General features: G+C 37.4%; 2 protein-coding genes and 3 non-coding genes across 5 annotated transcripts; 2 read left to right on the top strand and 3 right to left on the bottom strand.

The window, feature by feature from the left end:
- Positions 1 to 27,500: 27,500 nt before the first annotated feature.
- On the bottom strand, positions 27,501 to 27,572 carry TRNAV-CAC (transfer RNA valine (anticodon CAC)). The gene has a single exon. It is a non-coding gene; the product is annotated as a tRNA-Val (tRNA).
- A 65-nt stretch (positions 27,573 to 27,637) lies between these two features.
- TRNAV-CAC (transfer RNA valine (anticodon CAC)) lies at positions 27,638 to 27,710 on the bottom strand. The gene has a single exon. It is a non-coding gene; the product is annotated as a tRNA-Val (tRNA).
- A 65-nt stretch (positions 27,711 to 27,775) lies between these two features.
- On the bottom strand, positions 27,776 to 27,848 carry TRNAV-CAC (transfer RNA valine (anticodon CAC)). The gene has a single exon. It is a non-coding gene; the product is annotated as a tRNA-Val (tRNA).
- A 13,741-nt stretch (positions 27,849 to 41,589) lies between these two features.
- Positions 41,590 to 48,873, top strand: LOC149667293 (uncharacterized). The gene is made up of 7 exons (XM_089841419.1): positions 41,590 to 45,349; positions 45,448 to 45,897; positions 46,108 to 46,293; positions 46,726 to 46,808; positions 47,721 to 47,865; positions 48,369 to 48,746; positions 48,809 to 48,873. Exons 1-7 carry the CDS (start codon positions 41,590 to 41,592, stop codon positions 48,871 to 48,873), a joined length of 5,067 nt encoding a protein of 1,688 aa, XP_089697545.1.
- A 14,928-nt stretch (positions 48,874 to 63,801) lies between these two features.
- LOC149667292 (uncharacterized) lies at positions 63,802 to 64,605 on the top strand. Its single transcript, XM_089841418.1, has one exon. The coding sequence runs from the start codon at positions 63,802 to 63,804 to the stop codon at positions 64,603 to 64,605; it is 804 nt and encodes a 267-aa protein (XP_089697544.1).
- Positions 64,606 to 70,137: the final 5,532 nt, after the last annotated feature.

The raw sequence follows: 70,137 nt of genomic DNA, 5'->3' as shown, positions 1-70,137 counted from the left end.
AAGGAATCTTTTAAAGAGTTCTAAAGATTTTTGTGATGGATAGCTATTACTGCAAGGATTTGAGCAAAACTCTAGTATCTCTCAATAGTGGCAATATCTTTGGAATTTCCTCGCGAAATATCTTTGGAATTTTCCCGGGAAACATATTTGGAATTTTCTAGGGAAAAATCTTTTGGAATTCTCTTGGGAAATATCTTTTGGAATTCTCTTGGGAAATATCTTGGGAATTTTCTAGGGAAATATCTTGGAATTCTCTTGGGAAATATCTTTGAAATTTTCTAGGGAAATATCTTTCGAATTTTCTTGGGAAATATCTTTGGAATTTTCTTGGGAAATATCTTAAGAATTTTCTTGGGAAATATCTTAAGAATTTTCTTGGGAAATATCTTAAGAATTTTCTTGGGAAATATCTTAAGAATTTTCTTTGGAAATAACTTTGGGCATTTTCTAGCGAAATATCTTTGGGCATTTTCTAGCGAAATATCTTTGGGCATTTTCTAGGGAAATATTGAAATATATAAAAATAAAGTAAATGCGACAATGGTTTTAAGGGTTTTTGAGAATTTTGCGTGATTGATGCTCTTAAATTTTCATTAAGATATTTAAATTGTTACACAGCGCGTGACGGTCACTCCTGTCCTCCGAAAAAACAACTAATTTAAAGGGGTGTCATCTTTGTTTTGACCGAGGCAGTGATAGAAAATGGAGGATGTGGGGAATACTTGTAACTAAAATGGATATTAATGTAAAGATAGAATCAGTGAATGTTTTTGAATCAAACTTTTATCGGAGAGTTTTGCTGACGTTAATCCTCAAAAGCGGAATAGTAGTGCAGTTTGTTTTTTATAAACGCGAAACCGACTGAAAAAAACTGTCGTTTTTGAAAGTATTTAAAGAATTTGTTTTTCAGTTGATCGATTTCTATTTAATTGTTAAAGTCCTAAGCTAATTCTTAGATTACGTTTTAAATTCTTCTAAGTTTTTTAAAATGAAGACTTAATTCTTCTAAGTTATTAAAAAGTTTAAATTTTATTTTTAAGACGAGTTTTGGGTGTTTTCTCCTCTGAGATCCGAAAGCAAGCGCCTTCTTTCAGGCAATTTATTGTACAAGAAACTTCTTATGAATTTTTCAATCCTTTTGTGTGACCAATGAAGGGGAGTATTTTTAAGTTTTGGGGCTTTTTCAATGTCCATCATCACTGGATTCTAAATGTTTCCATGACGCATGGGTAGAATTTTCTTTCGGTGATTTTTGGGGGGTCGAGCAAGGTAGAAAGGGGTGATTTTTTATTTAGATAAGATTGAATTTTGTCTTGCTCACCCTTTGACCCGTTTTCTTTACAATTTTATTTTTATTTTTAGGGGTTTTTTAAGGGGTTGGTAATTTTTCTACATCCTCTTTAGAAAGACCCTAAAACCTTCTAAACAGTTACTCTTCTAACTTAATAGAAGGGCTTTTGCAAAGCGTTCTGGTTTTAAGTAAAGATGAAATCTAGAAGGGTAATGCAAATGGTTTAACGGTCGTCGTCTCTTAAAACACGTTTCCTTCAACTTTTCCTCTACCTCGCCATCGTTCGGCTTATCTCCTTGAGGCGTCTAGTTAAACAGCCCTTAAAATCGGAATATCTAATTCTAACTCACTTTCTGAAGTCCTGAATGTAGGAATAGAGGAAATGAAAAAGGAATTCTGTTACAAGTTAGAAATGCAAGGATAGGGTAATATCATAAGGAAATTATCTCTCTCTCTAAGGGCCCAAGATTCTATGTTACGGTTGATATGTATGTATGTCCGATTTGGTCAGCCATCCGTCTCACCTCAAGTGGTATAATAATTGTATAGCCTAAACAGAGGCCGAGCGCATTCGCTGCAGAGTAACCCGGCATTGAACATTTTTCCCTCCTTCAAATATTTCTCACGACAGCTCTTCGTGATTTTTACTAAGCGCGAATTTACCTCTTGTGTCTGAGAGAGCTGGGGGGTTTTGGAAATTTTCTTACTTATTTTTTCCCCTCAGTCCTTCCTCTCTCGCGTCTCGCCACTCACCTCCCCGCCTGTTTTAGTTTGATTCCCAACCGCTTGGGAGCGTTATCTCAGAGCTCGCCTCTAGACCACGACCGGCTTAGGATATCGGTCGTGGCTGATTTTAAAAATTATTTTTCTCTCCCGCGAATTTCACGAAAAATTCGGAAGGAGCCCCTATACAAAATCTACGTCACATCTAGCAGAACTAGATGTTTTTGCTAATAGATGCGCTTGGGCCCTTAGAGAGAGAGATAATTTCCTTATGGTAATATATATAGTTGCTTGCACTCGGAGAGATATTTTGGGTTTCCCAACTTGTTAATCTGTAATCTAGTTTATTAATTACCTCTCCGAGTGACGTATGTCACGGAGAGGTATTACACCGGCCGTGTCTGTCTGTCTGTGTGTCTGTGTGTCTGTCTGTGTGTCTGTCTGTCTGTCAGACCCCACGTGACCGCGTTCGCAATTTACAAATCGGAGCAAACAAATACCCGATTTCCGGAACGCGTTCGCGGTTCACGGAAATTTGGTCATTCATCTACCAACACCAGTCTTTACTAACTGGCTTCTAAGGACCACAATCTGCTAGTCTTTGTCCATCCCACATGGACACAAGTCTGTACGTGCTTGCTTCCAAGCACCACCAACTTCTGTTCTTCGTCAATTTCACTTTGACTCCAGCTTCTATGCACCACCATCTTCTGTTCTTCGTCAATTCCACATTGACACCAGCTTCTATACACTACCATCTTCTGTTCTTCGTCAATTCCACATTGACACCAGCTTCTATGCACCACCATCTTCTGTTCTTCGTCAATTCCACATTGACACCAGCTTCTATGCACCACCATCTTCAGGTCTTTTGTCCATTCCACATGGACGCCGGTCATCGTTTGGTTTCAAGATATACGCGGCGAGCGGCTAGGGTTACGAGAAACGTCTAGCCTCCCAATGGCAGGGCTTCCACCATCGGTTCACGCGAATGCGTTTTTATCTATTATTTGGTTTTAAGATATACGCGGCGATCAGCTAGGGTTACGAGAAACGTCTAGCCTCCCAATGGCAGGGCTTCCACCAAAGGTTCACGCGAATGCGTTTTTATCTATTATTATAATGGAAACGGATCGTATATATACCCCAAAATTTGAAGAAAGCGGGCAAGAAGGGTACCCTTCACTTTAAACGTCAATATTAGCAAAGATTCGAAAGATATTATGAACAACTTTATTTTAAACGATTTAACTATTTTTAAAGTTATTTACTGGCGATTAAAATAATTAAAAATAATTATATTTATTTAAATATTAAAGATAAACCCAAGTACCTCCTATATCTATCAAGGCCCGTGCATTGCGTTATGTTTCCTACATTGCCTCCTCTATCTATCAAGGCGCGTGCATTGCGATATATTTTATTCATTGCCTCCAATATCTATCGAGGCCCGTGCATTGCGATATATTTTTGAGAACAACAACCAAAATGGGAAGCTCCTCTCAGAACCATAATAATTTGTTTTCTCAGTTATATGAAATGAAAATATGGATAATATTTTCGGCAATTCGATTTGAATGGCTCTTTCTGATGTATCATTCTCTCAGCACTGTTCATAATGGACAGGAACGTAGAGATTCGAGACACTAGGAATTACGATAGTGTTTCAAATCCTCTGTATTGAGGGCTTAAAGGCTTGGAGTGAGTCGAAAGATAAATACACATCCTATTTTTTAGTTGTACCATGCGTACCACAATGTTGCCAGGCGTTTATTGAAGGATGCTTGGGTACTTGGTACAGACTGTTACGTCTACCAAGTTTCCTAGCATCCAAGAATAAATAGGATTCATAGAAGCCAGTGTTAAGGGCATGTCATGGGTCAAGTCGTTAAATATATCGACGCAGTTAAATAGCTGATGGCATTATTTTATCCACTTTCCCATTGCCTTCGAGTGGAAGTTCAACTTTGGCACGGACGACAGATGGCGCTCTTAAACTTCTACCCCCAAAAATCGTTGTTGTCTGCTCGTTTTCCCCTTCCGCGTTTTTTCGTTATAAACTTATGATTTAACGAACTGTTAAGATAAAATTTCATATTTCCTAAGACAGATAAGCTTCTACTCCTTTCATATTACTCCCAGTTAGATTTAATGCTTAAAAAATATATTTTCAATAAAAACACCGCTTCCACTAGTGGATTTTTACTCCTTGTTAGATTAGTGTAGGTGTAGAGAGTAATCATTACAAACGCTAAAAAATATATTTTCAAAAATGAAGAACATAGAACATTTATTCTATATCAAAAAATATTTTGGTGGTAAGATTGCTTTAGAAAAATCCAAACGGCTAGATATTGGTAAAAAAAGACATGTGTAAGCTATTTGTAGATGAGATAATTGTTTTACATGTTTTAAATGAGACTAAAACTTCCACTATTGTGTCTAAAAAAGTGTTGGCCATGTATATTTTTTAAATATGACGGAATTGCGGTTGATATGATAGCGCCCTATTTGCGAAAAAAACCTTTTTTTAAACAGTTGAATCATTCTTTGATAGAATTTCGAAGGAAGAAGTTAAGTGTTAGATTTGCTCGATTAATTTTGTTCGGCAAATAATATAATTAAGCCTTACGTATTACTGAAGGAGATTGATTTTGCCAACCTTTGTGAGTATTTAACTGTTTAATAATTATTTTGGTTAAGTGGGAGCCAAGCTTATGTGTGATTGGGTTGTGGCTTCCATGATTTGGGCACATTTGCTTTTTGTGTGGCGAGGTAGGATTCAGCTTTGATATGGACAAATGTTACAAATCATACTGGTAGACTAAGAATGCGGTTGAGGTATAGCGAGAGAGTAGAGTTTCCACAGCAATTGAGAGATATTGAAAAGGCTTGAACAATAGACTATTTTAAAATTCAATTCCTGCACTTGCAAAGAATTAAAAAAAGCGATAGATGCATATATTTAGGTTGTTTAAGGGGTAGTGATAGTCATCTCCACTCGGAGAGGTAATATTTTGGCTTTCCCAACTTGTTTTTAATTGGTTATCAAGTGTATTAATCTTTAATCGACATTGTTAATTGTATAATGTAAATTTAAGAACATTCTATTTGAATATAACTTCATATCAGCACTAAAAGCTATATATGACAGCCAGCGTCTAATAAGAGAAATAATAGAGCATGAAAACGCAGGGAAAAATATAGCTGTAGTTGTCATTTAAGAACCGTTATTCTACGAATTCACATTCCACTTATCAATAGCAGGTATGCGACGCTAGTGCTTAAAGAGTTTTCCCCCAGTTATTTTGAAAACTTTCGTTTGATAACGTATGGCAAAGGAAAAATGCATAGCAATTTTTGAAGTATGTTTCGATTTTAAATTATTGACAAATAAAGTAAGTTTTAGTTGAAGATGTCTTTTAACTTATCGATTTGGCGAACGAAATTTCTTTGCTTCGTAGAGCTGGATGTTTTGAAACGGTTTAATTAACATTTAAATCTTTGAATCAGCTTAATATACTTTCGCGATCAACATATTGGAAAAAAAACGTTAAATTCAACATCTTTGACTGTGCATTATAGACTACTTCTCATGTTACCTTAATGACGGAGGAAGTTTTCGTAGAGCTGAACTATGAGCTTGCGTCCGTTGTCGGTAAGATGGGGGAAATATCGAACGCGTTCGCTTGTCATTTGCCTCAAAGCAGTTTACCTTGTGTTAAAACGGTCGATATAGTTTAATTTCACAATGTTATGATGCATAATGTTCGTGGTGGGAATAATTGCAAAAATATAAATCGCTTTTGAAAATCTCGAAAACAAGGTGTTCATGTTAAAGATAAAATACAAGGAATATTGAGAGAACGACTTTCTAAAATGTATTTTACGTTGTTTCAGCGGCCATAGCAGCTTTTGCAATCCATATATCTGGGGTAATTGCACTTACTCATGGAGAGAAATATAAATCCTACTTTTAACTGTGTTTATAATAACATGGAACTAGCACATTTTTGATGGTAATTAACATGCATTCTAAAACATTATGGTACCAAAAAGGGTGTTGTAGTGGTGTAAAATTTAGTCTTCACTGTTTGTACACCTTGACAGAGTGTTGAAATGAAGTGAAAATAGAGCGATATTTTATTAACACCTTTAGCTAAAATGAGTTTTTTAAAAAAGGGTTCCACAAACATCATTCGATAAAAGGTGCTAAAATTATACCTAAATGTCTTAAAATAACACCGTTGGTGTTTAATTTAAAAAAAAACCATACACTTCCATATAAGGTGGAACAATGACTCAAAAAACTCTATTTGTTAGAAGGTGGGCAAATGAAATCTAAATTAAATAAAATAACACCTTCGAATACCACAATAAAAAGTGCTAAACTAACATGAAAATGAAGCTGTATTTTTAAATGCCCTTAGATTAAATAAAAGGTGGAAAGAAGCCACCAATTGTTATATGAAATTTAAATAGTGCATAGGTTCACGCCGTTTACAAATATATACACCATTGCAAACCTTTATTTACCCCATTTAAAATCCTTATTTACTCCATATTAAATCCTTATTTACTCCATATTAAATCCTTATTTACTCCATTTCAAATCCTTATTTACCCCAATTAAACTTCCTATTTGCTCAATTTGAAACTCCTAATTATCATTTTTCAAACCCAATTTACCCATTTGAAGTGCCTGTTTACCCTCATTTCAAGTTCGTATTTACGCCATTTCAAGTTATTATTTACCATTTCATCTCATATTAAACCCATATTTACCCCCGTTTCAAGCTATTCATCCTATTTCAGGACCATAATGCCTGACTTACATGAATATTATAGTCGTGTTCAGTGGAACTTCACTACCTTTCCTGTTATGTATGTACACCTTAAAGGCTTTCCGATTATATCAAACCCGAATGAATACGACTACAAGTTAATGCTGTTCAAATTATCCAAAATAACTCTATTGGTCGATTCAGATTGTGTTAACAAAGAGCATGTTTTACTTTTCAACGAAGCACTTTAAAACCTTTCTGAAGCCTGTTTGCACAATTTTTAAAAAATTTACCAATACATTATTGCTCATTTGCAAATATTCCATAGCATAAGATTGGTTATTTTTATTGTACGAACCGAGATTAATATTTAGTCATTGAATAATAAACCCGGGACCTTTTTCAATAAATGCTGTATTTTTTTCAAGGTCCTTGAACAATAAAGGCTTTATTTATTAAAGTTTCTAAACAATAAACACATGCCTTTTGTAGAATAATGTGTGTTTTATAGGTCAGGTTAGGTTAGGGTTAGGAAAGGCTTAGGTTAGTTTAGGTGTCTTTGAGACCTACGGTTCCAAATTAAAAGCATTGTACCTCTTAATAGTAGACGTCTGCATGTATTCATATATTCAATAATTACATACTTTTATCGCTGACAGCGTTTAAAAAGAAAATATTTGCTAATGTCGTTTTTTATAGGCACTATACATTAGAAAATTTCTTCTTCGTACTCATTCAATGTTCAAACTTCAATAAAGTGTTACCTAATCCGTATGAATTAAAAATAAATATTAGCAAATCGCTTTGTAAAAGTAGATTTCTTCGATTTAGAAATATTTAGATCTTGTAAACAAGAAATTTTGCTTAATATTTTACAAAGTACATGGAATCAATGCTCATTTTAGCTAACCACTCAATCTTCATAAGTTATATAGTTCCGAATTTGATTCCTGTGTGAAAGAAATCGACGTAAAATGAGTTTCTAGATCACACTAACCTCCGATTCGTCAAAGTAATATTTCAAAGGAAATACTATAAGCAAGTTCAGAATCTATAATACTAGAGGGATCTCACGAGGTTGTTCTGGCTGAAATAAGCTATCCCAGAACATGGAATAGTGTAAAAGGGAGTGCATAGCTCGCATTTTGGGATAATTCGTTTGAAGGTGTTTCTTCGGATGCAATGGATGAATTCCCAGAGGAAGGTTTCGGCTTAGGTGAATCCGAAGAGATAATTAACGGAGTGAATAAAAACCGGGATATAGCCATAGTTATACCTCCCGGATATTACGGTTCCGTAGAGGAATTACTAGAAATATTGTCAATCGACGATGCTGGTGCTACTGAAAAAATAAAATCTAGGGTTGAGTTTTCATACAAACCAAATCGCCGGGTGATGGTTGAATTAAAAGGGACGAACCAACTTTATATCCCAAGCGAAATTGCCGTTATATTGGGGTTCACTAGGAAACCGAAGAAAGACGTTACCGTGGTCATTTCCATGACAGCCCCATTCAGTTGCGATATGGATGCTGGAATGCACTCCTTATTCGTATACTCTGATATAATTCAGTCTCGATCAGTAGGAGACTCTGACGTCCCTCTCTTAAAAATTATAAGTATCAACGGGAAGGATGGAGACACGGTGGAAAAAGAGTTTGCTAAACCTCATTATATGCCCATAGCGAAAAAAAGTTCCAGACAATTGAAATAAACATTATGAGTTAACCGGTTAAGTTCGAACGTGGGAAAGTTCACGTCACTCTACATTTCAGACCCAGAAGAACTTGGCACTTGCTATAAGGACTACGTTGAATCCAATCTCCGCCCCATTTATGACGTGATTGTCAAAGTGTAAGGATGTCTCCATATAATACGGGTCACGTTTCGGTTAAGGAATATGAGGACTATTATCTAAATCAAATTGGACATGGATCCATCCCAGTATATAGAGGTTTGGCCGTGCAACGTGTTTATGGTCTGGGGAGTATTATCTCCTCGGCGTTCAGATCAGCCATGCCATTACTTAAAAGGGGTGTCACGTTCCTAGGTCGGAAGTTTTTAAACACTGGTGCGAAAATTGCGACGGATTATACAAGCGTGTACCCATTAAACAATCATTGAGAACTAGGGGTAAAGAAAGCGGGTAAGGAAACATTGAGAAGGGCGGTCGAAGAAGTGACCAAGCTAACTGGAATCGGACGTAAAAGGAAACGCATCAGTTCTGTTCGAACTAAGAAGAAGAGAAGGTCGTCATCTTTACACCCGGATATATTTTCATAATGTCGCTGGCACACCCAAACTCTATGAACAGCGTCAGCTCGGAACTAAATGTTTTTCACGTACCCTATACACAACTGGGATAATAGGAAGTCAATGGGTGGAGTATAACTCTACCTCCAACGTAGATGAAAATCAGGCTATTATATTTCCCGTCACCGGAAACTCCGAGACATACATGGACTTGAAAAACACGCTCCTACAAGTACAAGTAAAAGTGGTTAAAGCGGATGGGTCTCTACCTAAAGCCGCTGTGTACGATGCGAGTGGTGATATAACTACTCAGGCGGATAAAGTTGGACCGGAAAACCTATTACTCTCCGGTCTTTTTAGTGAACTACACGTATCATTGAATGATGGATCAGTTACATCATGTCCTCAACACTACGCATTCAAGAGCATGATTCAAACGCTATTGACATTTGGTGGTCCAGCGAAAAAGAGTTTTTTGACCGTTGCACTATTCTACAAAGATACGGCGGGACATTTTGACGACTTTTTCGAAAATGAAGGGTTTGAGAAACGGAGTAAATTCGCCCAAAATGGGGTTATAGACTTGATTGGTGTCGTACAAGCCGATATATGTCAGCAAAATCGCTTCATCCCCAATCTGGTCGATGTGAATTTTAAATTTATCAAAAGTCCCAACGAATTCTGCTTACATACGGATGGAATTAAAGCGAAAGTTATATTTACCCACGCTTCGTTATTCACAAGAAGAGTTAAACTAACCCCCGAGATTATGATATCACACGCCAAAACCCTGGAATTGGCCACGATGAAATACCCCATAACACGTACGGAATGTAATACGTTTTCCATATCTCAAGGAAGTAAGATAGCAGTCAAAGACAATTTATTTAGCGGTCAACAACCGAATAAAGTTGTAATTGGATTTGTACAGACTGTTAAAAAAGTCTTTGCGCGTTGCAGTTTTCGCACATATTTTACTATATTTCAAAAACTATTCAAGCTAGCGCTCTGGAATAAAGTGCGTTATAAAAGTTTTGCATTTCTTTTTCATATTTTACCCGTTTCACAGTTGTCCTTTGCATACTTATACCAGAAACCGGAAATGTCAAAATTATCAACTTTGAAAATATTGGATTCTCGAGGATATAAATGCGATTTTCGGATTCCTTGGGGTCGATTCATATTTGAAAAGTTTTCACCAAATTCAATTCGGATGAATAGGTCACGAGTAATCAGCCTTTATTCAAAATCTGGCAACTTCGATTTAAATGGCGATAATTCATAATCGAGTATCGAATCTTTGTCGTAATAATGCTTGTTAGATGTTATGACACTTTATGCATATATAAATGATTGGTCTTGTGGCGCGATACTTTGAAACAATTCAGACGCTTATTAAAGGGATGGTGAAGTGGAAAATTAAGTAATTTTTTATTGATTCTTACATAAGACCAATCTGCATAGTGAATTATCAGGAAATAACACCGAACGATTCTTATACGTCAATTAGTTTGAAATTTCATGGATTATTTTAAATAAGGATCTCCGACCAATCGCGTAGAGCCCTGTCCTTTTATAAACAATTTTCTCGTGGCACGTTCCGCGTTGAATCAATTTATCGCGAGATTTGAAAATATTTGCGTGATGTGACAATTGTGGCGCGAGACATGGAACGTGCCACGAGAATTGTGTTAACAAAAAGGCACGGCGTTACGCGATTGGTCGGAGGTCCTTATTTAAAATTATTCTTAAAATCTTAGCCTAATTTGAATATTAAGATCAATGGGAGGTATTTCCTAAATTTTTCATTATGCAGACTGGTCTTATAAGAACCGATAAAAAATCACTTTAATTTCCACTTCCCCCTCCCTTTAAGAGAAAACTCGCGTCTTTTGAAGAGGATAAGCGGTTTGAAAATATTGTTATTTGGGCCATGATATCATAATATTTAGAACTCATATTAATTACGTCTAGGTCTTCAGCCCGACTCATTGCAGCCTAGTGAAAATCTCACTCATGATGGCATATGCGCTTCACGAGATCCCTTCAAATAGACATATTCGACTATTCCATTTAAGAAACAACTTCAGAGGAGATGGCTTCTATGCTAGGAAGCAGGCTGGGAAATAGCACACTTCCTCTGGTCCAAAACCAGTTTATTAATTGCTTGGACTAGTTTTTTAATTCAAGAAGTGGGGGTTTACTGGTCCTCGGGACCAGTTTATTAATTGCAAATCTATTGGAGAGCAAAGGCTGGGACCATTCCGGAGACAAGTAAATTATTTCAGACACTAGGGGGTCACTGGTCCAAAGGACTAGTTTAAAAAATATCCTTATTTCCCAGCCTGCTAGGATGGTTCGGTACGCGATTGAGCTTCGCTAAACGGAGCCTGGGGTTGCCTATAGCCTCATGCGTATAGAGCAAATGTCAGGCCATTGAAAGATTTTATTTTAGAGGTAGGAATAGGGAACAGAGTAATCTAGGCGCGCGTCAAAGTCCCGGACCCCTTCCTCGGGACGGTGGGATTTGAAAGAAGAGGCGGGTCATAGCGACAGAGGTAAAAAATAATTACGTATTTTTTGCCGCCCCAGTCAGTAACGTTATAAAAACCTAGTTTTAGTGAGCCAATCTGAAATTTTAAACTTTTTATTACGTGTTGGAAGGAGGGGCTCTATACTGGGCTATGAGTCGGACTGAATTAAACACTAACCGTTCTCTATTCCTACTTCTAAAATTAAATATATCTCTGGTGAGGCTTAATAATAAAGCCGACCACAACCAAAGCATGGGCAAAGGCGTATTTCACAACTGACGTTCAAAGCTACCGATGGAAAAGCCTAAAAATTAAATGAAAAAAAAAATGAATGCCGGTAAGAATGATCACAACTGAAAATAACAGCTAACAGCTAAAACGAACCCGAACGGTAAAAACTTGAAGTTAGTCTCTGCGCTGCTGGTCTGCTACTCCTTTTGTTTATTTTCTATGGCAAAAACACTAACTTAGGGAGGTATTGGGATATTAGGGCATTTTGTGTTTTAAAAAATTTATTGTGAAAGAAAGAAAACAAGCCTGTTTAAAGATATTTCGAATAACTTTTAATATCTTTAAAAGTTGAAAAATATCTATAAAATTATTTGGACGAAAATTTTCAAATAACAAGACTTCCTTCGAGTTTCAAATTGAAGAATTTTCGTGTGCTTTATTGAACTATTTTTTACAAACAAGGCCGTCACTTTCAGTTTTAATTATTGCTTGATTTTTTATTGGACCTCCCCTAGCTTTTAAAGGGAGGATGAAGAGGAAAATAAAGTGATTTTTTATCGATTCTTTTTCTAATTATAAGTCCATTTTGCATAGTGAAACTTCCTGGAAATAAAGTCTCCGATTGATTTAAAAATTCAAATTAGGCTCAGATTTTATAGATAATTTGAAGTAAGCAAGTCTGACCAATCGCTTGACGCCCTGCCTTCCTGCTAACAAAATTTCCGTTGCCCGCCCTATATCACGCACCACGATTGTCACATCGTGAGAAACCTTTATTAAATCTCGCGATAAATTCCATTGGGCATGGAGAATTTTGTCAATAGGAAGGCAGGGCGTTACGCGATCGGTCGGAGGTTATTACTTTAAATTATCCATAAAACCTAAACCGAATTTGAATTTTAAAATCATTCTGAGTTATTTCCTGGATGTTTCACTATGCAGAATAGTCTCATAATTAGTAGAAGAATCGATAAAAACACATTTGGGGGTGGCGTAGCGGTTAGCGCTTTCGCCTCGCAGCAAGAGGATCCCGGGTTCGATCCCGAACTGTGGCACCGGGTGAAAATCTGGGAACAAATCCTTCTGCGTAGAGTTTGCAAGTTCTCTCCCCGCTTGTTAAAAGGAGTTTTCCTCCGCGGTCTAACCCGGTTTCTCCTTTCCATCAAAACTTGCTGAGGTTAACGGTAATAGTTAGTATAGGGCGCTGTAGGTTAGCTGTGGCATAGGGGCTAGCCACCACCCCTCTATGCAATGTAAAGGGACCCACCTGTAAACAAGCCATAGGCTTAGTGTGGACATCCCTTCTTAGACAAAGCCTAGATTATTATTATTATTATTATTTTTTCACTTCACCCTCCCTTCAAAAACATTCCTAGTCTTATTCTTACAGACAGACATAAAGTCTAGTTAATAAAGCAAACGAACTATCTTTAATTTAAAACTCGAAGGAAGTCTTGTAATTTGAAACTCGTAGGAAATATTGTTATTTGAAAATTTTCCTCCAAATTTTATTAATATTTGTCAACTTTTAACTAATTATTAACAAAGATAATAAAAGTTTTCGAAAAATTCTTCAAAAATGGCATGTGTTCTTTCCCTCATAATAAAAAAAAACACAAAATTCCCTTATATCCCCATTACTCCCTAACTGCATTTATCACTCCCGAAGTAATATATTTATATAAATGATCGAGCAAGTAACTGCATTGATGTTTTTTTTTCACTACCCCTCGATGCCCAAAAATAGTGTTTTTGCCATAGAAAATAAACAAAAGGAGTAGCAGACCAGCAGCGCAGAGACTAACTTCAAGTTTTTATCGTTCGGGTTCGTTTTAGCTGTTAGCTGTTATTTTCAGTTGTGATCATTCTTACCGGCATTCATTTTTTTTTCATTTAATTTTTAGGCTTTTCCATCGGTAGCTTTGAACGTCAGTTGTGAAATACGCCTTTGCCCATTCTTTGGTTGTGGTCGGCTTTATTATTAAGCCTCACCAGAGATATATTTAATTTTAGAAGTAGGAATAGAGAACGGTTAGTGTTTAATTCAGTCCGACTCATATCCCAGTATAGAGCCCCTCCTTCCAACACGTAATAAAAAGTTTAAAATTTCAGATTGGCTCACTTAAACTAGGTTTTTATGACGTTACTGACTGGGGCGGCAAAAAATACGTAATTATTTTTTACCTCTGTCGCTATGACCCGCCTCTTCTTTCATATCCCACCGTCCCGAGGAAGGGGTCCGGGACTTTGACGCGCGCCTAGATTACTCTGTTCCCTATTCCTACCTCTAAAATAAAATCTTTCAATGGCCTGACATTTGCTCTATACGCATGAGGCTATAGGCAACCCCAGGCTCCGTTTAGCGAAGCTCAATCGCGTAGCGAACCTTCCTACTGCAGGCTGGGAAATAAGGATATTTTTTAAACTAGTCCTTTGGACCAGTGACCCCCTAGTGTCTGAAATAATTTACTGGTCTCCGGACTGGTCCCAGTCTTTGCTCTCCAATAGATTTGCAATTAATAAACTGGTCCCGAGGACCAGTAAACCCCCACTTCTTGAATTAAAAAACTAGTCCAAGCAATTAATAAACTGGTTTTGGACCAGAGGAAGTGTGCTATTTCCCAGCCTGCTTCCTAGCATAGAAGCCATCTCCTCTGAAGTTGTTTCTTAAATGGAATTGTCGAATATGTCTATTTGAAGGGATCTCGTGAAGCGCATATGCCATCATGAGTGAGATTTTCACTAGGCTGCAATGAGTCGGGCTGAAGACCTAGACGTAATTAATATGAGTTCTAAATATTATGATATCATGGCCCAAATAACAATATTTTCAAACCGCTTATCCTCTTCAAAAGACGCGAGTTTTCTCTTAAAGGGAGGGGGAAGTGGAAATTAAAGTGATTTTTTATCGGTTCTTATAAGACCAGTCTGCATAATGAAAAATTTAGGAAATACCTCCCATTGATCTTAATATTCAAATTAGGCTAAGATTTTAAGAATAATTTTAAATAAGGACCTCCGACCAATCGCGTAACGCCGTGCCTTTTTGTTAACACAATTCTCGTGGCACGTTCCATGTCTCGCGCCACAATTGTCACATCACGCAAATATTTTCAAATCTCGCGATAAATTGATTCAACGCGGAACGTGCCACGAGAAAATTGTTTATAAAAGGACAGGGCTCTACGCGATTGGTCGGAGATCCTTATTTAAAATAATCCATGAAATTTCAAACTAATTGACGTATAAGAATCGTTCGGTGTTATTTCCTGATAATTCACTATGCAGATTGGTCTTATGTAAGAATCAATAAAAAATTACTTAATTTTCCACTTCACCATCCCTTTAATAAGCGTCTGAATTGTTTCAAAGTATCGCGCCACAAGACCAATCATTTATATATGCATAAAGTGTCATAACATCTAACAAGCATTATTACGACAAAGATTCGATACTCGATTATGAATTATCGCCATTTAAATCGAAGTTGCCAGATTTTGAATAAAGGCTGATTACTCGTGACCTATTCATCCGAACTGAATTTGGTGAAAACTTTTCAAATATGAATCGACCCCAAGGAATCCGAAAATCGCATTTATATCCTCGAGAATCCAAAATTTTCAAAGTTGATAATTTTGACATTTCCGGTTTCTGGTATAAGTATGCAAAGGACAACTGTGAAACGGGTAAAATATGAAAAAGAAATGCAAAACTTTTATAACGCACTTTATTCCAGAGCGCTAGCTTGAATAGTTTTTGAAATATAGTAAAATATGTGCGAAAACTGCAACGCGCAAAGACTTTTTTAACAGTCTGTACACCAGAACGCGATTTTGGGTGATTATAAAATGTCGCCTTTTAATTTTAAAAATGAAGCGGTGACTCAAATCACCTTATCCGTTGATGGGGTTAGCGTACCCCATAAACCCTTAAACCCCAACTTTCAAACCGGACTATGGAATATCGATGAGGGTAATTTCATTGACCGTGACGAGTTCGCCAATGGTAATGCTCTTTTCGTATTCGACTTGACCCCCGACCTGAATGGTAGTTCGACTGAAAGTTTCAAACTTTGTAAAGAACGGTAGTGTCCGATTGGAGTTAATATTTGCCGAAGCGCTATCGGCTACAATTGCCGTCGTTTACTATTCCGAATTCCAATCTTTGATTGAAATTGACAAAAACCGAGCCGTTTTATTCGATCAAAGCTCATAATGGACTCTCGACAACTTGAGAGAATATTAAGGCGTGACCCATACACTAGGAATTTGTTCCGGGGAATAATTCCGGCGGATAAACTACCACTAACTGTTAAAACATTTCCATCGCTATTTATTGTGAACACTGATACGTCTAAAGGGAAAGGCAAACATTGGACGGTTATATACATTTCGAGGAAAAAGAACACTGAATTCTTTGAAAGCTATGGAAATCCTCCGTATTTATTTAAATTTAATGATTTTGTAGAGCGAAACAGCCTAACTATTACGTTTAATTCGCGTCAACTGCAGGGTGAATTAAGTCAAACCTGCGGCGGTTATTCCGTTTACTTTTCATTGTATCGGTGTAGGGGAGTTAAAATGTTTGATATAATAAAACGATTTTCTAAAAATAAAAATGTCAATGATCGTATGATTGAGGATTATATGTATAAGAATTACTCAATAAATTTGTCATAATTTTTGATTTTATTTTGCATTTTTATGCCCGTGGGCTAGTGTGGTAAAACCATCATTTAAAATATGTCTTTTATCATCGCAAGGGTTTAAACACAGTTTGCTTTGTTTAACAGTTTTTAAAATCTGCTTGTCACTCACTATTCGGACCATCTCCGCGGTGGTCAGCTCGCGGTTCAGCAAGCATTCGCGATAATGTGCGTGCCGGACGCGTTTCTTTACGACGCGCTTACATACCCCCTTGCACGTCTTTTTCTCTCCTTTAGATGATAGGATGCTATACATTTTGGGTCTCAACCCGCAGAACTCTTGAAATGGGGTGCCGTCCAGCTCATCTTTAAACTTCCCCAGTCTTTTCTTGTTAGCATCACTGTGAAGTGGATGGTCACGTGGGTACCCCGAGAAATCATACTTGTCCGCTTGAGCGGCGAAGTCAGCGTATAGATCCCCGTCTCAATGTGATAGGTGAGACTGTCTGTAATTTTACAAAAGGTTAGTACATGTAAGCCTTGCATATCGACCTAAAACATACCGGTATCGGTAAAGAGGTGTTTCGCCCTATCACCATACTCCTTTCTAATTACATCATAGTGGAACTGGTACATCAATAATTTTGACAGGTCCAAAATGGCAAACCCGGTGTATATGGTCGGTTTAACACCAACTTCTTCTTGGCCAAATGAATACCGACCAGTTCATTATGAAAAATTGTAAATTTTTCAAAGGCCGGTGAACTGGCTTTTTTAACCGCCTTTTCGGGGGTGGTCACCAATTTGAAATCTTGACGATTTCTAAGGTTCTCCATGGTTTTGCCTGGAAAAGAGAGAGAGGAAATATTATAAGAGAGCTTAATATAATAGTGATTAATTTTACTACGTACCGAATACCGCGTTGTTCATGAGTTTAAAGAGATCCTTTTCAAAATCGTCCGTCGCCTTGGTTCTCTTCTTTGTGTTGAATTCAATGTAGGGTTTCAACCACGGCCCTTGCTCAAATTTCAATATTCGGTGAATATTGGTTATTTTCAACCCTTTTGCTACGTAAAATTTCAAATTACGATAGTGTACAACATATCGCTCCTTTTTGAAGAAGTTGGGGACGAGTTTGGGTAATGACTCCTTGGTGGGGATTTTAAGTGAAGTCATCTGCTCTTTTGAGTCTTCGGAGAGGAATTCCGGTTTTATCCTCATTGATTCCGGCGCTAAGAGGATAGCAGTTGTGAGTATCGTGAAGGTTCTCAGGGTACTCTAGATCAACCTCGACAATAAATCCCTCCGGTGCAACGTCAGGACAGTCCAAAATCTCGCGTTCGGAGTTCTGGGCGGGTTCAACCCATCGAAATTGTTTCATCGGTAGGGCGTCACACATTACGGTCCCGTAGAGGTTGTTGCAATCTATTGTTAATATTCGTTAGTAAAACGTTGTACTAAATTGTGTTTTCTCGAATTTCATACCTAGATAACATATATAGCTATCTGATTTCGTGTTGTTAGATATTTGTTATTAGCCTCTGCAAAGCGGTGGCTAATCATCGACACCCCTCCTCGAATTCCCTTTTCGATAAAAAGGTGCATATCCTCATCCAGTAATAGGTCCAACGACACCTTTGTCATACACAAAGCGGCATTCCAGGCGAAACCGGGTAGTGTATAGGCGTGGGCTGGGTCTAGACGGTAATATCTCACACACATTCGACAAAAATTCTGAAACACATCAGCCAGGAGGAGTGTGTCCGACAACACGTACAAATCGTGGTAGCCACCTATTTGAGCGAGGGAGAAAAAAAAATAAATTAAAATAAATTGTCTAATCTATTACAATATGTGTATATGTGTGTATATTTACCCAAGTTTTTAATATTAAACGATTCCCACACATTCTGGGCATGGGTGTAATCATCGGCACTCAGCGGCTCGTCGGTTAAGTCGTTATGGAAGCATTCGATTGGTGGTAGCTGTGCCTCCCTAAAACGCTCTTCTGAATCCGTGTATGTATATGGGTAAATACCCTTCCGTAGAAGTAATTTTACTTCCTCCGGTTTAAAAACCGAGCTTAATAAAGGGAATTTTTGGGCTCCCCCCTTAGCTAAATTTGAAACTAGTGTTTCTAACGAGGCGGGGAGAAAACGAACGCTATCTATGCCAGCGAGAAAGAAATATACGTCTCGCTATTAGAGGCAATACAATCTATTTTTGTATTTTTTATTGTTGCTATATGTTGCATGATGAGATGAGCATCATATCTGTGAAATATAAATTTTCGGTTAACATCTCTCTCAAACTATGAATTATTAATTTTTTTCTTCGTAATAATAACCTGCTTAAATTGTGCATCACAACTGGGTTGAATTATGGTGCTTTTAATTTTAAATTACAACTCTGACAGGCGCTTCCCCTATACGCTCCAGTGTAGTGATCATGGTCACGTGTTTTGACCGACGTTTCCAAGAAAGGTTCTTCACATACGTAACAGCAACGAGAAGATTGAAACGTGGCCTCCTCCTCTTCCGTCAGTTGCATTGGTATATTTTCCTTCAATTTTCCAGTTATCATTTTTGATTCATCCAAGAGCATTTTTAAAAATTTAATGCCACCGTCACGACCCCTATACGTCTTGTGCTTAACGAGATTTCCTGAATAGAATATTTAGTTAGATGACCATCGTATTGTTTCACAGATTTGAAATTACCAGTTGGACCAATAATCGTGTATGAGAACCCACACGCTATGTGTACCGCCAAAGTTGTGGTTGAAGATAGCGAGGTTTCGGGAAGACATGTTGCCACCTTTGTCAACAACGATTCGAAATCCGCAACTAATATGTATGGAACCTAGAAACAAAAGAGAAGCTATTATAGAGTTCTATCAAAACTATCATATTGTTAACAAATTACCATTTGATTCCATCCGAAATTTTTGAATTTCAGAATAGGGTCATCGTGCGGCATTATAACTCGCTGCGGGTCATGCACGTTACACTCACGCATGTGTTCTTCGTGGGTACGAATTGACGCGCTTCTTTTTAAACAATACCGACAGTTAAATGATTGATGATCGTGCTTGGTGAAACCACTAAACAGTCGACTTAGGTGACGAATTAATACAAAATGTTTTGACTGTCCATTAGACACCAAGAGTAGGTCAACTTCCCTAGACTGGTGCACTTTATTTCCGCTTACATATCGCGGGAAATATCCTTTTTCATACGCGAAAATATTAATTGATAAATTGTTTTTCTCCTCGAATCGTTTCAATTTCAATGCGTCTAGTTCGAAGGGGAATTTAATGCCGCATAAATCGAGTTCATTCTCGTATGGTCTATAATGTGATATGCGGTTTGCGTTGATAAAAGCCGGGTGGAGTTTGGCTAAAATCGACCACAGGAAGCACTTCTTATCCCGGGGGTCTTCTGGGTTAACGTTCACTGTAGCCCGTTTATTCGTAATCACACGCGGCAATTCGAAGTATGTACCTCCAACGAGGGGTAAATATTGGATGATATTAATTTGTAAATATATAATTCGATCCAACACCCAGCCGCTCCCCATAGCTTCGAAAGTGCTCATACTTTCGGCGATCTTATCAAGACTCGAGTTAATTTGCCCCGGAATAACTTCCGGTGTCATTGTTACATGCATAAATCCTCGAAAGAATGGTAAAGTTTCTGCCTCAGTGGCAGTATTAGCCAACTCCCGAGTGTACCGCGCTTGTACCACCAAGTACCATTTAATCCCCTTTTTCACGTTTAGTTTGTTTCTGAGGTAAGTTTCTAGTTTTTCCCGGTGTTTGTTTATGAACAAAACGGGATCCGTCACTTCTTCTGGGGCGGTAATTCTGGCCGAGAAAATCGCGTTATCGAGCGCGTTAATATCCTCAATGTCCGGTTGTTGACTTCCGGGTTGTTCTATCGCGTTTTTTTCGGCCTCCCAATTCTCCATAAAGTCGCTTAAACCCGCATCATCTTGCGAGAGCAAAACATCACCATCTTCATTTTCCCTACCCCTCCCATCTAGATTTTGTCTATCCTCCCACATCTTTATAAACCCATCAAGTCCTTCGATATCTTGGGTAGATAACGTCTCATCTGGTATTGGCGCATTTTCTACATATAAATTAGGAATTAATTCCTACACCAATTCAAATGTCGAGTTATACGACTAGCGCAACTAAACCCCTGGTGGGTACCTACACCCTGTACATCAATTTGCGACGGGTAAGACACTTTACAGGGGAAATCAATAAACCAAATATTTACCATTTTCAACTTTTCTTTTCTTTCCTCCGTTTGTCGGAATCGGTGCCGCTTTCCTCTTAACAGGGGAATTGGGAGGGGTGACGCGGTGAGATGGCCCGGGTTGAGGAGACGCTGGACGCGTATTATTTTCCACGACTTTATTTACGGCGGCTCCAACGTGGTTCATTTGCCGTTGATGGCGGTTTATATTGTCTTTCCGCGCATAACTCTTATTACAAACTGGACACGCAAAAGAAATATTACCGTGTTTGGTCCGCATATGACGACTAAGGTTCGGCTGGTTGGTAAAGATATCGGCGCAAGTAGAGCAGGAGTATATCTTGAAATCGAATGTGACCATAGCACCCATTTCCCATCCCTTTTATACAATTTTTAAGCTCACGTATATATTGTTTCACCCTTTCCCGTAATTCTCATTGGATAAAAATATTGTCAGCCTTAAACAGTGTCTTTTTCCTTGGATTTTCCGGGGTTTCCCCATCAACGTACAGAAATCCGACTGCGTCTGGTTTAAGATGGTGTAATATGGAAGACCCAAATAGAACCTTCTAGAAACAATAGAATGTTCTGGAATCGGAAAGAATATTCTAGATGGTCCGAGATGACCGACACTTCATTGTACATCCGATTTCGGTTTATATTGTAGGTATTGTAAAGTCAACAATGACGCTTTGATGTGAAGATTCCCTCGAGTCTAAGAAATTTACTCCTCTGATGAAAAACCCAAACTGTATCTTACACTATAGTAGCAGGTACATTCGTACACGAGGGGTTTGTCACCCGAGTTCCGAATGTATATGTTATAGCGTTTGACCACCCAGAATAGAGGCTGGGTATCACCTCGGTCGAGACGTCAAGTTGACATGTTAGGTTAAGACGCACGTGTTTTCGCCTTCTAGATGGTTCGAAACGAGGGGTCGGATACATCTTATTCTATACACTATATCTTTTGAGTTATCAGTATATTTCGAACTGGTAACCGACCACCCAGTAATCAGGGTTGATTTCTTCGCGGCTTTTGGGTTTTTTGGGGGAATCCCGATTGAAACCAGTGATTCAGAGATGTATGGTTTTTAATCCTACAATTCATACTAACTGTTTGAAGTTCTATTGTGATTTTTTGAAAATCCGTGGAAAGGTTAGAGGTTTTCATACTACATGTTGGACCCAGGGGCATGGGTCATTTTCAATATTCTACTCACAACGATTTTTCTGACCAAGACGCAAGTCGAGTAGATTATTTTTTAAACAAAAAACTTTGAAATTAAATTTGGAAAAAAATGGTTGCCGGGCGTATACCCACAGAATTGAATGTATGGTTAAGTGAGGAGGAAAATCAAAACCTCCCGATATTTGTTGTAGAGGAGGATGACATTATAGACGAGGGGGGAGTTATCAATTATATAGTTGAAAATGAAGATGGGAGTGATGACTCCATGCTCACATTCCCCATCTTAAATCCTGGCGACATGTAAGTTTTTTCTTTTTACCCTTATTACTATTGTTTAATATCAATAATTAATTTGTTTTTATGTAATTAGCGCCGATCTCGGCGATTTTGAAGATTTTAACGAGGAAATCGTTGTTAATATTAGTTGTGATGGATACAGGTAAATACCTCAATATTTATGAAACCCACCATAAATTGTGCTAATTGATATCGTTTAGGGTGTTAGACACCGTAAGAACGCTGCTCTTGCGGAGTATGGGCTCGGAAGATGTGCGGGAGCTTCTAACCGCGTTAGAAAATTTAATTGCGGGGTATATTCGTCCCAGGTGTGTATTGAAGATATAGAAAATATTTTGATTTATTATTAATTATTACTATTATTTCATTTATTTATTAATATATTTTTCTACCCCTCCGCTTAGTCCGACAAGGGACGAAAACGGGGTTTATCCCACCCCGGACGGGGGATCACCATCCCCTAACTATGATGGATATGGGTATGATTCATTAACACTTTCAATCCTACTTACGTTATATACAATGTACATAGTTTCACTAAAAACTTTTTTTTCCTTCTTATTTATTAACAGCATACAAAACGCGATATATACATTGTTTGTGAGGAGGCGGGATAGCTGCAACATGGCCGAGATGGCCGTGGAGGAACGCGCGATGATCTCGCATTTGGAACGGGCGCTTATACAGCACGTTGGCGCTGCTATAAATACTAGCGTGTTGGAGAATTTTGAAATCGCATTTCAAATATAAAAATAAAAAATAAATAAAATAAAAGCTAAATAAATATATGTATCACTTAACTTGAGTTTATTTTGTTTTATTCGTCTCCTAAATGATTATTTACAATTTCCTGGTGGTTATAAATCCACTCGGAAAATAATATACATTTTGAGAGTGCACACAAATATTTCTTGTTATTATAGGCAGGCTTATGATTAAGCATACACGTCACCATCGGACCATCCTCATCGATTTCGTTAGCTTTTGGACATCCTACTCCATTCAAGTCTATAACTTCTCGATTAATAATGTTCAACAAAAATAAACACTTTTCCTCCCCTTTACAGAATACGCGGTGGTAGCCTTGAACTGCAGATCGGAGGCACTCCCCGAGTTTTTCGTAGGGGGTTACCCCATAATCCCATTCCAGACCATGCAGATTGTTTAGAAGCCACCTGTTCTGACGCACAGTGTCATATGTAAATTCTTTTTCACTGTATGGGGGCGCGAAAGACCATGAGCCAACCCTCGGTGTTTTCTCTACGGTTGTAACGGCCACCTCCTTGGCTATTTGTTCCCATTCAACTCCAACAATTCGCCCGGTAAGAAAATCGAAGTCAACGACCACGGATTTCTTAAGCCTTGATGAGGGTAAAAAATCTCCCATTAACACCGATATTTACGGTTCAAACTTTAACTTTAAAAAACACCAAGTCCACAAAAATTATACTTACATTGTACTTGGTGGATGTTCCTTCCTTCCTCGTCGGACTTTAGAGATATTGTGATGGTGGTTTAACTCAGCGTCCTGGCTATTTATACTATTAATAAGATCATCACCCTAGCTTTGATTGTACATTAATGGTGTTTACGCCGTGGGTTTTTTCGGGAAGATTATTCTCGAACAATCCACAACTTTGACTGTACATTTTACGTCATGGCCTTAAACAACGTTAACTTGGGTTTAACGGGGAATTTTAATTTTTCTAGAATGATCTAGAATTATCGGTAGAGCTGGGATTTTTGGGGATTCTTTATTTTCCCCCAACGTCATCTGGAGGTTCATACCCCCTTAATTATTTGATTAATACCGGAGATTATTAATGGTTCAAATTTTGATCTAATTAACATATTAAAATACTGTTTATTTCTTAAATCATAATTCACCCTATCTTCATACTCCAATGCATGTACTTCTGCATCCGAGAATCGAACACGCTTCATTGACCTGTCAATCAAAAACACCCCTTGCTGGTGCGAGAGCGGGGTGCGTCAATCAAAAACGCCCTCTTGCAGGTCTGAGAGAGGGGTGCGTCAATCAAAAGGCTTACATACAAAGTCTTCCCCCACCATCTTGTTTTCTCACCCGCCATCTTGCAATCCTCAATCCTCATATCCTCAATCCTCCCTGCCTTCCACTGTACCTGTGCTGGGATCATGCAATCCTCTATCCTCCCTGCCTTCCACTGTACCTGTGCTGGGATCATGCAATCCTCTATCCTCCCTGCCTTCCACTGTACCTGTGCTGGGAACAGCATTAATCTACTACTACCACCGTTATACATTATGGGCAGTATGAAGTCTTATCTAAGAGAGCTACCGCTCTCTCAGAATAAGTTTTTGGTTCAAGTGAGTGTGATCAACTTACGTCTTTTTTTTCGTTTAAGTACTTTAACTTAAAGGGGCTGTTCGGAACGTGGGAGAGGGGTCGTAAAGCCCCTTTAAGCGATCTAATTGAAATCATAATAGTGAAGGTAATTATATCAGTTGTAGTTTGAATAAGTTTACCAACGTGAGTGTGATAAACTAACTGATGCGTAAATAATAGTGAACGTAATTATATAATTAGTTGTTCTTGGAGTTCGTTAATATAAATCTAATTAAAACCATAATAGTGAACGCAATTATATCATTAGTTATTGTTTCAGTACTTTAACTTAATCTAAACCGAAATTCAATATTAACACCGCATACAACCGTTCTAGCAACAATGAAAACAGCCTAACCCTAAACCGAAATGAAATATTAACACCTCATACAACCTTGCAGTCGTCGACCGTTCTAAACTCTAGTAACGAGAGTCACGTGATCCCCCTCCTCTCTCTTTCTCTCTGGCAAAAAAAATAGCTAGCCCGTCGAGGGAGGAGTGAGATACTGTTGGTGAAAATCGCTGATAAGTACTAAGCTTCTATAGCTCAGTCTGTAAGGCGTTGTACTCTGGTGCCTGTGTGGATACAGACGTGGCGGGTTCAAATCCCGGTCGTGCCAAAAAATTAATTCTTCAATAGTGAAAAATTTACTTGACCTCGTTTAGATTTCGCTGAAGTTCGTATTTCTAGCGGGAAGTTTGAAATGAAAGTAACTTTATTTATGATAGATTCTCCCAGGTCACATGAAAAATTGGGAGCAGAAAGGGGGGAGAAGATGCCCAACCGTAAGGGGTAATTACAATGCTTCCGCAGTCTATAGACAGCGAAAGCAAAAAGGTAAGGTTGAATAAAAAAACAACAAATTCGGTAGTAAAATGTTGAAATCATCCGATGTTCATTGGTGTAGAAGTCCGCGTGACCTTGGCTTTCCTATTGGACCAACGGTCACACCCATTCCTGTCCTAAACATCAATAGGACAAAAGGGGACAATGGATTCTTTCCCCCCATTGGTTTCAGATAAACCTCACTTGTTTCTTGTTACTTTTTACATTAATTTCAAATAAAAATTTTAATGCTTTTGCAAATATCGTCTTTTTATTTCAAATGAGTTCGTGTCGCGGAATAACCAAGGGTTACTACTGATCACTATAATACATGGAAAGGTCAAGGAGGTTATAAAATAGGCCTAAAAAGGTCAGGGTATTTTATTTTAGTGGGGAGAATTTCTTCAGCTTTTAGTTAAAGGGGCGATCTTGCTCATAGAGCTTAAAATAGCCGGTGGGGTTTGTATAAAAAGAGAGGGGTCGGTATATAAATAAGTAGTATATAAATAAGAGAACGGGATGGGTGTGAATTTGCCAAAGAGATAACATGGAGTATGATACCCTATGAGAAAATTAACTTTGGGTATAAAAATTCGACGGTCTCGAATTATCCGAAGCGGCTGTTTTGTGCACCCTGGACGACACGGAGAGTACGTAAGTTTCACGGTAAAATGAGAAAAGAGCGGGACGTGTATGGACCATAGAACTAACACTGGGTGTATAAATTTTGCCGCGGTAGAGGCTGACAAAGGTAGTACGGAGGGTCCGTACATAAATCGACGAGGGGGATTGGATCCTCACCGTTTCAGAGTACGGGGGAAGACCGAATAAATTGTACGAAAATTATTTGCCTAATCATCGGTGCTTTCCCTGGTATATTACGGGAGTCTGGTGTCGAGAAAGAACTAAGAGTTCTCAAATTCCCCTTCCGAGAGAGAGGAGAACGTTTTCAGTGTGCTTATAGTGTGAAAGAGCGTGAATTATAAATTCTCCATAGGAATTGTACATACAACATTGACTATTGGATATATAATTTTTCTGAACAAGGGAAAAAGGGAATTGTATTTAATTTCACCGATCCAAGGGTACGGGAGAGGCCGACTAAATATTACGGTTAGTTATTTAGTTACAGTTTTCAAGGAAGATCTATAAGTTATTATATAAAAACGTCTTGGTTTGGACCAAGGTCGAAAAAACAAACGATATGTGTGAGGTTTATCAATTGACTGAAGTTCAGATATTGAAATTTTTTTCTAGTTATTTTTATCCACTCAATCCTTAATCAATATTTAATTCAATCAACTGATTTTACTGTTAATCGATCTAGTCCCTCTAAATTAATTGAAAAAATTACATATCTACGCTTTTTCAAGAACAATTACATTTTCCGAAAACATTTTATCATGAAACTAATGGTTCTTGAAAAAGCATAGATATGTAATTTTTTAAATTAATTTAGAGGGACTAGATCGATTAACAGCAAAATCAGTTGATTGAATTAAATATTGATTAAGGATTGAGTGGATAAAAATAACTAGAAAAAATTTCAATATCTGAAACTTCAGTCAATTGATAAACCTCACACATATCGTTTGTTTTTTCGACCTTGGTCCAAACCAAGACGTTTTTATATAATATCTGTCACTTCAGTCTTAATGTAATTAAATTTTGAATAATTATGTTTGCTTTACCGTCATACATTTGCACTCTAAAATATAATGGTGCATTCAAACACCATATATGCTGTTTTTTTCCAGTGCCAAAAAGACATCATTTAGGGTGTACTTTATCCCCATTTCTATGATCAATTCACGCCATTTACTAATATTATTTGGAAGTATTAAGGAAATATTAGGCATTTAAGCACCATTTACAGTGGCTTTTTTTGACAATCTGTTGAACTTCTAATATTACTTAGTTTAATGCTTTTAAAAGTAGGGAAAAAGTATGCTACCTATGTCACATTATTAAACCAAGTGAAGTGAAATAATTGTTAAATATTTATTATAACCACTACACCACAGACACGTGGTAAGTCTAAGTTTTCCAAAAGATGTAACTAATTATTATGTCCAATCACGATGGTTAAAACATGTATCTACCTGGGCTCGAACCTGGGACTTCCGCGTGTGAAACGGACGTGATAACCACTACACCATAGATACGTGGTAATACTGAGTTTTCCAAGAGATCTAGCTAATTCTTTTGCCCAATCACGATGGTCAAAAGATGTATCTACCAGGGTTTGAACCTGGGACCTTCCGCGCGTGAAGCGGACGTGATAACCACTGCACCATAGATCCGTGGTAGCGCTGAGTTTTCAAAGAGATCTAGCTAATTCCTATGTGCAATCACGATGGTCAATACATGTATCTACCAGGGTTCGAACCTGGGACCTTCCGCGTGTGAAGCGGACGTGATAACCAACACACTACAAATACGTAGCGACACTGACTTTTCCAAGAGATCTAGCTAATTATTATGTCCAATCACGATGGTCAAAGCCGTACTTCTGTAATTAAGTAAAATTAACATACTTAGACTTAATTGTTTTGATCAAGCTGGCCGATAGCACACCCTGAATACTTAATTGTTACTTTAAGATAATTCCGATAAGTATCTTCGCTGTAGTTTTTAAGTTATCGGTGGGGAAAAATCACGAAAAACCCATGTTAATCTCCATAGGAAATTAGCAAAAGTGGGTGAATATTAATTTAACGTTACAAAACGGTATCAAGTCATATCTACAAGGGCCTACCGGCCCTGTAGAATAGCGAAGATAACTGTTTAGTTCAGTTTAGGTCCAACAGTAACCAATAGCAAATCAGAGGCGCGCGAATATTGCGCAGACCGAATTTTGTGTTCCCACTATCTCGGAGAGCTCTCCTACGTCATTCGCTTCATTTCTTGTAGAGGTTCCGCTATCTTCGTCGCTGTTCCATCTCGCGTAGTTCTTCCATGTCTCGACTGGCGTACAGTAATTGGCACTCTTAGAGACCTAAACGAATCAAATATTTTAAGTTTACAACCTATAATTTAACTTTCTATTAAAAGGCTATGTGTAGTACCATATCTGCAAAGTAAACTCCTTTTCCAAACATGTAACCAGTAACCGGAGCTTCTGGTGGAGCATTACGAAGGAAGGCCTTGAGACAAGATAGCCGCCATGTTTGTGGTTCTGAAACCATGCCATAGTAGCTTTCTATTATGGAGTTTTTGGAATGGTCGGTAGAGTTTGCGTTCTCCGTGACGAGCAATTTTAAATACTTCATCTACTTCAAGTTCATAACTCCTGTGAGTCTCAGCGTGCGTGTTCTTTACGTATGTTACTAATGTCTTGAATTCTTCGGATTCTTTATATAATACTTCAATTTGAATTTTCGATTGTTCATAATGTTGATCTATTGGATCTTTGGTCGTTCCACTTTCCTCTTTAACTAACTTGTAACCGATCTCCACTTCTAGAAGGAAATCTAGAATTTCTACCTGGGATTTTATTATCTCAACATTATCCAAAAGAGGGGGCTTTTTGGTTGGTGCAAGCTATTAGCTGGGCTTTCTTGTTTTTGACATCTTTTTTTTTCGAGTAAAGCCAGGAGGTCCGTCAAAACGGAATACGCCTGTTCAATTTGTTTTCTCGAAAATTTTCTTAATGGCACTTTCTTTAAATCAATTTCAAACTCCAACATGGCCTTCTTCATTTTCTTCACGTCAAAAATAAGGCGAATTTGTTATTGGATGGCGTTGGGAAGTTTAGATCCAGATCCTACTACCAGTTTTTCTAAAGTTTCATTCTCGGCGCCATAGTCAATGTCAAGTGGATACATTTTATTAGGACCCTTTGAGGCAGTGTGGCGTAACTCCCACGGAGTTGCTGTTTTTTCTTCGTAAAGCCTTTTGAATTCGGCAACAGCTTCATACTTAGTGGCAAACTGTTCCGTCTTGTTTCCATAAATAGTAGTTCCAACACGTCCTCAGCTCCAAAACACCCAGTAATTGTTTCCTTTGTCTGACTCTAGAAGTTGAAGCTTGTAAAATGAATTAGATCCTTGAGTAATGTCGACTTTTGCGAGAACAGCGTTGAAAGCTCCTTCTTCGTTTTCTAACAAGTGTGTGATGGCTTCAAGATTTGAATCTAGTTCAACAGCTACGCTGCCTTTCACTGTCAGTTTAACTTTCGTATTCTTTCCAGATGAGAATGTTGAGTCACTTTTTCCTACAGCCGCACTTTTGAGTCTTTTTTGAGCAGCGTAAGAATTAATTCTGTCTTCAGGATTTCCACCCCAACTGGCTATGCTGTATTGTTGGATCATAAGAACTAAACCTCCATTTTCCAAAGCACTTAAAAAGTCTTCAGATACAACGTGAACATTGTGTTCCTTAGCTTCACGAATTTTCTCGATATTTTTCTCAACATCTTCCTTGGTACTTATAACGCAAGGTGTAGTTTTGTCAATTTGAGAGACAACATTGCCTCCAAATCGGGCTATGGTTTTCTTCAGAGCATCTTTGGAACTTCGAAGATTACCAACTAATACTATTTTAGCATTATCCAATGGTTGTGGCTTTCTCTTGATACCCGAGGTTGATGGCAAATTTTTTGGTGAACTTGGAGTAGGTGCGTTTGTAGAAAAGTAACGGTCTCGCTTTATATATTTGTAGTTGTTTAAGAATGGATATTCCTCTTTTAGGCTATCTGAAATCTGGAAAGGCTTTCTTCCTGGTAGTTTTGTTACATTTATACATTTTCTCTTATCGCTTGCATTTCCAGTACAGTGATAACCATCATTTGAGAAAACAAATTGTCCACCGTCACATTCTGTGCAAGGTTCAAGATATCCAAACGTCATGATATCGGAAAGTCTATGTAGAATGTTGCTGTTTCCTGTAGGAATTTTTTGGTCGTTACATTCTAAAAGTTCCACTATTTCTTTTTTTTAAGATGATTTTTTTCAAGCTCGTCACGATGTTTATAAATTAGACTGTTCCTTAAGAATTTGCTTCTCGCCCAGATCTTCTTTAGGGACTTCCTCTTTCTTTATCTTCTTTACTGGAGTTACTTCTATTTTCTTTATTTTTTCTTTGATGGCCTTTTGATCTTCAACACCGAGTGTCTTAAATCCAGGTATTTTAGAGCCATCTTCAAAATACTCCAAAGTTTCACTCGCTTGTACAAAGCAATCAACGTGATACCACGCTGGTAGTGGACCAAATCGTCTAGCTTTTTCACTCTGTTTGTCAAGTTTAGAAATGCGAACTTTATCTTTTACTATTGTTTCTCCTCAACCTTTACAAGAGGACCGATTACTTTTGGCATATTCAGTTGAGAAGTCTTGAATTTCAATGGAGGAGCTATTTCTCTTTGTTCCTTTAGATGGGGTTTTGCTTGACCCACTCGAAATTTTATTCCTCATTTTCTCTTGATCTTCCCAACGTAAAGCTTCAAAGTGTGAGATGTCAGCCTCAGCTGACACTTTAAACTTTGAAAGAAAGCACCGAAAATGGTACCAATTTGGAACCTGTTTTCACAATAAGAAATTAATGTTACTCGCAACATCAGATGCTCAATTTTGATATTTACCTTTCCATCAAACATTTGTCACCGAACAATTGCCGCCATTCTTCGCTCATCATTAGCTATGCTGCTTTTACAGCTTTTGCATGATGACCTGCCACCTTTGGCATATTCGGTACGCCACCTTGGACCTGGGACCCTATTCTCTAACTACATTTGGATCGTTCCTAATCCAAATGATTTGGATTTGGGGTCGATTCATCCCCAAATGACACTAATCGTTATTCTGTATCTCCAAATCCCTTTCATTTGGTTCAAACCCTATCCAAACATTTGGCAAGCCAAATGGCCGGCCAAATCGTCATTTGGATAGCTCTTTTCGCCTTTTTCACCCCGTTTGTGGCTGCCATATTTTTTTAAGGGGAAAAAATTTGAGAGTGGGTTCTTTTTCGTGGTCATTTTCATATTTTTTGAGTATTTGCTTATGGATGGATTTTAAATATAATATAAAGTAGTTTCAAGCTTTAACATAAGCCTAATATCATAATTTTCCACCTTTTTATTGTCCCACAATCTATTTTTAAACTTGGCACTTTTTTAAGGCGCTGAAATTGCGCTAAGCCTTGGCCTACCGTTGATTTTTGGCATTTATTAAAAAATAATTTTTTTGCCCCTCGTATTAAGCCCCCTTACTTGTCCATTTCGTACCGTCGTATTTTTAAAGTTTAGATATTAAAATGAGTGCTTTGTTTTCTTAAATATCATTTAATTGTATAATATTTCAATATTATAATTGCGTAAAACGTCCGTATTTACGAATTCAATGTTGTTTGTTGATGGACGCGCCTTGCATTTGAATTTCGTTCCCTCGAAACTACCCCCTTTAACCGACCGGAAAATTTTTCTTTATTGCCGTCTTTCGGTCGCTTCAGCCCCGAAAACAGCTGTCGTGAGAAATGTTATTTACTAAAAATGTATGAGCTCAGTCAGAAGTCCATTAAATTACCCTAGGAAGTGAACAATTACAATGGCTGGTATAGAGTTCGTCTCTGCTGGGATAAAAACTCCTTCTTACTCCATGGATAGGGGGTTAAATTTTTTCCCCTTTCCTAACACAGTTACAAATTTCGAGGTCCTCTCTAGAAAGTCTTTCTTGACGTGAGCGGGGCCTGACTTCTTCAGCCCATGAACGGTGCATCTGTAAAGGGTAGATTGTTTGCTTTATAAAAAATTAAAAAAGGAACGGTCACGGTTGTTAAAGGGAGGGTGAAATAGAAAATCAAGTGGTTTTTTAGTCGATTCTTCTACTAATTATAAAAAGGCAGTGGGTTACGCGATTGGTCGGACGTCCTTATTTAAAATTATCTTTTAAATCTGAACCTAATTTGAATTTTAAAATCATTCGGAGCTAGTATTTCCTGAATGTTTGACTATGCAGACTGGTCTTGTAAATAGTAGGGGAATCGATAAAAAAACCACTTGATTTTCTACTTCACCCTCCCTTTAAATAGTTTTTGTGAATAGGTTTATGAAGAGTCATAAAAAACTGAATGACCTTGACTGTTCCAAAATTCACACCCCCATCCCTTCTCCTATTTTTAAGCGGGCTCGGTTTTACAGTGGAAGGGGGCGTTTTCGGCCAATAGTTTTTTCTCTCTCGATAGGTCAAATTTTGGCGTACGAGTCGCACCTAAACCGGAGATCTGAGAAAAATTGTCGCGAGGTGGCGAATGTGTCGCCCTTCTTCAGTATTGCTACACAAGAGAGCGGAGTACCAAACCCCGCTTTTGGTTACTTCCTAGGCTAATTTAATGGACTTCTGGCTCAGTGTGTTGTTGTGTTTGCATTTTAATGCTTCTAATCGCGGTGGCGTCGAGGTTTACGAATCCAACGTGTGTTGCGAAATGAAAATAGAGGGTGGATACTATATGATCTATGCTTTAAAATGAATTTGACAGCGACAAGTCAAGCAAAACGGTATTAGGCCTTGCCAAAAGCTAGTAGACTGAGCTATAGTGAGCCTTCGTCAGATTATCACAAGTCAATGATCTAAGAAATTGACCCTCGGATATCCTGTGATGTTATAAAGTTACTAACTCTCGATTTTGGAGGTAGATACTGTCTAGTGACACTTAAAGTAACGATTTAATCTTATAAACAGACTACCATCATAAGCCCATATCGTAAATTAACCGATGTTGATATCAAAGCTTAATTGAAATACCAATACCAATTTTTTATCTACTGAAAGAGATATCAAGAGATATCTACTTATATTCCATTCAAATTTCTCTCGCAACATTTCAAATTAACGAATAGAAATGTGCAAATGACCTTCAAACCGATTAATTGGGAAAATTGCTATATTGGTCACCGTTACCGATCACAGATAGATTTGCGTCCTTCAGTAGTGTTTATTATGATTGTGAAATGGTAAGCGAAATCTGTGATTAAAGTTTAAAATAGGCATGGGCAAAAAGTGCTTTAGTCATATCAACTAGATTACCGAATATCTAAATTTGACCAAAATTAACAAAATATTCTTTTCGTGATTAAAAATCTTGTTTGAAGCAGTAAGCCATCTAATCCTTATTTACCTTCTTATGAAAAAAAATGTAGGTTGATACCTCTTTCAGTAGATGACTGATTGATATTTCAGTTTCATTGAGTTTAAAAAAATTGATTCCACCATTGGTTAATTTACATTATTGACCAATCGACAATCACAAATTTTAATAACTAAATTACAAAAACCAGTTCAAAACCTTATTAGTTTTGAAACAATTAAATTTTAATATTAAACATATGTACTAGTTAATTCCTCGTAGGTAATTAATTTATTGCCTTAGTGAAATTAACGCTGAATTTTATATACACAAAATAAATAATAAATTAACTTCTAAAATTCAAATATAATATTGTGTGCATTATTTCCCAATTAATAAAAGATATCCACCTATTTTTCATTCAAATTAATTTCCCACTTGATATTAATTAGGCCTAATAAGCTTAAACTATCAAATTAAGAGGTTTCTTAATTTTACAAAATTATTACAATCTAACATGCAAAAATCCAGGGCTCAAAAACATTTTACTTTTATATTAAACTCTACAAAAGAATTAACCAAAAAACAGTAAGTAAAATTACGTAATGAAAGGGGAAGTGACGTACATTTGGTTTGGATAAAGGTTTGGTGGGAGATCCAAATCTCGTTTTGGATTTGGGTTAGAGAATACGGTTTTAAGCGCCCGGTCCAAATGGAACCGATCCAAACGTTTAGATTTGGATCATCGTCCAAATGATTTGGATTTTTAGAGAATAGGGTCCCAGTACCAGTAGTTCGTGGAGGCCCAAAAGCAGTTGACTCCATTCCAGTAGCTCATGTTGACGCACCTGCAGTTGCCCCGTTGAAGCTGCGTTAAATGCCGCAGTTCAACAGCGAGTTGTAGATCCCCAAGGAGCTGTTAGGGACCTTCCTGTGATAAGATTTCGCTTAGAAGGAGTTCCTGGGACATTACGCTAAGATCAGTAAAATAGGGAAGGGAATAATTAGGCTGATACGGTGCTAATCTTTAAAAAAACAGAAAAAAGACACAAAAGAAAAAACACAAAAAAGCCAAAAGAGGAAAAAAAAACTACTTTAGTGTCAATAAATGTGTTTCGTGCATGCTCCTCCAGATTTAAATAAACTTTATAGGGTATTCATCATAGACTCAAAGCCCCGAGCATTGAAAAATTGTATGTTGTCTACTATGCATATTTACAAAGATAATTTATTGTTAATAAAATATTTTACGTTATCAAATTGGAGGGAAAGATCATTAAACAATGGCTGGGGGCTAATACTATACAATAGTTGTACTATTTTCAACAAGCGTACAATAATAGAATAATTTTTATCCATATTCATTTATTACGCTGCAAGCCCTAACTAAAACATTTATGAGTAACCGCGGAAGTATAAACTGAAAGCTCCAACTCGCTTGCTACAATCTCTCTGCTGACTTTAGAGTGAGGACGCAAATCTAGATTTCCCCCGGAATTCCTGGCGACTCGGGAGGCGTGTCTTTAATATTCAAGACGTTGCCGTCCCCACAATAATAGATCAGAGAGAGTATTTGCTTTCTGAGGTAAAAATTAGTCTCACCATCGGGAGGAAACGCAACCACCTGCGGAGTCTGCTTTGTAAATGTAGATTACCGAAATAAAATATTAAATGGATTATTAGTTTACAAACAAGTTAATTTATTTAGACTGACAATTTAGACAGATAATATTAGTTAAACCGTAAGTTTATAAGATATGTTCCACAAGTATGACACTACCTATACTTATTAATGCTATAGAGATTTACTGAGAGCTACTTCGGGGAACGACGTTTGGGATTAGCGATAGGTAGCTCAAATTAGAGTTTCAGATTCAGGCGTAAAGGCTGTTAGCTGTTAATTATTAAATATAAAAAACAAGCACTCTGAAATATTTCTTTGTATTTTTTTTTAGTTTTTCTATTTATCCAAATCAACTTATTCAAATATTTAACACTTAAATTTCAACAACACATGTAAAAAAATATAACCACTAGAAAAAAGTTCTTTAAAACCGTACCTAATTTTATTCTTTTCAGTAATCTTTAGAAACAATTTTGTAAAGCGCGAGAGTTGGGGTCCAGGGATAAACCAGTGACGCACATATAAGATAAACATCTTTGACGTCACGGAAAAAAGGTGGCCACTTGGTAAACCCCTGGGCCTCGCTCTCTAGCTATGACGAGTTGGGAAACCAAATAAATCTCTCCGAGCCATGACAAGGGCCTACATTTTCAAACAAAAATTTACTTTCCGGAAATTGCGAACACGTTTGCTCCGATTTGCAAACTGCGAACGCGGTGAAAGACACACACACAGACACGTCCAGTGTAAAACCTCTCCGTGACGTCATCGTCACTCGGAGAGGTAAAAAATACGAAAGAAGTAAAACCATAAGTTTATGAGCTATGTTCCATAAGTATGATACTGCTATAGAGATTTTGGATTAGCCATAGGGGATGGGAAATACCGGCAAGGTAGCTCGAATAAGAGATTAGTTTCAGGCGGAAAGGGCGCTATGCGTAAAGGCTGCTTTGCTGTCATTTATTTTAGTTGTTGTTGAAAACTTCACCTGACCCTTTGTATCGAATACCTTACCTTTGTTCGAGATGGCTTTTCGTGGAGGGGGACAGAAATTTTAATACCTTCAAGAAGGGAAAAATACATTTCCAAAAAGCCTTCCATTGGGGTAGTACATTTTACGTTCCCAAATCCCAACAGTCCAAAATTTGTACGCGGATTAGACTATGTATCAAATCAGTGTTATTTTATATCAAATCTCAATGGGAAGAAAGCGGTAAGTTTAATTTTAATAAAAATTTAAAGTGAAGATAGAAGACATGATATTGTAAAACAAAACATATTTCTTAGAAGTTTTTCTAATATTTCTAATATTTCAGGCTATAAGAAGGCAACTCCCTATCTCCGACGACGGCTTATTCTGTATATACTCTGTTCCAGCTTCGGATGTCAGTACGCGCAATGCCAGGTCTCTATACAACGTAGCTTTGTACATGCTGACAAGAGACGAAGAAGAAAAGTATTTTCAGGATTTAAAATATCTCCGAGTTTTTTGGAGCTCAAATGCTAAAAAAAATCTGATATATTTTAAATCCTTATTTCCTCCGTCTCTTGTCAGTATGTACAAAGGAACGTTATCTACCGAAGCTGGAACAGAGTATATGCAGAATAAGCTGTCGTAGGAGATAGGGAGTTGCCTATCCTATAGCGTGAAAACAAATTTCCTCACGCGCATTTTTTATCCATGATCTGAACCTAATTTGAATTTTAAAATCATTCGGAGATATTTCCTGGATATTTCACTATGCAAATTTGTTACATGTTTTTCTAGTATTTCTTAGAATTTGTCTTATATTTTTTAAGCGTTTTTATTTACGAAAATTAAAATCAATAGCACACGGCTTTAATTCATTGAGCAACGAAACGGAACCCAGCCGGTTCCTCAAAGAATAGGACCAAAATAATTCAAATATTAAAAATAATTTCGAATGTGTTTTTTTTTTAATTTTGTGTACGTGTTAATTATACAAGTTTCTTATTTTAATGCATCTCCCCCAAGAGATCATGACTTGGAAATAAGAAAAATTCCACTACCACGTATGTGTCTAATGTTTTTTTATTTTGTTTACGTGTTAATTATACAAGTCTATTTATACCAATTCATTAATTGAAGTCTATTTATTTACAACGTTGAATTGCTCTATAATTCAGGACGAATTTTTCATCCAATTCTCTGAATAATGAAAAATTATACTAATATGTTTCAGAATCACGAGTTAACATTCCTCAAACGTTTACTATGGGGAAAAACATATTTGGCCGAAAAGCAATGGTTGAATTTCATCCGGGATTCCACCTAAACGTCAATTTCCTGTATCTCAGCCGGACGTTGGAGCCGCTGTTCAAAAATACAAAAAAATAATGAATAGGAAAGTGCTGTACATCTGTACAAATCCAGAATTTAAGGAGTACAGGTATGTAAGGGGCGTGACCCACGAAGCAATGAATGAATGGCCAAGACAATTGTTTCATTTAAAAAAAAGGTTGAACAAAAAACCAAGTTCAAATTCAACGCGTCCGTTGTAAATCCGTACAGAAATGGTAATGACAGTGTTGGGTGTCACGCTGACGATGAAAAGGGGGTTCATTCCGTCATCGCTTCTTTATCTTTTGGAGCAACTTGAAAGTTTCAGATGAAGCAAATTGGGGCAAAGCATGCCTTGACCTAAAAGATGGGTGCTTGTTTTGATGAAAGGGACCTGCCAGCGTACTTGGTTGCACATCATCCCAGTACAGGAAGATCCCGATCACTTTATAGCAAGGATTAACATCACCTTCCGTTACACGGTTGATATGGGTAACTTTAAAGTTAAAAACCATCCTCGTTCTTCGAGACAACCTTTAATATTTGGACCTGATGCACAAGCTGAGGATGTATGGAATTGTCTAATGCCTTTACTTCAAACTTTAGTAGACAACTCTACTGTTCAGGCAAATGCCGTAGCTAAAATATAGCAGTTAATACTTCAATAGCGGCTAGTTTAGAAATTATCGTTAAAACTTAACCTCAATTGGTAAAAAATAGTACAAATCCTCAAGTTGTTCATGGAGTAATTACGAAATTCCTGTAGGACAATTGAAAAGGATCTCCAAGTAAGGAAAAGGAATGCTGAAAAAAGAGAGAAGAAGAAATCTCCCCTAAATCTAAGACTATAACAAAGGCTGAGTCATCTTGCCCTGCAAATTGGGGCTCCGCTCATAGTCAATGTTCCCCTGGGCAGTGTCAAAGCCCTTATAATTCCCCTACTTCACCTCCACATCCTAAATGGGAATATCCCTTAAAACCCTTAGACTCTAGATCAAAAGCTAGAGTTCAAAATACTTCAAATAGTCAGAGAACCTATGCAAGAAATTTTGACCAAAGATCAAAATCCACTGGTCGTAATTTAGCTTTATCCTACCCATCTATACGCGTTATTACGTGTTATAATTGTCAGAAACTAGGACACCTTGCGCCCGACTGTCCAGATAAAAAGACTAGCAATAAACACTTCTATAAAGAAGCGTGTCGCTTTCCCTTTAAGGATTGAATCCGTTATAAGAGGTTCAATTTATAAAAGGGTTACTATTCCCGTAAATTTTGAACACGGGACAGTACACGCTAAATTAGAGAGCGGGCAGATACTTCTTTTGTTGGTTTAGATCAATGGCAAAAGATTTACAAAATTTGAAATTCTTCCGAATTACCTGAAGATGAACAGTAACATTGTGTAGTTTGGGGCGATGGCCGTTATGCTTTTACGAAAGGTTCTCAAGAACTAGAGTTCTCTCTTAAGTCAAATGAAATTGAAAAACAATTTAAATTTCAATTCTATATCGTTCTTTCCCTCACTAGTGATTTTGTATTGGGACAAGATTTCCTTGAGGAAAATAGGGTCAAATTAGATTTCGAATCTTCACAATGTTTAGTGGGTAGCTTAAAGATCCCTTTTTCAATTCCACATGAGAAGGATCCAATAAATAAGGAGATTGTAGATAGTATTAGGGAAGCGGTTTCCGCAGCCCTTATTTCTGATGAACAATGTCAGCAACTAGAATCCCTATTGTTAAAATTCCCTGAATTATTTTCGGATAAAGTAGGAAGAACAGGACTAGTCTTCCAGGAGATTCATACGGGTAATAGTCCGCCCATAAAATCTCAGCCTTATCGTGTTAATGATCAGAAGAAGAAGAAAATAATTGAACAACATGTTAGAAAAATGTTGGATGGCTGGATAATTAGACCCTCCGTATCTCCTTGGGCTTCGCCCGTAGTTTTAGCTGATCAAATAAAACTGGGAAAACCCTATTGGTTTTGTACTGATTATAGTAAACTAAATAGTGTTACCATTAAAGACCGTTATCCCTTGCCTAGTATTGAGGATATGCTAGCTTGAGTGGGGAGACCAAAATTTATTACGACCCTTGACCTAAAATCAGGTTATTGGCAAGTGGAAATGCAACCTAAGAGTAGTCCTAAAACTGCATTTGTGATTCATATGGAAAAGTACGAGTTTAATGTACTCCCTTTCGGGCTTTGTAACGCCCCTAGCTCTTTCCAGCGTTTAATTGACGAGATTTTTACAGACGCCGATTATTTCCAATTAATTGACTATTAAGATGATTTAATCTCTCTGAGCGAGGAGAGACGCCGATTATTTCCAATTAATTGACTATTAAGATGATTTAATCTCTCTGAGCGAGGATTGGGATCAACATTTGACGTGTTTAGAATACATCCTAAATAGATTAAAGGAAGCGGGTCTCACCCTTCAGTTGAAGAAGTGTCGTTTCCCTCAAAAAGAAGCTACTTTTTTGGTCACATAGTTAATGAAAATGGTGTGCATATTGACCCTTCCAAAATTGAAGCCATTGAGAAATTCCCTCCACCTAAAATATTAAAGAAATCCAGAGATTTTTAGGGATGGCAGGTTGGCATAATAGGTTTATTAATCACTACTCCCAAACAGTAGCTCCTTGTGGGAAATATTGGTGGAGGTATAAATATTGGTGGAGGCAATTTTAAATTCCTAAAAATATTCATGTATAAAATGTTCAACATTCATAAAAAAAAGCGACTTTTGTTGGAGACGGCCAGGGGAAATTTTGGAGGGACCACCTCTAAGAAAGAGAGAGTACCAGTTTTGGGGGAGCGGAAAAAAAAGTGTTAAAAGGGGGAGAGCCCCTGGTCGGTCCACGGAAATTTCGAGTAGTCATGTTTTGAAACCGCGAGCGGAAAGACGAACTTTTTGTATCTTTTTAAAATAAAGTGTTAGCGATGTTGTTTTCGTAAATATTATATCTAAGTCTATTTTATTAGCGCCTCCCACACAAGTTTATTCTGTGAGAGTTTATTTCATGGTGCCGAAACCCGGGACTTTAGATAGATTAGCGTAACGCGAAAACAACGAAAACTTAGCGCAGCGTAGAAGAGTTTAGCGAACAAAGAAAAGTGTTTGATTTACAAAATGTCTGCCGAAGAGATAGAAAATATGGACCGACTGAAAGTCAAAAGAAACTTTTTGTGCGCAGCGTTGGACAAATTAGAGAAAGAAACGGATAGAGAACTTTCACGGACGCCAGTCAACCTAATTAAACTTGAATCAATTTTGGCGATTTTAAATCAGAAGCGTAAAGCATTGAAGGAGCTGAATGAAGATATGGAGCCGTTGATACCCCTAGAGAATTTATCAGCCGAAATTGAGCATGTACAAAACTTTGAAGATCAAATAACTATGCACCAAGTACTACTTGAGAATTCAATAACGGACCTAAAAGGACAAAGCAGCAGATCGAGCACTGTAGCGGGAGCAAGTGGGGGCCACACCCAAACACATGAGATACAAGTACAACTACCCCAACTTCAGATAGAGAGGTTTGATGGTGATAGCGCAAAATGGCTGCAATTTTGGACGCAATTTGACTCCGCGATTCATTCGCGAACGAACTTATCCAAGGTAAACAAATTTAATTACCTCAAGAGTTATCTCGGGGGCAGAGCTGCCTTGGAACTAAAAGGCTTCACCCCAACGGAAGCAAATTATGACGCGGCAATAGACATTTTGAAAGAGAATTTTGGACAAGAAGACGAATTAATCAACTTACATATTGACAACTTATTGTCAATTAACGCCGTAAGCGATGCTGAAGATTTAAACGGGTTACGAAAATTATATTCTGCCTGTGACGTGGAAATTAGATGTTTGGAAAATATGGGTGTCGATCCCAATACATTTCAGAATTTCTTATGTCCAATGCTTTTGAGATTATTACCCAATTCAATCAGATTAGAGTATACGAAAACAAACAAGGCGACGAAAAATTGGGACATAAAGAATGTATTGGCCTTCATTAAAGTAGAGTAACAAAGTCGTGAACGGTGTGAAGCACTATCAAAGTTACGATTCGATGACGTAGCGCCTAAGCGAAAAGAGCGGGAAACCCAACGGGTAAAATTACCCGAGCGAGAGCGTTTCAAAGAAGTTCGTGCCAAACCTTCTTCAGCTGCAGCGTTGACCACCATGGTGGTTGAAAAACACTTTTGTATTTTTTGTGATCGGGAGGGGCACAAGCCCGTAACTTGTACCAAGTATAACCTATCGGAAAAGAAAGACATTCTAAGAAAAAAGCGAAGATGTTTCAGGTGCCTAAAAGAGCGTCATACATCGAGAGAGTGTTGGTCCAAGATTGTATGCAGCGAGTGTAAAGGCCGCCACCATGTTGCCATATGTGAAAAACAGCGGGAGAGCGAAAGCGAAAAAGAACCCAACAAACAAAAAGAAGGGGTTCAGGCTATGGAGAGGACCCAGGTCGAAAATATAACCCATACCGTTCCAGCAACCATGGCACTGGGACGAAGGAAGGAGAGTAAGGGCATTCTTCTCCAAACAGCTAGGGTTTTAGCGAAGGGAAAAAATGGGTGGGTAAAGGCCAGAATTTTACTTGACGGGGGGAGCGAAGCGAGTTTTGTCGAAGAGGATTTAGCAAAAAGGCTTGAGCTTGAGGAAATGGGGAGGGAAGAAATAAAGGTAAAAAATACCTTTGGAAATAGCGACCCAACCCTTTTGAAATCTAAAAGGGTGAAAATAGAGTTAAAAAGTCTACATAATGAAGGGAAAAGTATTACCGTAGAAGCGATCACCTCACCCATAATTAGCGCTGCAAAAATTAGAGTTCCAGATTCAGCGATAACAGAGAAATTAAACGAAAAGAATTTGAAACTAGCGGACAGCGATAGCGAAGGAATAGATGATAACCAGATATCCATAATGATCGGTTCGGATCACTATTGGAGAATAATTTATACACAGAATGAGCGTTTAGGTCCATCCTTAATGGCAACCAACAGCATGTTTGGCTGGGTAATTCAGGGACCCCAAAGTACTCTAGCGAATATGACAATTCTTGATCATAACTATAGTAGCGAGTCCCTTCAGGTTATGAAAGTGACCTTAGTTAAACCTGAGAGGGAACTAGATGCACGGATGAAGGCGTTTTGGGATCTTGAAAGCCTGGGTATTATGGAGCTCAAGGGTAAAAGTGAGGACCCCCTCGATCAAATAGCAAAAAGAAAGTTTGAAGATAGCGTAAGGTTAGTAGAGGGACGATACGAGGTTGGCCTCCCGTGGAGCGAAGATAATCCAGAGTTGGGCTCAAATTTGAATATGGCAAGAAAGCGATTAGAAGGAGTTCTCAGGCGGTTTGAGAAGGATCCCGAACTCTTCCTTCGATATCGTGACGTTTTGAACGATTATGAGCGAAAGGGGATGATAGAGAAAGTAAATCAAGAGGAACTTGAAAAAGATGATTCGAAATTAATTTATTACGCGCCACACCAGCCGGTCGTAAATGAAGTAAAGACTACTACCAAAGTTAGAATGGTAGTCGATGCGTCCTCTAGCGAGAAAGGAAAGAAATCTTTGAACGATTGTTTAATAGCGGGCCCTAATTTGAATCCAGAGCTGTTAGACGTGTTGATTAGGTTCCGATTTAAGACGGTCGCAGTGGTAGCAGATATCGAGCAGGCTTTCCTGCAAATTTCTTTGGCACCAGCGGATAGAGACTCGGTCAGGTTTTTGTGGCCTAGCGAACAATCAAATTACTGCAAAAACCCTGAAGTAACCGTTTATCGTTGGACACGAGTATCCTTTGGTGTTACGTGTAGTCCTTACCACCTGGCTGCTACTCTTAGATACCATTTGAACAAATATAAAGAAATCTACCCAGAAACGTGTGAAAAGTTAAACTACGAATTATACGTAGACGATTTAACATCGGGGGCTGACAACGACCATGCGGCTTTGAAATTAGCGAAAGAAGCGAAATTTATTCTGAGTGAAGCAAAGATGAACCTCAGAAAATGGCAGAGCAATTCAGAGGTTCTAAATGAGATGTTCAGAAAAGAAGGTTGGGACGCTAGCGAGAAAAATGAGAAAATCATCATGTCAAGCGAAAATAAAAGTTTGAAGATTCTCGGGATGAAATGGGTTCCCGCAAGCGACGTGTTTTCTTTTGATCTAGAACAGATAACACGAGATATTCCAACAATACCAAATACAAAGCGCGGCGTGTTAAAGTTATCTAGTCGTATTTACGACCCTCTCGGGCTAATAACGCCGTATACCGTGCGCGTGAAAATTCTTTACCAAATGATTTGGTTGAGCGGAAAGGACTGGGACGAGGAGTTGAGCACTGAGCTTATTGACATTTGGAAGAATTGGTGTAATGAGATGAAAGAGCTTGAAGAAATCGCGGCTCCGCGTAATAGTGTCGGATCCCTCGAAAAAGGGGAAATTCTCGAGAAAGAATTGCATTGCTATTGTGATGCTAGCGAGCGAGCGTACGGGGCCGTATTGTACGTGCGTGTAGTCGCGAAAAATGGTACCATCTCAAGTACCATGTTAGTCTCAAAAGTAAGAGCAGCACCAATAAACAAGAGATCTATTCCAGAGTTGGAGTTAATGGCGGGGTTGTTAGGAGCTAGGTTGGTCCACCGTATTAAAGAGGTAGAGAAATTTGATCTTGAAAAGATTTATATGTGGACAGATTCACTAGTAACGGTTTATTGGATTTGCGACATCGCGAGAAAGAGAAAACCCTTTGTGGCCAATAGGCTACAAGAAAGTCAACAATTAACCGAACCAAAATGGTGGAGACATTGTCTGGGGAAGGACAATCCCGCGGATCTTTTAACTCGTGGCATATCGGTAGAGAAGCTAATTGTAAGCGATATTTGGTGGTCAGGACCCTGGTGGTTGGCCTGTGAAAAGGAAAATTGGCCTCAAAAGTTTGATCGAGAGTTAACAGCAGTAGAAAAAGAGACGGTCAAGGCAGCCACTAGGAAAACCCAATTAGAGTTAAATCAAATGGCGTGCGCGATAACTAAAACAGAGCCAATTTTACAGTTAGAGGAGCATAGCTCATTGCACCGCGTGTTGAGAATAACCGCGTGGGTGTTGAGGTTTATAACAAATGCAAAAACTAAAGTAAAAATAGAGAGGGTAATCACGCCTTTAACAGCGTCTGAACTGAACGAAGCTAAAACTGTCTGGATAAAGCGAGTCCAAACTGAAGAATTTTCAAGTGAAATCCAAGATCTGAAAAAAGCGGGAAAAATTGAACAATGTTCTAAATTAGCTAATGTTAAGCCATTTCTCGATGAAAACAATGTTCTGAGATTGGGAGGTAGATTGCAAAAATCAAAATTTTCTAGAGAGGGAAAACATCCCGCAATCTTACCACGTCATAGGTTTACTGAATTGTTAATTGATGAAGTACATAGCAGACTGTTTCATTCGGGATTAGGTAATACTATGGCAGAAATTCGTTCAGAATATTGGTTTATAGGCGGTCGACCATTTATTAAAAAACGATTACGTGATTGTATAATATGTAAGAAATGGAGCTCTAAACCTTTCAAAGAAGTAACTGCCCCCTTACCGGAAGATAGGGTCGTGGAATCACCCCCCTTTGAAATAACGGGGGTTGATTTCGCGGGTCCCTTGTACGTACGTAGGGAAAATGGAGGAGGAGAACGGGGTCCAAAGGCCTACATATGTTTGTTTACATGCACAGTTACTAGGGCTGTTCACCTGGAATTGGTTTCTACAATTAGTACAGACTCCTTTCTTCTGGCGTTAAGGCGTTTCACAGCGAGAAGAGGCTTATGTCGAATCATTTATTCCGACAATGCCAAAAGTTTTAAAAAAGCGAGTAGGGATTTAGAGAAACTATGGAAAGGAATTAATAGAGATACAGTTCATGCATTTTTTGGAAACCATGGTATAACCTGGAAATTCATAGTCGAGCGGGCCCCCTGGTGGGGGGTTTTTACGAAAGGATGGTGCGCACTGTTAAGTTAGCCCTAAAAAAGAGTTTAGAAAACGCCTTATTACGCTTCGAGGAGTTAACCACAATTTTATCCGAAGTGGAAGCGCAAATCAATTCCAGGCCTCTGACGTACCAGAGCAGTGACCCTTTGGAGCCGGTACCCTTGACCCCTGCCCACTTGTTAGTGGGAAAGCGTTTAACCACGCTACCACCAATGTCTGGGTTAAAATCTATGGAAATAAAAGCGAGAGATGTTGTGCTAAAGAGGTATTTATATTCAGAAAAATTAAAGAATAGCTTCTGGAAAAGATGGACTTCTGAATATCTAATGGAGCTTAGATCGGCTCATAAAGTTCCTCAGGATAGAAATTACGACATCGAGCAAATGATTAAACCTAAAAAGGTTGTCATTTTAAGCGACTCAAATATGCCCAGACAGCGGTGGAAATTAGCGATAGTGGAAGAGATTTTCCAAGGTAGGGACGGTAAAATCCGTTCTTGTACGTTAAGGGTGGCAGGTGGAGGAATAGTTAGAAGAGCGATTAATCTAATACATCCCCTCGAAATCAACTGAATTAAAAATTAAATGAGTGGACTTGTGATGAACGTAAACGTTCATGGGGGGAGTGTGGGAAATATTGGTGGAGGTATAAATATTGGTGGAGGCAATTTTAAATTCCTAAAAATATTCATGTATAAAATTTTCAAAGTTCATAAAAAAAAGCGACTTTTGTTGGAGACGGCCAGGGGAAATTTTGGAGGGACCACCTCTAAGAAAGAGAGAGTACCAGTTTTGGGGGAGCGGAAAAAAAAGAATAAACTTAAAATGAAGGATCAGAAATTTATTTGGGGTATCGAACAGCATCAGGCGTTCGAAAAGATCAAGGAAGAAATTTGTAAGGCTCATCATTTTGCTTCCTTTAGAAGGGATTTACCGTGCATTTTAACTACAGATGCTAGTGATGCAGGGTTAGGTGCCCTTCTTTCCCAAATCCAAGATAATATAGAAGTTCCTATAGCGTACGCTAGTACAGGACTTAAAGACGCAGAAACTAGGTAATCCACTAGCGAGAAAGAATGTTTAGCCATTTGTTGGGTAGGTAAGAAATTTAGGCCTTTTTTAGAAGGTCAGAAATTCACTGTCCCTACTGATCAATAGGCTATACAGTGGCTGTTTAACATCAGGGAACCGAATTCTCGTCTAGTTAAATGAGCAATGTACCTTCAAACTTTCGATTTTCAAATTAAGCATAAGAAAGGAGTGGAGAATGTAGTTGCTGACGCTTTATCGAGATAAATCTTTGCTCCTCCCCTTCTTTATCTACTAGTATACTGGATCCAACTAGTAGTGGTACAAGTTCAAATTATACCGGTAGTAGTTCGTCAACTTCCTCTAGTGACTCTGTTTAAGGTCAGATACTTCCCCCAGGTCCTAGAGCCTTATATTCAGTATTTACATTGGAATATGTGAGACCCTTTTGCTTCTCCTTTATTAACTTCCTTAAAAGATCCTAACCCTGTTAGGCATAAATTGTTCGAACTTAAGAATAATCTTTTATACAAAAGACCATATAGAAATTATCCTGAAAAAATATATTTACCACCTCGATTAAGATTAGATGCCATACGTTTGTTGCATGACCACCCTATGTCTGCTCATAGGGGCAAAGATAAGACCTTAAGTAAAGTAGCTTTTAGATATTGGTGGCCAACTATAGTAAAGGATGTCCAGGATTATATTAGAGGATGTACTTTATGCCAACAATTTTAGGCTAGAAATCTAAAGAAGCCAGGGCTAATGCAACCCTCAGAAATAGCAAGTCCTTGGTATCAGATTAGTGTCGTTATTATGGGACCTTGCCCCCAAAGTATACACCATTGTAAGTACTTAATAGTATTGGTCGATTATATAACCAAATTCGTGGAAATGATTCCACTAAAGACTATAACAGGTAAGACTTGTGTTCAAGCTTTTAAGTCTATCATTACTAGGTTGGGAGCTCCTAAAGCTATTCTTAGTGATAGAGGGGTACAATTCACGTCGAAACTTTGGCTGCAAACGTGCAGAAATTTTAGAATTAACCCAAAGTTTACTACCCTATACACGCCTAAGGGAAATCCCACCGAACGAGTAAATAGAGTAATAGGCGAGCTTATATCATTCTATGTAGGGAATCACCATGACAGATGGGATGAAACCCTAGACCTTCAATTTTCTTTAAATTCCGCACCCCAAGAAACCACGGGCAGATCCCCTTTCTTTATCAATTTAGGGCGGGAGCCACGTCTCCCTTGGGATTTAGAATTTGAAGAACCCATTCAGGACCCTGATAACCCTGACTGTGCTGAAGCTTTAAACGTTCTAAAGGAACAATTAGTATTCAGTAATGAATTATCTAAATTAGCTAAAGCTCATCAGAAAAAATACTATGACCTCCGAAATGATCCTCTAGATTCTAGAATTCGAGGTAGGAACATTAGTATGGATGGAGAGCCATCATCTGTCAAGTCTGGCAGGTCAAATCATGAGAAAACTTAGTCTTTAATTGGCAAGTCCCTTTCGAATAGTTGAAAAGCATTCCCCTGTAGTCTACGAGTTAGACCATGCTAACTCAGGGCATAATGTAGGTAAAGTCAACGTAGAACACTTAAAACTCTACTGAACAAATGTAGGTATCTTGAAGCCACTACGTGGTTATTCGATGTCCTAAAAAAAGCTTAAGGAAAAGTAGTTCAGAAGCAAAGGCAGCAAAGTGTCACGGAGAAATTTGTCAAGGTTTTGGAAGATTATTGTCCTGAGGAGTCGTGGAGAAAAGAAAAATGTCTCAATTGTAACGACATGGGTCATGAGGGAAAGGACTGTTATATGCCGAATCGCTACGTCAATTCTGAACACTCGTGCTTTAAGTGTTATTCAAAAGGGCATACGGCGAAAATTGTCCTTTTGATGATGAAGATGCTTTAATTTTAGGCGTCCCTCAGGAAGAAAAAGGAGATTTGATAAACCCTACTCGGATTGTCCCTTTGAATTTCCAATCACCTCCTTCCCCCCCCCCTGAATTTTCATCGTTGGCCGGATCGTCTAATGCCGAACCAGTCTCGATAACAAGAATATCATCAAATTCTTGGTCATTAACCCCGTATCTGACTCAACCTCCTCGCTTAACGAGCTTAACCGAACCCATTACGGTGTATCACAAGTTCAGGGCGCAAGTCCTTACAAACCCGGCTACCATCAGTGAAAAATCTGCTCCAGACAACGAACCTCCAATTTATCTTCCACTCCCTCCTCCTCCGCGTCAATGGAGCCCTCTAGAGCCTATGGACGAGGAAGAAACAAATTGGGAGCGTTTTGGATCAATGGGATGGATCCCTAGGACAAACATCCCTAAAATTGTAATCACTTCTAAGATTTCAAACGCAAAACAGCCATTGATTTGGAGTGCCGTGATTTGCTGGAAGTGCCACAAGATTAGGCACCATGTCGTTTCGGACTGCCCGAATATTTTCGGGAAATGTAATTGTTCTTGAAAAAGCGTAGATATGTAATTTTTTCAATTAATTTAGAGGGAATGGATCGATTAACAGTAAAATCATTTGATTGAATTTAATATTGATTAAGGATAAAATGGATAAAAATAACTAAAACAATTGCAATATCTGAAACTTCAGTCAAATGATAAACCTCACACATATCGTTTGTTTTTTCGGCCTTGGTCCAAACCAAGACGTTTTTTTAAAATATCTGTCACTTCAGTCTTATTGTGATTCAAATTTGAATAATTTTATTTTTGCTTTACCGTCATACATTTTCGGTTGATCTATTTCTAATTGCTTAAAGAAGTATTTAAGTATCGTTAATTACATTTAACTTATATTCAAAAACATTGATTTCGATAAGCAAATAATGTTGTACTTAATTTATGAAAGAAGTTTTAAAACGACGGTATTTGAAATAAGGAAGAAAAATATTTGTGTTGTCGAGATCAGACCAACAGCTTCCTTTATGTAAAACCCCCAATACTGCCAACGGGAGATGTCATACTAAATTATACAGGGTGTAAATAAATGTTTAGAATTCATGTTTTATTGTATGCCTGAATGCAACAAAATATATTAAAGCACAGTCCTACGATTAGTCTTAGTCTCTTAGAACCTGGGTCTCAAATTGCAACCTCTAAACTGTTTGGTAAACAACTCAACGTAAATATTCTAAGTGTCTACCATTGTGGTTCAGGCACTCTTCCAGAGGATTGTCCGTGTCTTACATTACATTTGCAACCACTAAACTCATGACGCATGGTAAGACTAATGGTATTGCCGTTAAGGCTTGATGTAGGGGGATTTAATTATGCCGGTAGTAATGCCCTTGCAAACTGGCACGAACAGTAGAATAACTTAGTGCAACTTCATGTTCCACCGCTCTACTACTAGCATGAGATTGAGTTTTTGATTATTTCCAACACATTGCGTTCAATTTTTATCATATCCTGTGCTAGGTTTGTGGTAAAGATTATCTATACAATATGTTAATGAATGATGTTATTCTATAGGTTAGCTTAAATACCAGTAACTAAATAAAATACCTAAACAAATCATAGCAATTTAAACCAATAAACAAACGGCAATGTGGACTGTGGAAATAGCAAACAACGTAACCCTCCGTTTCCAAAGTGGTTACGTTGAGAGAATCTGTGATGCAAACACGAACATTATTTCACTTATTAAATTATATAACGACACTGTCCTCCTGGATTAACCAGCACCACTGTTATTTATAAATTAAATAATTCACTGTTGGTAACAAATAGTTTATGAAATGATAACGTAACATCACAGTATGACTGATTCAATATGACCAAAATTGTTTTAACGAATAATCTGGTCCTCTACATTGGTTTAGTTTCTGGAATTATATCACACACCTTCACAATTAGTAGCATTTTAGTGAGATTAACAAATAATGAAACCGTGTATACCTGTCCTCAAATGAGAATGTTGAATTATATGCGCTAATGTAAACACCACTCTTTTAACTGCCGTAGGGAAAACACATTGAACATTTTGTCATTTTTCCTGTAATATTTTGAAGTTGAATTCTTCACAGGGTGAAAACACTACCGTTGATTTCTTCTAAACCATAAACACTTGGGTAGATATGCCATTTTTTACTTAAAACTAGAAGCGCCAACAAACAGTCATGATGAATACAGTATTAAGTTAGTAAGTTACGTAGCGTAAAACCTAGGCCCTAGGGGTTAGGATTTGTAGCATGAATCGAAGCAGACTGCGTATTTTTGTAATTCCAATCCAAAACAGTGCTGGAAATAAGCTTTCTTATAATCTTTAAAAGGAAAGACACTATAAACACTATATTAAATAGACAAACTAAAACTTAAGCCTTGGCCGTAAAGAACGTCGAAAAGCTTACTTTAAGTGATATAAAAACCTCTATTAACTGTAATTATTTACCTGAATTACTTTTCTAGACGAACATTCGACCTGATAACGACGTATTTCTTATTAAGGGTGCTACAGTTAATTAGAAAATACATATAAAGGTGCTCAAGCTCGGATGAAATACCAAAGTAATTTGTTAGCGTCTACTGCTAAGAAATTAGGAAAATCAGCAAGAAAGCCAACATTTGAAATATGTCAACGTAACTTGTTAGCACCCACAAACCTAGGCCCTAGGCCCTTCTAGTTGTCAACGAGAACGAAATGAAGAAATAGGTTTAAGCGCGCTATAAGGTTAGGCTGACTTCTGACCCAAAAGTACTTTTTTGATGTACTTTGTTAATTAGTTAAAGTACAATACTTAGACTTCGATAATTAAAAATCGAAACAGGTAAGTTTCCCATTTAATAAATGCTTGTTAATTTAGAAGTATTCCGAAAAATAACTTCGCTATACTTTTTCCGTATGGCCTATGACAATTGCATTTTTAACGCTTTTTCTATGGGACGCTAACCCTAAAAACTGTGAATTTTCCTTTAACATTACGGAAGGGTGTCAAGTCATATCTACAAGGGCCTACCGGCCCTGTAGAATTGTTTACTCCCCTTGCTGATGCTACTCCTACTTCTGCCCATGATTATTTTGCCCCAACTGGCCCCCTTACTACCTCAGTAAAATCGACTGGAATCCCTATTATTTTTCTTTCGATTGAAAATGCTCAAGCAATTTCTTGGAATTGTTCTCACATTAAGTTCTTCGTCATGACTACCCGGTTCTCTCAATCTCGGATCATAAATAAGAGTTCTTGGCATAGGTGAAAATGGAATTCCAAAACGACAAACTGAACCTTAACCTTCTTCCTACACGTGTTCGCGTGTTTATGCATTTGAAATGACGTTAACAAATCCCCATCATCATCGTTCAATTTACCAGCGTAAGAAATAACTTTATCAATATATTCCTCTACTTCTTTAATATTTGACAAGTCACCTTTAAGCTTCGGCGCATCTTTAATCCAAATCAACCCATGTTGATGAGGAGAGCCTCTTTTCTGTATTTCAACCCTGAAGTAATAATCTTCAATAAAATCAAGAGAGCCTAGCTTTTGCAGAGCTTTAAGAAAAGCCCGAAAACGGTGGTCAAAATATCTAGCACAAGTAACAGTATCATCCTGAATTAACTTTGCCTTTTCCGAAAAACTTAAATTGCCAATATCATCATTCGCCAAGCGATCCTGACCCGAAGTCACTCTCAGTATGTTCAAAAGCTCAGGCCATTTGCCTTCCGCAGCTGAAAACGTTATAAAAAAGGTAGCCGTACCAAGCTGCCTAATCACAGCCATCAACTCTTTCTGCCTATGCTGCCAATATGAAGGCGAGGACTGCAAATTTTCTAATACTCTAAAACCATCATCCTGCTTAATAATTGAATCGAGTGCACAAGCAGACGATAAAAACCCAGCAGTGTAGTTTGAGCCATCTTTTCTCTTAGTTTTCCTCATACAAACTTGTATGGAAACTCTAACTTTCATAGTTTCCAATTTAACAAAGTGTAAAACAATTTAGACGGATTTTTAGCACAACGCCCATCAATATTACGAAGCTCCCACTAAACAATGTCCCCGAAACTACCTTCAACCTTAAGGTCTCTCTTCAGACCCACATAAATACTGGGGAATGACAATTCCTCCGCGTCCTCGTCATAGAGTAAAGACATTGGAGTTAGACCTTCACCAGGAGCAAACTTAACATGCATGGTGTTAGTCGGAAGGAAATCGGACAATGACACTAACAACGTGTCTTGATTCCCAACTGGGAATTAATTAACTTCATTCGGTTCATTCCAAATTTCATCGCTATCATTCTCATGCTCTACATTCATTGACCGTTGTGGGTTTTAACTTAAAGCATAACCATGATTTAACTGACGGTCATTTTCGTCAACAATAAATTCAAGTTCTTCTGGAATTGGATCTAAAAAATTGCTCCTAACGGTTATCCCATGCTTAATATACAACGGCGTTTTCACCAAAAGCTTAAGAGCTTCGTGCATTGTTTTTGGTCTAACAGTTTCATACAAATAGGGTGTGTTAAATCACATTCTTCTCATGAACTCAATTTGAATAGTATCTGTTTCACGTGGTAACATACGTAACACTGAAACGGTAGACTTGACATTTATAGGAACATTGACCACGTTTCCTTTAATTCCTCTTTGTTGATCACAGCAAAACCTTATTTGCATAAAAGGTATTAGTGGTGAGATCATTCTTTCCTCTAAATTTGACTAATAAACTAGTTCAACCGGAATTTCAGGAAACTCAAATCCATTTTCTTTGGAAAACTTGGGTATTTCGTTTTTCCTTACAGCTTTATTACAAGCACTGCTTAAAAATACTCTGTCACTCAGCTCAAGACGGTAAATACCAGGGACAGCCCAAAACACCGCAGACTTAACTAAGCTACCAGATGCTTTAAAGTAAGATTTGAACAGCCTTCACATGGCAACGTTGGACCTTCTTTTATGGTATTAAAATACGTCTGATCTATAACTAAAGGATTTGCCCTCCTTTCTGCCACAAACAATCTGTTTCTAGAACGTTCAGAGTTCCTAAACTCGACATTTGCACGACTTTCAGTCATAGTCGACTGGTTTCTCACACGTTCTGCTTCAACGTACTCTAAATCTTGGCGTTTACTAGCCTTTTTCATCTGATTACAAGCACGTTCTGCTTCAAGGTGCTCAGAATCTTGGCGTTTACTAGCCTTATTCAACTGATTTCTAACACGTTCAAGTTCAACGTACTCTAAATCTCGGCGTTTATTAGTCTTAATTAATTGGTTCTTAACTCTTTCGCTTGCTCTATACCGTTCATCAAGCCTTTTCACTCGCTTGGTAAGTACACCAACCTGATTTTCTTTTTCACGATATGACTCGTTCTCACGCTTCTTTGCCTTAGATCGCGTCTCTTTCATTCTATACTTTTCATTTTGTCTCCAGATTCTCATTCTCTCTAACGGATACACATGGCCATGAGACGTAGAAAGCAATTGTTCATCGTTCGCTACCATTATAGAACTAAATGATTTATTATTAACCAAATTCATCGGTTCGTCGGTAGTAATAACCCGACTCTTACAGCGCTTTCACTAGATCTTCCGTCTAATACATTATCCTTAGTACTACCGTGGCCAACAGGCGACTCAATAGAACTAACAAACAAATTAGGACTAGAAGTATTAGAAGCTGCACCTTTAGCCTTAGCTTTTTTGTGAGCTGCTAAAACTCTTCTCCTTTCATTTTCTCTCTTCTTAAACTCAGGGTCTGACCTTTTTGCCCTCATCCTTTCCCTTGCCTTACGCTTTCGCATTTCATCCTTACTCTCAACATTATCTTCCTCTATTTTATATACAAAACGTCAAATACTTACTTAAATCCACAGTACTTCCAACTTTCAACAACAATAATTTACTAGTAGTTTTATTGACAACCTACTGGCAAAGAAATTCTTATTAAGAATAGCCCCGGCGGATTAAAAAGATCTATTTACAACTAGGTGGGCGTATCAACCCTGCCGTCTCGTTAAATTTAAAAAATATTTTTTATATTTTTGGCCTGACTGTTATCTACAGCTAGATGGTTTTTAGTCAAAAAAGAAGCTCTACTATTATGTACCACATATAGAACAATTTTGCTTACAATATTATGTTACAAATAGCTTTGAAATGTCTTTTTTAGCGCTGGCTAACAGTTTGCACAGTTTCCTAAAGCAATTAAAATTCATATAATTTTTTAATAAAGAAAGTCTATAGACGAATTAGGAAACCTCATACTCAGAAAACAACTTTCAGGGGCGCTAGCCATATCGGGGGCCAAATATTTGTAATAATACTTCACGGTAGATGGCGCTAAAAGACTTGCTCTTGATATTAATTATTTTCTTAAAAATATTTTCGTGTTATTTTGCGTTTGTATATACACAAATAAATTTGTACCTAAGGTCCAAACTTATTTATGTCAAAATTGATATAATTACTATAATTGCAATTAGTTATTAGTTCTCGTTTTAAAGTGTAGGGGGATCGGTTTAAAAAAGCGCACTCTCAAGCTGATTGGCTAGAATTACGAACCAAGTCACTAGCATCGTCTGCTCACGGGTTCATGTACAACTTGCGGTGTTTATAATAACTCCAGGATAAAAGTTTTAAATTGTGTAAATTTTATTTTAATTAGAAATATAATAAGTTTAAGTAAACCTTGGTCAAAACTATGAAATCGAGAACTAGGAGCCCTCGCTATGCTGGGAAAGCTTGCTTTGTTTTATATTGCACAAAGAGAGGTGATTCAGAAAACGTAAATACAATTAAAATTAAAATTTCAGAGTTTAAGGCGACGTTATTATTAGAAAATTGTTTCAGATTTCATTTCAAAAAGTTCCTCCCTTAAAAAATACCGCAATGAGATGTCTATGGCTGAAGAGCATTCGGGTAGGATTGCACTTTCCGTGACCTACCCAACTAACAATGGTTTCTAGTTAATTAGACTATGAGGAGTCCGAAGAAAATAGTTTAAAAATTATTTGGCCGCCGCAAGTTGGTCAAAAATATTTTTGAAAATTTTAAAATCCATGCACTTACCGCCATTGAAGCCGCTATCCGCTTAACGCATTCTGCACTCAATCTTGCAAAATAAGCCGGGGGAGACTGACGTACTCGCGCCGGAGTTATAGCTATGGAATTTTTAAACTTACGGAAACTGTTTATTTCTGATAATAGGACGGAAATATAAATGCGGCCAAAACTGAAATGTTTTGGGAAAATCGTTGAATTTTTTGGGAATTCGATAATTGATAACCGTAAATTTTGGGGAAATGCGGATATATACTTCAAAGTTTGATAACGGCAAATTTTGAAAAAAAACCGTCAAATTATTCAGGAATTTGTTTTATTTACTTAAAAATTAACTAGTCGGTTATTTTTTAAACGTACTAATCATTATTTTGGGAAAGGTGACCAATTAACTAGGGATTTGATAAGTGTACTCACCATTATTATTAAAAATGTGTCAAATTATTCCTGAATTTGATAAATGTGAAGGTCGATATTTTGGAAAAGGTGTCAAAATACTCCTGGATTTGATAAACATGTGAAGGACAATATTTTGGAAAAGGTGTCAAATTATTGCTGAATTTGATAAATGTGAAGGGTGATATTTTGGAAAAGGTGTCAAATTATTACTGAATTTGATAAACGTGAAGGAAGATATTTTGGAAAAGGTGTCAAATTATTCCTGAATTTGATAAATGTCAATGTCGATATTTTGGAAAACTAGGTGTCAAATTACTCCTGAATTTGATAAATGTGAAGGACGATATTTTGGAAAAAGGCGTCAAATTATTCCTTGATTTGATAAATGTGAAGGACGATATTTTGGAAAAGGCGTCAAATTATCCCTGGATTTGATACATGTGAAGGACAAAATTTTGGAAAAGGCGTCAAATTATTCTTGATTGCTGAAATAACTAGACGCCTTTTCTAATATATTAATTTTGACATTTGCTAATTACCCAATAATTTGTCGCCTTTTCCAAAATATTGTTGAAATAAATTGATGCATTTCCAAAATATTGTTGAAATAAATTGACGCCTTTTCCAAAATATTGTTGAAATAAATTGACGCCTTTTCCAAAATATTGCTGAAATAAATTGACACCTTTTCCAAAATATTGTTGAAATAAATTGACGCCTTTTCCAAAGTATTGTTGAAATAAATTGACGCCTTTTCCAAAATATTGCTGAAATAAATTGACGCCTTTTCCAAAATATTGTTGAAATAAATTGACGCCTTTTCCAAAATATTGTTGAAATAAATTGACGCCTTTTCCAAAATATTGTTGAAATAAATTGACGCCTTTTCCAAAATATTGTTGAATAAATTGAAACCTTTTTCAAAATATTGTTGAATAAATTGACGCCTTTTCCAAAATATTGTTCAAATAAATTGACGCCTTTTCCAAAATATTGTTGAAATAAATTGACACCTATTCCAAAGTATTGTTGAAATAAATTGACACCTATTCCAAAATATTTTTGAAATAAATTGACGTCTTTTCCAAAGTATTGTTGAAATAAATTGACGCTTTTTCCAAAATATTGCTGAAATAAATTGACACCTTTTCCAAAATATTGTTGAAATAAATTGACGCCTTTTCCAAAGTATTGTTGAAATAAATTGACGCCTTTTCCAAAATATTGCTGAAATAAATTGACACCTTTTCCAAAATATTGTTGAAATAAATTGACGCCTTTTCCAAAATATAAACTAGACTCCTTTTCTGAAATATTGACGTTGACATTTTCTAATTTCTCTATAATTTGACACCTTTCCTAAAACATAGTTGCAATAGCTCAATGCCTTTTATTTCAAATTCTTTTCCAAAAAATGAAATTTACCAAGGATTTGACACATTTTCCCAAAAATACGTCCATTCACATTTGACAAATATCCCACGGATTTGACACATTTTCCAAAATAATGTTGAGTGAATTAAAAGAAATTCCCGAATAGTTTTACGGCTTCTTCCAAAAATTTACCGTTATCAATTGTCGAATTCCCCAAAAATTCAACGATTTTCCCAAAACATTTCAGTTTTTGCCGCATTTATATTTCCGTCCTTTTATCAGAAATAAACAGTTTCCGTAAGCTTTAAAAATTCCATAGCTATAACTCCGGCGCGAGTACGTCAGTCTCCCCCGGCTTATTTTGTAAGATTGAGTGCAGAATGCGTTAAGCGGATAGCGGCTTCAATGACGGTAAGTGCATGGATTTTAAAATTTTCAAAAATGTTTTTGACCAACTTGCGGCGGCCAAATAATTTTCTAACTATTTTTTTCGGACTCCTCATAGTCTAATTACCTAGAAACCATTGTTAGTTGGGTGGGTCACGTAAAGTGCAATCCTACCAGAATTAGGCGTCGAGATTATATTTATGAACCGGTGAAGTGCAGTTTAGTATGCTCCAAGTATTTTAAACCGTCTGATTTCAAAACTTGGAAATTTGGGAACATACCAAAATGTCTCAAAGAGTGAGCTGTACCTTCTATATTTCCGTGGGAGTTTTCTCATCAAAAAACCACCGTAGAAACAACATCAAAAGAATATACCACAGAGCTAAACAATAGTGCAAAAAACAACCATTCTAGTGAAGTAAGCATAACACCCATAGCAGAAGACCGGGAATGTGTTATAGAACCAATGTTATCTGATATAGTTACAGTTATTGAGTCACTGAATGATTATGTGAGTTCTGGAGACCGATGTACTAAAGATTTATCGGAGAAGCATTTTGACCAACCAGAGAATAATATTAAATGTAAATGTGCTGAAACAATAAAAGAGCTGAAAGCAACCATCGAAAAACTAAAGAGAGTAATTGAGGTAAAAAATTTCAAGATGAACAAAGTCGAAAAAGATTTACGTCATGCGAAGAACTTAAAAAAGTCAAAAATATTGATTTTAAACCGAGCATAGAGAGAATAAATAATAACAACAAGGACATAGCATTTTACACAGGATTACCTAACTATGAAGAACTTATAAGCAGACGATACGTATTTTTAAAGAAAGGCTCCAGAGTCCAGACGCGATTTCCCAGATCTCCTTTCGAGACTCTGCAGCCACGCTATTGGTTGGAAAATAAAGCTCAAATTTCCTACGAGAGGTGGCACTGGCGTAATGATTTTGGTTAATAACCGTGACGTTCGCGGATCCCATTGCCCTCTACATTATGGAAGCTAGCGTCCGAAACTCCTTTGTCATCTGCTCCTGGTCTCACATTTGTTTACCGGATCCATATTAGACCAGGAAATAACTAGACGTAGTGGCTTTCTGAAGTTGAAATTTTCGGCAAATGATAGTGTCATGGCTGATAAGGGTTTTCTCATTGAAAAAATGTTAGACAAGATTGGTGTGAAATTAAATATACCACCATTTTTGAGCGAAAAAGGCCGGTTTACCAAAGAAGAACTAGAGAAATCTCAAAAGATTGCAGCCCTGCGCATTCATGTAGAACGATGAATTGAGCGAATAAGAGGGTTCCACATCCTTAACCGTCCTGTTCCCTTAACTCTTGCTCCGGTTATTAACCAACTCTTGACAGTTGTAACTCTATTGACCAACTTTCAAAATCCTCTCATCAATGTCGCAGATAATTTATCTCTGAGATCCCTCGAAGATGATGAATTTTACGAAGAAATAACAGTACCTATTCATGAAGAGTTGGATAATTTCGAAGAAGAAATTAAGCAACCGGAAAATGAGTCCTTAAGCGACGAACCAAATGGTTTTACTTCAGATGAATATGAAAATAAGGAATATGTATCTTTTATTAATTTGGATACATCATTTGAGGAAGGTAACTAATGTATGTTAAAAAAACAATTGTTCCATACAATTTTTGTAAAACATAATTGTAATAAACTTTAAGACACATGTACAATTCAGTAAAATCATTTTTCGAATTTTTGACAAATTTGTACATTTCATACTTAGGCCATTTTAGGAACTTTCATAAAATTGCACAATTTAGACTAACAATCTTAGGAACCAGAGACAATTGCACACTTTATACTAAAAATCTTAGGAACTTTGATTTTAACGATTTTAGGAACTTTCATTTTTTATTATAATTAGCTAAATGAGGCAGCATGCACGTGAAAAAAAGCCTTCCATCTTTTTCCACTTCTTAGCATTGAAACGAACCCGAATAATAATCAACCCAGCAGGCATATATGTTACATAATCACACCATTTAAATCCTGATAGACCCATTTGTTCCATAATTTGATAGTAATGATTATGGTTTTCGTCCAAAACTGGTTTTCCATCAAGAATTTTTACGTGAAATTCTTCTTTTAAAAGATCCATTGGGTTTTTATCTCGCTTTGACCATGGGCATTTAATTTCCAAAAGTCCGAAAGGTTCGTCTTCTTTTGGGTCATGTATTAAACCATCAGGAGAAGTACCCAGCCATGGTTTTGCAGGATCAATAATATATCTAGAAGTGTGCACAGTGACATTATGACCAATGCTGATTAGTTTTTCCCTATACTTCATTCTGGCAATCGGTTCATTTACTCTCCCATATTTTATTGCATGCAAATGACTGATATCTTTGGGTTGAACTATATTTTTTATACCAACTTGGGTCCAAGATTGGTTTTTCGTTTTGCAAACCAAACCATAAATTGACGAATTTGGTCTGGTGGCGCGTGCGTTTTTCCAAGCGTCTGATTGAGCTTGTTCTCTAGTAGATAATTCTAGCTCTCTCGCATCCTCACAAGAAACTATATTTTTCTAGAAATGTATGTGGAAATTTTATTTTTTAATAAGAATTTATGAAGATATATATATTTATTATATACCTTCAATATTATCAACTCTGAAGGATTAAATGCTCTAGTATAATTGTTTACATTGCAAATTGTAGAAGCACATGAGTCCTGATGTTTTTTTATTGGAAATCCTTGTTTAATATACACATCCGTAAGTAAAATTTGACTGGGAAAAGGCTGAAGGTTATGGATAGTTTCAAAACCATCTTCATTAACTGATAGCTGTAAGCTAATAGGTGATCCCTCTGGAGCATGCCCTATCCTAGTATTAATCCAATTATAATACTTAGGTTGTGGTAATATGATTCCCCACACGTCTTGAAATCCATTCGAATTAAGATTATTTATTAAATCTTTTGTCACTGTTGCCACCTCCTTTTGATCCACTGTAGAACTCTCGTACATTTTGCACAAGAGAGGTTTGTTTTTGCCACCTTCTTTGGGCGCTTGGAAGTAAATGTCTATCTCAGAAAAAGGGCGTATCTTTTTACCTCTGGGCCGATTCCACTGCCGTGGTTTTTCCGTACATGAAAGTTCTCTTGGGGCATTTGCCATTTGTTTTTCACTTAAAAAAGCTAACAGCCTAAGCAACACAACACCATGGTTACAAGTACCATTAATTCCAGCTGGACATCCACAATATTGATCCAAAATTGAAGGACTTGATATTTTAAATGCAGCACAAACTGTGTAGGGATTTTCATTTTTTTCTGACTTTTGAAACATAGGGCTTCAACAAAGACTCTGTCATTCTCACTGAAAAAAGTTCAGCTAGCTAATTGGACCAAGTCATCTTGCGACTTATTGCCACTTATCTAACGCCTTTACAATGCATAGAGGGGTGGTGGCTCTGAAGTGTTGAAATGAATTAATTAATAATAATGCCTACATCAAAATTTGTTAAACTCTTTAACCTACACTTCTGCTTTGCTCATTAATGAATCAGAAACAATATAATCCTCAATAAAAAAAATTGTAGCTTCTACGAAAATGCTGCTGGGTTCCCAATTTTGAAGAATAAAATGCCTTTATGTTGATAAGGGCACTTCTTTTAGGCATTTCTTGTAACCCACAATGGGAAATAGTAAACCACCTTCTATTGCGGAATTTAAATTCATTACTAAATGAAACTTAAGTTTAACTATTAGGGTTAGTCCCCCTATTATCGGACGCTCCTACTATCGGACACATTTTTAAAAAGTTGTTTATAAAACTGCAGGAGAAAAAAGGAACACTGTAAGTTACCTAGTTTTAAAGAGGGTCTCGAAATCTGTATGTTGCATGTAAAAATACAGACGGGGCGCAATGTCAGTGGAGGAAAGCGCGAACGAACCGGATATCCAAATTTTTGGATTAATTAAAACTAATTGAGGGGCCGAAAAAATTCTTCCCCACATTTTTAAATCGTGTTTTGAGGTATATAAATAGAAGCCAATTAAAGTTATGTGTATGGCTGTAAATCCCGAATCTTTTTCTATAAATTGCTACTTTAACCGTTAGTTCTAGGTTTTTTTACATGAAAATACAACGCGATTAGTATCTAATGTAGAAAACCTATTATCGGACAGCTTTCAAACACGTTTTAACAAAAAATAATTAACGTAGGCTTACAATAAGAGAAGGGATTGTAAATATTTAATGCTTAATACGGTTAGTGATGTTTAGAATGAGTCCAGAAGTGTCAGAGAAGTAACAGTGTTCACGGTTCTTTTATTGTTAAAAAAATTGGTGTCTCAATTGAGGAACCATTGTCCGATACAGAGATCCCAGTGTCCGGCTACTAAGACCCACTGTCCGATTCAGAGATCCCAGTGTCCGGCTACTAAGACCCACTGTCCGATTCTGAGATCCCAGTGTCCGGGCTACAAAGAACCACTGTCCGATTCTGAGATCCCAGTGTCCGAGCCAGATGTATAGGCGTCCGATATATGGAACATGGGTATCCGAATCAACATCCAAATAGCCGATAATAGGGTACGATACTTGCAGAACAAAATCCATGATTGGGACAATATTACATCGCTCTTTTGGAATTATTTCTGTACCATTAAGTGCACAAACGTTCAAAATATATATTTCATAAACTAACTTTTCAAAGGTTTTCTGTGATTTCCTTACATTTTACCATAAATTTTTCAAATGTGACCGATAATAGGGGAACTAACCCTATCAACACAAAATCCGCACAAACTCAGACGGACCCGTGAGCAGACGATGCTAGTGACTTGGCGAGTAATTCTAGCCAATCAGAAATGAGAGTGCGCTGTTTTAAACCGTTCCCCCCTACACTTTAAAACGAGAACTAATAACTAATTGCACTAATAGTAATTATATCAATTTTGACATAAATAAGTTTGGACCTTAGATACAAATTTTTTTGTATATATGCAAACGCAAAATAACACGAAAAATATTATAAGAAAATAATTAATATCAAGAACAAGTCTTTTAGCGCCATCTACTGTGAAGTGTTATTACAAATATTTGGACCCCGATATGGCTAGCGCCCCTGAAAGTTGTTTCCTGAGTATGGGGTTTCTGAATTCATCTATAATAATAAAAAAGATAATAGAAATGACTGTTTATTCCAAGGATATAGCAATGAAATAATTTTTCTATTAATTTCCGTCACAATTGGGATTTCTGACAGTGGAAGTTTGTCGTATACCCCTCATGTAACGGAGAGTAATATTTATCCTTTCCCTCGAATTGCCCGGACCTACCATTCAAGTTTTTTGGCAGGTTCCTCATTAATAGCATGGGTCCATGGCTCAAATTAATATACCTTAGAGAAGACTCTTTTCTATTGGGTTTCATTTGGAACTCTCTTGTCCCTCCAAAAGTTAATGAAGCAATAACTGAATGTATTCCTTTTTCTTCGTTAGCGTGCCATCCAACACAATCTTGGCCGTTTCTGTATAGGTTAACCACTACAGCGTTAAATTGAACGTTCTCATGTTTCTCTACATACTCCTTCAAATCGAGCAAGGATGATGGCCAGTTTTTTAATGATAAATAGCTCACCCTTTGTTACGAATGTGACGCGGATTTAAAAAAACTAACTAGAAAAATAGACCATCAGTTTTTTAAATAATAATGCTGTTTACCTTAATAGACCTAATGTTTTTTATATGATGTATATAAAGTCCGTTGTTTAGAGTAACATCATCAGTCCGCAGTTGTATAACACCGTAGTCGGTTTGAATTATCATATTAAATAATCATTATGACAATTAACTAATAATAATAAACAATTTTAAATAATCATTATGACTATTAACTAATGTTAATAAACAATTTTAAATACCTATTTAACCCGGCTAACACAACAAAAATGGCCACGTTAAGTTACGAACTTTGATACGCACCCGTGAATTACGCACTATCACAACTTCAACTGATCCTTGTCATCACATCGTTACGCGCTATCCTTACCGGCACTACCCGACGGACATGGCTGACGACACAAGCTTCACCTCGACTATTTGATGCCTTAACCCACAAGTGGAACCATGGGCAATCTACTCTGAACGGCTCGACATTTTATTTGAAACGATGGCTATCACCAACGAATCCATGAAGAGAGCTCATCATCTAACGTGCAACGGACCAGACGTTTACACGACACTCCGTGGTATATTGGCACCCACCAAACCAATTGCAACTGCATACGCCACAATCATAGCTTCCCTGACGAAATTTTACAACCCAATTCCACTCGAAATTGCCGAACGTCACAAGTTTTACAATCGCTTCCGCTTCCCTGGTGAATCCATATATACTTATCTTTCTGAACTTCGCAAACGGAGCGAGTTGTGTCAGTTTACCGATCTCTCCAACATGCTACGTGATCGTCTCGTATGTGGCATCAACGATCAGCAAATCCTTGATCGTCTCATTTCTGAAAGTGGACTCACATTCGAGAGGGCCACAACCATTGCACTGAATATGGAGAGTTTCGCCAGAAATTCCAAGGAAATGAAACGCACTACCAATGGTTCAAGTCTTAATGGAGTCCACGTCATTCACACTCGAGATCATCACATACGCAAACGACCCACGTCGCATCCACCGTTCGACCAGCCTACGGCACCCGCTGTCCATCGACAATCAAACATATCCGGCAGAAGACAATGCATAAGGTGTAACGATCCCAATCACGCACCACCGGTGTGCCCTTTCATCAACACAATTTCCTCCAAATGTCAAAAGAAGGGACATCTAGCCAGAGCTTGTCTTGCCGCCAGGGCGAAGAACAAGAACAATCGTCACGCAAGACCCAAGCGAGACAAACATCGCGCAATACGAAAGATCAATAGAACCAAACGGATACGAGGTATTCCACGTAAGGACCAGTAACAGCATAGAGCACGGAAGTCTACCACGACCGACTATCATCCACTGTAACATCAATGGAAAATCAAGAGCGATGGAGTTGCCTTCCACTGTACAACCTTCATCCTCCCACCCTCCACTGCCTTCCACTGTACATCCTCCATCCTCCCACCCTCCACTGCCTTCCACTGTACATCCTCCATCCTCCCATCCTCCACTGCCTTCCACTGCACATCCTCCATAATATCATCTTTTAGAGGAAAAGAGCAGGGCATAAGTCTAACATGGGTAAAAGCTCATAATAAAACAGAGGGCAATGATAGAGCCAACGCGCTTGCGAAGGCAGCAATTAGTTTACCCGACTACTCAGCTAGAGACGAGTGTATCTAAAACCATGAGTTAATAATATGTTAGCTCCCTATAAGTTACTCAGGCAATTCATTTCTATACTCATGCGTTTTCTCCCGTGCCGCCGGCTCCCCAATTATATGCGACGCTCTGCGGCCGCCACGTGAACGAAAATCTTATTTACTCTTCTTTCCGGTTTTTCCCCGGAAGCGCGTATAGTGGAAACTAGAAAATGATATCGGAGCTATTTAAGCAGCCGAATATTTCGCTCAGTAGCCTCGGTTAAGAAAACAGTTAAGAGATCAGAGGATTGGATTTAGCTGTTGTTTAATTTTCTCGTTTCAAGTAACAATAACAACTCTTATCAATATCGGCAAATTGCATTGAGTTCCTATATTTTTTGTCTCAGTACTGACACAAACGCCATGATTTAATGTTAAATTGTTAAAACATAAACATTCACGACTAAAACACTCCCTTGATGAAAAAGCAGCCGACGAGCCGTACGAGCGGGATTTTTTTCGACAAGAGAGAGCGCAACATTCGGATTTTTTCCCGCGCGGGCGAAATGAGAAGAAATCGCTGGATACATTACGCCTATGGAGCCTGAGTAACTTATAGGGAGCTAACATATTATTAACTCATGCTAAAACGTATATTACGAAAGTACTCCATACCTTTTGTCTCGAACAGTGGCAGCTTGATTGGAACATGTCTGAAAAAGGCAGGAACGTGTATAATTTTAGAAATAAAGTTAAGGACAACCTCGTGGTACCAGACCATTTCATGAGTCAGTTCATTAGTGTTCATGGCCAATTCTCACAATATTTGCATAGATTTGGGCAGGCAGAGGCGGTTGCCCTGCATTACTTTTACGACTGTCCACAATGTGTAGGGTTTTTCACAAATCGGCCAATAAGGGTAGAAGGCGAGACAAATATTTTAGCAAATGAAACAGTTTTTAAAGAAATAAAGACATTAATGCACCATCTAATACAATATTATTCGACTAATACTTAGAAGCCCAGCAAACACATATCTCCTAAGGATATCCCTCCAAGGTACCAATATCGCGAGAATATCCGATCCGTTGTGTATATTCCCGGGATGTATAATGTTGTACAAAGAAGAGATTTTTATAATATCATCCCTAGTACATTGACTGGATATAATATTTCTGTTACTCCCATTTATATCTCCCAACTTTGTCCGAAGTATGTTTGTTAGGGTTTATCTCTCGGAGATATGTTTCAATGTGTTTACTGGATATCATTTATTAAATGACATTTAACTTCAGTAGAGAGCTGCAACTCCGTGGAAGAACTCCGAAACCCGCTGGGTTCCGCGTTTAAGCGATGGGAACTCCAGGAGTTGGAAATGTTAATCTGAGATAAAATTGGAGTTGGGTGGCAGCGGAAGTTTTCGTGTGCGGAGTTGGGAGGCAATGGGAATAATGATAATTATAATTGCGGAGTTGGATGGCAATGGGGTGGCAATGGAAAATTATCTTAAAACAAGGAAATCTACGGAGTTGGAAAACTTAAGTCTGGTAAGTGGTAGGGCTCCAATTTAAAAGCGTACTTTAACGTTGTTTGTCTTCAGAAGCTTCGTACGAAATTCTTTTTTCACCCGTAACCCCACGTGACACGTCCCCTCAGTGAGTCTCTCACACACAATGGGGCCATGGGCGCTTTCCTTTTCTCTTAAACCCATTGACAAGAGTCTCCTTTCTAGCTTTGAGGCTTATTAAAGTAAGGCAGTAGGCATATTGGCAGGCAAAACCAATAACAGAATGGGCTCTAGTGTTAGTATTTCTTGATTCGTGAAGTTCGTGGCCTTCTCCTTCAAAATGGCATTTGCGAAGCGAATCAGTCCGATCTTAATTAAATAGCTAATTTACGAAACTAAGCGTAAAATATGACTCAACATCAACGCGAAGCGCCTTTATCCCCGAAATCTTTTAAGTTTTAATGTCTAGAAGAATTTTATGAGTAAATATTATTCCTTATTTGAAAATCATAATTTTTAAGCACTCGTGATATCAATCTTAGGCCAAATTTGAAAGAAAACTAATGAGCTACACGTTTTACTTGAACTTTCTATTTTTCCAATTAGAAACTAGAAAGGTTTTAATGGAGAAGTTAGAAGGAGTTTAAGAAATTTTAATTTTCATGGGAGGAGTTTTACATTTCGCTGGGCGGAGTTCTGCGGAGTTGAAACTTTTGATTATGGCATTGGGAGGAATTGGAGTCATTGTTGTGTATTGCCTTGGAGTTGGAGGTTAATATTTTCATTTTGCAGCTCTCTAAACTTCAGTTTTCATTTTTAGTACTTACGTTTCAAAACAAAATTTTTTACATTCAACTTCAGTTATTTTTCTGTATTTAAATTGTAATTTTAAAAATAAAAACAAATGTATATATGGCGCACAAGACTTACTTCAAAATATAGTGGGTCGATAAAATTAATGATCAAATAATAAATTTTAATTTTAATTACTGAATAGATTTTTCGTCTAATTTTTTTTAAAATAGTCTTTTTTTATGTCACACAAAATAACCACACAACAATAAAACACATTTCATTACTTACATAGCCATGAAAATAAGAAAAATAAAATAACTTTAGCTCATTCATCTCATTATTGACATTTTCAATTATTTTTTGAAGATTCTCCTTATATCTTCTTTCTCTTAAATTATGTTCTGGTTCATCTAATATTTTAATTTTCATTACAGAAAATTCTAATTTTTTTTCCATTCATTAAGATAATGAATTTTTTCAATATATATTTTTTCTTCTTCTGTGATATATGTACTGAAATAAAGGATGAAAAAACATAAAAAATCCTTATTTATTTGTTTGAATGTACTGTTGTTCACAAAGTCAACAATGTGACGTTTTTTTATGACAATTAATTGGCATGCAATTATATTTACGTCATTAAAATGGTTGCAAATTCCTGCCGTGGGGAATTGTCGGGAAGGATATTCCTTTCTATATCCAAATAAATTCGTTTCCTCATCTCGATAAGCACTTTCCTAAAAAGACATAGGCTTATTTCCCAAAACAATACTCCGAAAAAACCCACGTGAGCCTATAGAAAAATGTGGGGGGTTTGGCTACAGGGGTGGGGACTGGGGAAGGATATACGTGACATTACAATGTTCATTGCCTAAATCACCTCACAAATGATGTTGAAACATATGGGTCACTCGGCAATTTCAGTGCCTTTGAATTTGAAAACTATTTACAAGCCATCAAAAAGAAAATGAGTAATTCAGGTAGACCCTAAAAGCAAATAGTAAACCGCATATATGAAGAAAGATATGTAGAGAAGCCGGATTTCTCTGAAAACGCAAGTGGAATTAAACAGAAAAATCCAAGTTGTAAAATGGCACATAGCGATGGTCCGCTTATCCCCGGATGCAGTGGTCCACAATTTAGAAAACTCGAGTTGGATGGCTTTATCATAGGCGTACGTGAGTGTGATAACTGTTGCGTGATGGAGGATATGTCGTATGTTACCGTGGAGAACATTGCTAATAATTAAGATGGTGTCACTGTTGTTATTGGCCGAACATTTGATAAAACCGAAGATTTTTATTCAAAACCTTGCCCTTCATCTCTTGTTGGAGTTGTTAAAGCTAGTGGTGTTTCTCAGATTTTAAAACTGTGGAAGGTTTCCGATGTAGTACGTAAAGTTCAGAAGTACCAAATTAGTGGTGCTACTTGGCTCCTCATCGATCTTTTGCATCTGAATGGTAGGGATTTTGAAGTAGCTTTTTTTTCTTGCTACAGCTAGTTTACGCTCTTTGCACAATTACAATTAACAGACTTTTGATTTTATTCCTGTGTGTGAAGCTCTCTGCACGCTGTCATTGTTTTTATTATTTTAAATTCGGACTTTCTAATAAAGTTTCCACTCTTTGAAGGAAAATGACGACTACAGGAGGTGACGTTTTCGTGGTGGAATTCTTGGCAACGGCTAGTGTTGCGGTTGTCCCAAAGATTTGGGTTGACGAAGAAACTGATGTTTGTTCCTATCCAAAGAATGAAAAAGATGGATCTAAATTAGCAAAAAAAAGCGCTTCACCAAATAACGACTGGCCAACATTCAATATCAGGATACTTTTTCGCTGTAGTAAGTTCTTCAGTTATTTCCAAAAATTAAAACCATTTCAAACTTAATTAAATCTTTCTATTTTGTTAAAACACAGCAACTTACGAGGTTGCTTTTAAGAAAATGAAATGCATAGAGAATGAAGAATCCAGCAGTGGTCCAGATAAGGGTAGAGGTTATAGAAGAAAGAGGCCATCAAAACGTTATTCTGCAATTAATGAAGGTTCTGAAGAATCTGAGACGGATTTTAATCATTTAATTTGTTCGCCCGTTCCCAAAATGCCAACATATTCATTTAACGCCAAGAAGCCAAATTCTAGTGAGTTTTAATGATTTGTATCCTGCAAAATATTTTCATAATGTTATTTTACGTTTGTAAGGCAGTACACCCAAACATTCAAATATCCTCTCAAGTGGATCTGAGGAGCATGATAGTGAACTTCATTCTTCTAAAGTCACCAAAGTTTCAAGAGATGATCCACATTGTGGTTCTAAGAAACGAAACTCTAGTGAGATCTAAAAATTTTGACCTCTGGAAACTATATTCATAAAATTATTTTTTAAAGGTGATACTCCAATGTCTTCAAATAGAGAATCTGGCATTGAATCGCGTAGTCAGGCTAATATTACATCCATTTCTGAAATTTCAAGAACTTCTGCTTGCCACATTGACTCAGATGAAATGAATCACAATGGCATCCTTAATACTGAAGATTCCCAGTCATCTACATTAGGTCTAATTAAAGGTGGAAACTATTTTTTATTTAAAAAACTCATACATTTTTATTTTTAGAAACCTGTACCGATCTGGAAGCTGGTACTGGATTAGGAATTAGCAGTACGTTTAAATCTAGCAAACAGTACCTTTCTTAATTGTATAGTTTTCAGACTAGGAGAATTTATATCATTACATCAGGAGACCAGGCTACAAGAAGTACAAAAGTGGCTGCACTTTGTACTCCTTGTATAGCCCCTTAGTCTGAAAACTGTATTGCTAATTGTGTTCACCCGTTCTCAGTACTGATATGATTTTCATACAGGCAATCAGCGACAAAATCCCGGATCTAAAAAACCTACTGAAGATG

This window comes from Phalangium opilio, unplaced genomic scaffold (genome assembly GCF_054372755.1).
Source record: "Phalangium opilio isolate 3A_F unplaced genomic scaffold, DU_Popi_V2 ptg000059l_1, whole genome shotgun sequence".
Taxonomy (NCBI): domain Eukaryota; kingdom Metazoa; phylum Arthropoda; class Arachnida; order Opiliones; family Phalangiidae; genus Phalangium; species Phalangium opilio.
The sequence above is the reverse complement of the archived record's forward strand: the minus strand, read 5'-3'. Positions and strand labels throughout refer to the sequence as shown.

Coding starts and splice junctions, on each gene's coding strand:
- LOC149667293 (XM_089841419.1), top strand. CDS start 41,590: ATGGTGGTTGAAAAACACTTTTGTATTTTTTGTGATCGGGAGGGGCAC. Junction 45,898..46,107: donor GGACGGTAAAATCCGTTCTT/GTACGTTAAGGG, acceptor AAATTTTCAAAG/TTCATAAAAAAAAGCGACTT. Junction 47,866..48,368: donor TCTAGATTCTAGAATTCGAG/GTAGGAACATTA, acceptor CTTTAATTTTAG/GCGTCCCTCAGGAAGAAAAA.
- LOC149667292 (XM_089841418.1), top strand. CDS start 63,802: ATGGCTATCACCAACGAATCCATGAAGAGAGCTCATCATCTAACGTGC.